This window comes from Polypterus senegalus, chromosome 1 (assembly GCF_016835505.1).
Source record: "Polypterus senegalus isolate Bchr_013 chromosome 1, ASM1683550v1, whole genome shotgun sequence".
NCBI classification, from domain to species: Eukaryota; Metazoa; Chordata; class Cladistia; order Polypteriformes; family Polypteridae; genus Polypterus; species Polypterus senegalus.
The window spans coordinates 27680884-27752972 of record NC_053154.1 but is presented as its reverse complement, the minus strand read 5'-3'; the positions used below and the strand labels follow the sequence as shown (position 1 = coordinate 27752972).

General features: G+C 39.1%; 1 protein-coding gene across 1 annotated transcript; it reads right to left on the bottom strand.

Moving 5' to 3' along the window:
- Positions 1 to 21636: 21636 nt before the first annotated feature.
- LOC120523653 (FH1/FH2 domain-containing protein 1-like) lies at positions 21637 to 71098 on the bottom strand. Its single transcript, XM_039745167.1, has 9 exons — positions 70138 to 71098; positions 57399 to 57551; positions 47448 to 47630; positions 43910 to 44029; positions 38111 to 38272; positions 35928 to 36118; positions 33235 to 33391; positions 31395 to 31545; positions 21637 to 23959 (listed from the first exon to the last, which is right to left on the bottom strand). The coding sequence occupies exons 1-9, from the start codon at positions 70648 to 70650 to the stop codon at positions 23925 to 23927; spliced, it is 1665 nt and encodes a 554-aa protein (XP_039601101.1). The 5' UTR covers positions 70651 to 71098; the 3' UTR covers positions 21637 to 23924.
- Between the last annotated feature and the right edge of the window lie 991 nt (positions 71099 to 72089).

Below are 72089 nucleotides of genomic sequence, written 5' to 3'. Positions count from 1 at the left end.
CCTGTGAAATATGAAAAAGCTTCTGATATACACTCACCTAAAGGATTATTAGGAACAGCATACTAATACGGTGTTTGAGCCCCTTTCGCCTTCAGAACTGCCTTAATTCTACGTGGCATTGATTCAACAAGGTGCTGAAAGCATTCTTTAGAAATGTTGGCCCATATTGATACGATAGCATCTTGCAGTTGATGGAGATTTGTGGGATGCACATCCAGGGCATGAAGCTCCCGTTCCACCACATCCCAAAGATGCTCTATTGGGTTGAGATCTGGTGACTGTGGGGGCCATTTTAGTACAGTGAACTCAATGTCATGTTCAAAAAACCAATTTGAAATGATTCAAGCTTTGTGACATGGTGCATTATCCTGCTGGAAGTTGCCATCAGAGGATGGGTACATGGTGGTCATGAAGGGATGGACATTGTCAGAAACAATGCTCAGGTAGCCCGTGGCATTTAAACGATGCCCAATTGGCACTAAGACACCTAAAGTGTGCCAAGAAAACATCCCCCACACCATTACACCACCACCACCAGCCTGCACAGTGGTAACAAGGCATGATGGATCCATGTTCTCATTCTGTTTACGCCAAATTCTGACTCTACCATTTGAATGTCTCAACAGAAATCGAGATTAATCAGACCAGGCAACATTTTTCCACTCTTCAACTGTCCAATTTTGGTAAGCTCGTGCAAATTGTAGCCTCTTTTTCCTATTTGTAGTGGAGATGAGTGGTACCCGGTGGGGTCTTCTACTGTTGTAGCCCATCCGCCTCAAGTTTGTGCGTGTTGTGGCTTCACAAATGCTTTGCTGCATACCTCGGTTGTAACGAGTGGTTATTTCAGTCAAAGTTGCTCTTCTATCAGCTTGAATCAGTCGGCCCATTCTCCTCTGACCTCTAGCATCAACAAGGCATTTTCGCCCACAGGACTGCCGCATACTGGATGTTTTTCCCTTTTCACACCATTCTTTGTAAACCCTAGAAATGGTTGTGCGTGAAAATCCCAGTAACTGAACAGATTGTGAAATACTCAGACCGGCCCGTCTGGCACCAACAACCATGCCACACTCAGAATTGCTTAAATCACCTTTCTTTCCCATTCTGACATTCAGTTTGGAGTTCAGGATATTGTCTTGACCAGGACCACACCCCTAAATGCATTGAAGCAACTGCCATGTGATTGGTTGAGTAGATAATTGCATTCATGAGAAATTGAACAGGTGTTCTTAATAATCCTTTAGGTGAGTGTACATTTTGAGCATAGAAACAATCAGAAGTTTTTTTTTTTCGTTTTCTTTCTATAGTTAAACAATTTTTCTAAAATATGCATTTAATTTGAGGATTCTGCTTAATTGTAATTCATGCTTTTCCACGCTAACATATTTTTTGCATTTTCTTTATCCCTTCTGGATGGCATGACTGTTCAGCTCAGTGCCACAGTGGCAGTGCAGCTTTCTTGCAGTAAGGAGACCAGAATTCTCATTGCAGGTCCTCCCTACGTGGAGTCTCCATGTTCTCCCTGTGTCTGCATGGGTTTCCCCAGGTGCTTCTCCCCCACAATCCAAAGACATGCAGGTTATGTGTATTTGCCAATACTAGACTGGTCCTGGTGTTTGTGTGTGCGTTCACCATGTAAACTGAACTGAACAGATGCTGTTCCTGCCTCTAGTCCTTGCTTGCTGGGATAGGCTCCTGCTACCTGCAACCTTGTCCTGGTTTAGAAAGTGGATGGTTAAATGGATGGATGACATGATTGCTTGTGAGATTTATACAGCAATGGGGTCTGAATGTTATCACAAGTAGGGTCTGTCAAATTCAGATAAACAATAAATGAAGTAATCCACTTCATTTCAATACAAAACAACTACTGAAAATATAGTGAGTACAAACAACGTAACGTTACTGAGTTAACATATTCAAATACAAACTTTAAAGATGACAGGTTCATTCTGAACTAGCAACATGTGACTGTAAAATCATGAAATTCAGAGGTCAGACAATGTAAAGATGACCATCTGATTAGAGAGCATGCTGGCCTTGTAGAAGAGCAGGGCCAAGTCCTATGGAGGACTATTTCGGACAAAATTAAATAAATAAATGCGTAAATAAATAAAAGAACTGTGAAATGTGAGCATACATAAATAAATGTGTCATGAAATGAGAGCCTAAATAAATAAATATGTCATGAAATGAGAGCATAAATAAATAAATGTGTCACGAAATATGTTTTTTGTTGCTTATTTATTTATTTCATTTTGTCCGTAACATTCCTGCAAACCGTCATGAAATACCACTTGAAATAAAACTGTCACTTTCACTCGTCAAAGTAGAGAGGGTGGGCTCTAACACGCCCTCTAGTTACTGGTTGGTGAATCGATAGCACAAGAATTAATTGGAAAAATGCTTACTACTGCCGATGAAATGGTTTCTGCCAAAGATATTACGTATTTCAGAGAGAGAATTGAAGAAACGTCTCTACAGCTCTGATCAGTAGCAAAGTTGTTTGAAAAAGTATCTGCGAATATGCACCTGACTTTATACTCGTAAAACAAGGATAAAATACTCAGTTCAAAATATTAGTTGGAGCTGCTTTGGGCATTCCATTTCAAAGTACCTAAACTAATACAGCCATTGCAGCTTACCGTATATCAAACTGGCTCATTCGCCTTGTGATCATCTTCTCTGATACATCATATAGATCTGCAATCTGTCGTACTTTTAAACCACATAACAGAAGGTGTTCTGTTGACTCAGCTGGAATGTCAAAAGGATGGACGTCCAGAGCAGGGAACTGCATCACCTGAACTGGAGTGTAGTCGAGTCCCTTCCACCAGTTCTTCGATAATTTCAAAAATAGTTTCATCTATATGGGAGTCTAAAAGAGCTGCCAACATTGTAATTTCTTCCGATAAATCTTCAGTTTTCTCTCTGAAATAGGTAATATCTTCGTCAGAATCCATATTATCGGCAGTAGTAAACATTTTTCTAGTTAATTCTTGTGCTTCGATTCACCAATCAGTAACTAGAGGGCGTGTTAGAGCCCACCCTCACAACTTTGACGAGTGAAAGTGACAGTTTTATTTCAAGCCGTATTTCATGACGGTTTGCAGGAATGTTACGGACAAAATGAAATAAATAAATAAGCAACAAAAAACATATTTCGTGACACATTTATTTATTTATGCTCTCATTTCATAACATATTTATTTATTTAGGCTCTCATTTCATGACACATTTATTTATGCTCACATTTCACAGTACTTTTATTTATTTATGCATTTATTTATTTATTTAATTTTTCCGAAATATTCCTCCATACAAGTCAGGCTGATTCTGTACCCTTTTTAATGGAAGAGAGAAATCAATTTTTAAAACAAATCACATTTTTTACATTGCCTTAAAAAAATGCTTAAATGTTACATTGTACAAGTTAAAATGTGATTGTAAACTTGAATAAGCAGGTTTTGTAAATGAGAGGATAAACAAATAAAATAATTTAAATTTTACATATTCTTTAATTTGTCAGGAAATGGAAAGAACAGAAAATTAACAATATATCTCACTGATTTTTTCAGCTGCTGTATTCTTGTACAACACCATAAAGGGGAACTTCAGTTCTTCAGGGGGCAGTGTGATAATGAAGAAGTGCCACCGCATCATGGCATCGGGCCCAATAGTACAAGAGAGGGTGAAGAAAGCTTTAGGCAGCAGCCCTGAAGGAGGGGAGATGGCAGAGAAGTTTCAAATCACTCACATTCTGACAAGAATTAAATCTAAATGCAGAAAAACAAAACTGGAGTACTTCAGGATCACAAGCTGTCAACTGAATGTATGGCTTTAACATTTGGTCAGAGTTTGTTTCTGTTATTTTGAAAATGTTTATTTCACTGATTCATTATTGCATTATGAATTAAATTTTTAATTATTATGACAATTGTTTTGTTTGTTTGGCGAGGTGGAGATATGCTCTAGAGAGGAGATGAATGAAGGTTAGTAGGAACAAGACAGAATACATGTGTGTGAATGAGAGGGAGGTCAGAGGAATGGTGAGGATGCAAGGAGTAGAGTTGGCGAAGGTGGATGAGTTTATATACTTGGGATCAACAGTACAGAGTAATGGGGATTGTGGAAGAGAGGTGAAAAAGAGAGTGCAAGCAGGGTGAAATGGGTGGAGAAGAGTGTCAGGAATGATTTGTGACAGAGGGGTATCAGCAAGAGTGAAAGGGAAGGTCTACAGGACAGTAGTGAGGCCAGCTATGTTATATGGGTAGGAGACGGTGGCACTGATCAGAAAGCAGGAGACAGAGCTGGAGGTGGCAGAGTTAAAGATGCTAAGATTGGCATTGGGTGTGACGAGGATGGACAGGATTAGAAATGAGGTTATTAGAGAGTCAGCTCAAGTTGGACGGTTGGGAGAGAAAGTCAGAGAATTGAGATTGCGTTGGTTTGAACATGTGCAGAGGAGAGATGCTGGGTATATTGGGAAACCGATACTAAGGATAGAGCTGCCAGGCAGGAGGAAAAGAGGAAGGCCTAAGAGGAGGTTTATGGAGGTGGTGAGAGAGGACATGCAAGTGATGGATGTAACAGAACAAGATGGAGAGGGCAGAAAGATATGGAAGAAGATCCACTGTGGCTGCCACTAATGGGAGCAGCTGAAAGGAGAAGAAGAAGATATCTTTTTAATGTAGAATTAGATTATGAAAATGAAAAAGGCAAAGGACTCCAGCACAGTCTCAAAGTAAAATGAACTGTTGATTGTCAAATTAGTTGCAAAAAAACAAACAAACATGTATGCACTACATTATTCTGGGGTAGAATATGTTCACTTTGATCTGATATGATAATGTATGAGTTTAGTATGATACATAACATAAAATAAGATTCTTAAATTCACTTAAGCCATTTCTGATTTGTGTGGATTTGAGTATATTCCAGTCGCTTTGGGTACAAGGTAGGAACCAACCCATGTTTCTGGCATGCAGGACAAAAACTTGTGGTAGACAATCTAAATGCACACAAACACCATGCTGGATTTGAACTCATGACACTGGATCCATAAGGTAGCAGTGTTAAACCAGGGGGTGCTGCAGAGTCCAGACATCAGACACAACTCAATCACTCACAATTTCTAAATAAATCAAAATGTTATTTATTTTATAACAACACTTTGCTACAGTTGCAAATCAGTCCACTGTCATACAAATAATCAATAAAGAACATCCATCTCCATCTCCCTTTGTCTTTTCTGTAAGTGTCATCCACCTTCCTCCTGACTTCGGCTCTCTTTTACCTTGGAATATGAAGTACTTCTGTTGCCTTAGTATTGCCTGCCAGACATATCTCCGGGTCATACGGAAACTACCTGAAATAGGGAGGTTTGCTCTTCACAGTGGCCCTCTGTGGTATCCAAGGATCCTGCACTACAACTCCCAGGCAATCCAGCAGGTGTCGAAACTGGGTTCCAACCAAGAGAGCACTGCTACCTCTTATACTGGGGGATAGATTGTTCATCAATTACTTGATCGTCCCTACTTGCACATCTATTCCTGTTTTCCATCCATTGTAGCCTCCTGGCCGGGTAGAAGATCATACCCAACTCCAGTTGGAATGCCACTCCATCCGGTACAACACTTAAACTAGAAAACAAATCTCATTGAAGTGCAGGTATCTTGCAGACTGTACCAAGGTTTTCCTCATGCATTATCCTGTGTTTTGCTGTATTTATTTTACCCTCACAAGTCTTACAGGGCCTACTGCAGAGAAGCATCCCCAAAGCATGATGTTGCCACCACAGTGCTTCATGGTGGGGATGATGTGTTTTTAACATATGCAGTAGGATTTGGTGTTTAGTTTGATGGTCAAAAAGCTAACTTTTAGTCTCATCAGACCATTGAACATTATTTCACCTGCCTTTAGAGTGTCTGATACACCCGTATGTAAACCGTGGCCAACATTTTGATAACAGAGGCTTTTTTTTCCATTATACTGTAAAGCTGCACCTAGTGACAGACCTGGCAACATCTACTGTCTGCACAATTTCTTTAATCTCAGTCACTGTAGCTTCAATAGGTCTCTTAGTGGCCATCCTCACTAGTCTTCTTCACTTTTTGTGGAAGGCCTGCTTTATGCATATTCACAGCCGTGCCATACTCATACCATTTCGTAATGATTGACATAGCTGGTTTCATGCATGTCCTTCAGGGCTTGTCCAAGGTATGTAATACTCCTCCAGGACAAGAGGGGACACTGGTGCTAATTATATATTCTCCATTTTCCTCCAAAATGCCCAAAAGATGCCCAGATTGTGCAAGTGACTAGCACTCCCTTCCAACTGCCAGCCCATGAATTCCAAGCCAACCAGAAAGGGGCGTCTTTTGTTGCCAGCCTGCGAGACAGAGCTCCTTAGCCTGACCAAGAGCCAAGAAAGAAAGGGGATATTTTAGGGCCCCAGAAAGGCTACCGTTTGTTTTTTTGTTACTGATTGTACCATCAAGAGCTCTTTCTCTTTGTTTGCACTTAAAAAGACTTGGAAATAAATGGGGATTCCAGATTGGCACCCCATCATTTAACTTGGGCTGTTTGTCAGTTCCTAACACCGACCATACTGTACTCCAAGGGATATTCAGTGACATGGATTTTTATTGTCTCCATCCCCTGTCACTAAAGACTCCAGACAATCACAAAGGTTTGGGGCAGCCACCCATATAATATGATCCTGGCTGCAAAAGCTTTGTAAAGAGTGAGTTGTTTACAAGACTGAGTCCAAAACAGAACTGAATATGTGGCGGTAAGATGGCGGTTTTTAAGGACTAGCAGAGGAAATGATGTCATCTGTGCCGGAACCGGAAGTGACATCTTCGGGACCGGAAGTTACATAATCATATACAAAGTACACCATGACTGGAAGTGACGTCATCAGAGGTCCCGGAACTGGAAGTGATGTCATCACTTAAAATGACAAAGATATTTATATTATTATAATTATATATTAATTATGTTTTCTCGCAACGGCATGTGATATTAATTTTTGTGAAATCATTTGGATTTGTTTAATCGAAATGTATATATGTTTACAAAGCATTTCATTTAAGTGATGCACAATTGCTAACTTTTTATCATTTTGCTACAAAAATGTGTAAATTAGGAAAGTCAGTTTTGAATGCTGAGAACAATTATTCACTTGATTTTTTTCTAGAAACTTCCAACACTCAAAACATCTGGGTGTGGGTATTAGAAGTTACTAGGGTGGGAGAGAAATATCCATCCATCCATCCATTTTCTAACCCGCTGAATCCGAATACAGGGTCACGGGGGACTGCTGGAGCCAATCCCAGCCAACACAGGGCACAAGGCAGGAACCAATCCTGAGCAGGGCGCCAACCCACCGCAGGACACACACACACACACCCACACACCAAACACACACTAGGGCCAATTTAGAATCGCCAATCCACCTAACCTGCATGTCTTTGGATTGTGGGAGGAAACCGGAGCGCCCGGAGGAAACCCACGCAGACACGGGGAGAACATTCAAACTCCACGCAGGGAGGACCTGGGAAGCGAACCCGGGTCTCCTAACTGCGAGGCAGCAGCACTACCACTGCGCCACCGTGCCGCCCCCGAGAGAAATATCAGGGAGGCAAAATGTAGTGGGGGCGAAATGTGCTGAGGCGAAATATGAACGGTGAAATTTCCGTAAACCAGTAGTTAAGACTGTGGACGTAGGACTTCAAATCCTTCTACTGACATTTATGCCACCATGAGTAAGTCACTTCACTTTTCTCTTCTAAAATTGGAAAAACAACAGAAATGTAACCAATTGTTAAAACTTGGTGTCGGTCAAATAATAGGTTATAATAATAATAATAATAATAATAGTAATAGTAATGTTAAGCCACTGGAGATGCTAACTTTAAAACCTTCTAAATATCTGTAATTGCCCATGAGTAATGCATTCCTGCATGCAATCAATTTCTGCTTTTCCTAGTGACTTACCTTCATTTTTCCTCATGGTAAAAACATAATTTTACAGGAAACTTTATGCTTTTAAATTGAAAAGAGTAAACTGTGAATAATGTAAAATGTGAGTATTTATTATTATCATTATTATTTCATTTGTTTACATTGCTCCTTTACAGTATTTCTTTTTGTGTTTTTGTTAGTTGTATGTGGTCCCCCTTTAAAGTCTGTAGGTGTGTATGTTCATGTAAAGAATTTCAAAGAGCAGACGCAACAATTTAACCAGTTTCAGAGGACAGGGGTGGGGGACCCCTTTCACAGTCCATAGATGTGAATGTATATTACAATGGAGTAACTTGTGGGGGACCGTTAAATTTAAACCGGAGGGTATTGTGTAAATAACGGCAGAACTGATTTAAACACAAGAAACAGAGAAGTTATGGTGTGAGGAACCATTTTTGAATTTGGTGATGTTAAGTGTGGTGTCCCACAGGAGGCAATGCTGGGGCAGCTTCTATTTTTAATATATGTAAATGACTTGGATAGGAATATAAATAACAAGCTGGTTAAATGTGCAGATGATACTAAGATAGGTGGATTGGCAGATAATCTGGAATCCATTGAGTCATTACAGAGGGACTTGAACAGCATGTAGGCTTTGGCAGATTTGTGGCAATTAAATATAATGTAAGTACAGTAAATGTAAAATACTACACATAGGAAGTAAAAATGTTAGGGTTGAATACACAATGGGAGGTCTGAAAATCAAGAGTACACCTTATGAGAAGGATTTAGGAGTTGTAATGTACATAACACTATCAACTGCCAGACAGTGTTCAGGAGCTATTAAGAAGGCTAACAGAATGTCAGGTTATATAGCACCTTGATGTATGGAGTACAAGTCACAGGAGGTTCTGCTCAAGCTTTACAACACACTGGTGAGGCCTCATCTGGAGTACTGGGTGCAGTTTGGGTCTCCAGGCTACAAAAAGTACATAGCAGCGTTAGAAAAGGTCGAGAGAAGAGCGACTAGGCTGATTCCAGGGCTACAGGGGATGAATTATGAGGAAAGATTAAAAGAGCTGAGCCTTTACAGTTTAAGCAAAAGAAGATTAAGAGGTGACATGACTGAAGTGTTTAAAATTATGAAGGAATTAGTACAGTGGATCGAGACTGTTATTTTAAAATGAGTTCATCAAGAACACGGGGACACAGGTGGAAACTTGATAAGGGAAATTTCACACAAACATTAGGGAGATTAACCGTAGACACATGAAATAAGCTACCAAGTAGTGTAGTAGACAGTAGGAATTTTGGGACTTTCAAAACCTGACCTGATGTTATTTCAGAAGAATTAAGTGGATAGGACCGGTGAACTTTGTTAGGCTGAATGGCCCATTCTCATCTAGATTGTTTTAATATTCTAATGTTCTAAAGTTTTAATGCTTTTTCATATTAGGACACTGGTACCCATTAGCTCTCTCATACAGCACAAGAGCAGGCTGGCTATTTTTTAAAGAATTCTCAAATGTTTCATTTTAAAATGCAATTTCATATGACAATTTTACTATATAAAATGATAGTGAATTAATAACTTCAACTTGAAAAATACCAAGCTTATCCTTTAAGGTAATTGATGACTTTACATTGGCTCCAGATGAATGAATGTGCCCTCAGTATACTAACGACCCAGCTACTGTTAGTTCCTGTCTAATTAGTCTTCAGCTCCCTGGGAACCTGAAACTGGATTAACGGGGGGAATCAAAAATGACCGAAGTGAACCATTGAAGGGTAAATGACTATGAGAGACTTGCTCATTACATTGTAACGTTTTTTTATTTTCTACTTGGCTGTAAAGTTTATCCCTGAAAAGTACCTGAAGTAATGAAAATGAATTTTCTCTCTTCTAGTTTTATGTACTGTAACATTTAATTTGACAAAAGTATAACTTAAAGCTTATTGTCAGATTTCTTTGCATTTATTCATTAGAGATTTTAAGTCTACCCACACACGATTTCCTATTTTCTCATTAATAGACTCCATCATTGTTCACAAATCAGCTTTGAATAAAAAATCTGCTACTTGATTTAAGTTTGGCCTTCAGCTGAAGCTTTCATGTCATCCTTATGTAAGGATTACACAAAGAGAGCTCCCGTTTTGCTTTATTAATTATTGGCTTTTTCACGTGTTTTTATTTTTTGCAGGTTGCTATGTGCTTTATGCTTGCTAAGCATGTTACACCTGTGACATATTATAAAAGATGGCTACATGCATTAGATGTAGCAATATAAAGGAAGGACTTCTGCAAATAAAAGAACATGAAAGTTTCCCAGACAAGAGAGGACCACTCAGTCCATTAAGCTTGTTTGTTTAATTAATAATTAAGATGGCCCAGTATGTGCAGGTTTATGCTTTTACTGCATGACCCAGCACGTTGTCTCAGATTAACAACACACTTTGGGCGAATAAACACTTCCCAGTTTTGTTTTAAATGCACTTCCACATATCTCCCAGTAGGTGTCCTCAAGTACACAGTTTACTTTTTAGCTAGAAAAATTCTGGTAAGTGAAGTTTAGTGAAGCCTTTGAGAACTTCGAAGACCAGGATGGATTAAGTGTAACTTTCTTTGTAAGCATAATTATTATTAGGAAAATGCAGGTGTTAATTCCAAATTATTTATTTATTTAATTTATTTATGTATCTATCTGTCTAACAATGTGAATATCCTGTAATGGACGAGTCAGAGTCATGATCACAATCCAACTGAGAATTTGCAGCTGGACTTGACAAAGGCTGTTCACTCACGATCCCCATGCAGGGCACAGCTTCAGCAGTTTAGCAAAGAAGAATGAAAGAAAATGGCAGAGTCCAGGGGTACAAAGCTGATGGATAGAAAAAAGAGATAGACAAAGAGACCTGTGCATACAGACTCAGCTCTCTCATCTATCTATCTATCTATCTATCTATCTATCTATCTATCTATCTATCTATCTATCTATCTATCTATCTACAGTGGTGTGAAAAACTATTTGCCCCCTTCCTGATTTCTTATTCTTTTGCATGTTTGTCAAACAAAATGTTTCTGATCATCAAACACATTTAACCATTAGTCAAATATAACACAAGTAAATACAAAATGCAGTTTTTAAATGATAGTTTTTATTATTTAGGGAGAAAAAAAATCCAAACCTACATGGCCCTGTGTGAAAAAGTAATTGCCCCTTGTTAAAAATAACCTAACTGTGGTGTATCAGACCTGAGTTCAATTTCCGTAGCCACCCCCAGGCCTGATTACTGCCACACCTGTTTCAATCAAAAAAATCACTTAAATAGGAGCTGCCTGACACAGAGAAGTAGACCAAAAGCACCTCAAAAGCTAGACATCATGCCAAGATCCAAAGAAATTCAGGAACAAATGAGAACAGAAGTAATTGAGATCTATCAGTCTGGTAAAGGTTATAAAGCCATTTCTAAAGCTTTGGGACTCCAGTGAACCACAGTGAGAGCCATTATCCACAAATGGCAAAAACATGGAACAGTGGTGAACCTTCCCAGGAGTGGCCGGCCAACCAAAATTACCTCAAGAGCGCAGAGACCACTCATCCGAGAGGTCACAAAAGACCCCAGGACAACGTCTAAAGAACTGCAGGCCTCACTTGCCTCAATTAAGGTCAGTGTTCACGACTCCACCAAAAGAAAGAGACTGGGCAAAAACGGCCTGCATGGCAGATTTCCAAGACTCAAACCACTGTTAAGCAAAAAGAACATTAGGGCTCGTCTCAATTTTGCTAAGAAACATCTCAATGATTGCCAAGACTTTTAGGAAAAGACCTTGTGGACTGATGAGACAAAAGTTGAACTTTTTGGAAGGCAAATGTCCCGTTACATCTGGCGTAAAAGGAACACAGCATTTCAGAAAAAGAACATCATACCAACAGTAAAATATGGTGGTGGTAGTGTGATGGTCTGGGGTTGTTTTGCTGCTTTAGGACCTGGAAGGCTTGCTGTGATAGATGGAACCATGAATTCTACTGTCTACCAAAAAATCCTGAAGGAGAATGTCCGGCCATCTGTTCGTCAACTCAAGCTGAAGCGATCTTGGGTGCTGCAACAGGACAATGACCCAAAACACACCAGCAAATCCACCTCTGAATGGCTGAAGAAAAACACAATGAAGACTTTGGAGTGGCCTAGTCAAAGTCCTGACCTGAATCCAAATGAGATGCTATGGCATGACCTTAAAAAGGCGGTTCATGCTAGAAAACCCTCAAATAAAGCTGAATTACAACAATTCTGCAAAGATGAGTGGGACAAAATTCCTCCAGAGCGCTGTAAAAGACTCATTGCAAGTTATCGCAAACGCTTGATTGCAGTTATTGCTGCTAAGGGTAGCCCAACCAGTTATTAGGTTCAGGGGGCAATTACTTTTTCACACAGGGCCATGTAGGTTTGGATTTTTTTTCTCCCTAAATAATAAAAACCATCATTTAAAAACTGCATTTTGTGTTTACTTGTGTTATATTTGACTAATGGTTAATTGTGTTTGATGATCAGAAACATGCAAAAGAATAAGAAATCAGGAAGGGGGCAAATAGTTTTTCACACCACTCTATCTATCTATCTATCTATCTATCTATCTATCTATCTATCTATCTATCTATCTATCTATCTATCTATTACTTCAAATTTAGCATTCTAATAAGAAAATCAGTCTCTTGTTTTACCATATTTTGACCATGACTGTGCCTCACTAGCCTTTTATAATGATGGTAAAATCTCTCTGGATTTTCAAAAGAAATTCTGATGGTCAAGACAAACTTTTCTAGAGATTTGTCTTTTTAACTTACTATATATACTGTAGGGCGGCATGGTGGCACAGTGGGTTCGCTGCCCGGGTCCTCCCTGCATGGAGTTTGCGTGATCTCCCCGTGTCTGTGTGGGTTTCCTCTGGGTACTCTGGTTCCCTCCCACAGTCCAAAGACATGCAGGTTAGGTGCATTGGTGATTCTAAATTGTCCCTGGTGTGTTTGTGTGTGTGTGCCCTGCGATGAGCTGGCACCCTGCCCAGGGTTTGTTTCCTGCCTTGCACCCTGTGTTGGCTGGGATTGGCTCCAGCAGACCCCCGTGACCCTGTAGTTAGGATATAGTGGGTTCGATAATGGATGGATGGATATATACTGTAATGCACACCCACAGTGTCAGGGCAAAAGCGATTGCTGACATCTTCTACTGTCTTCCCTGCACACCAGGGGACAAGTCCCAAGGGTGGACAATAATTTTCAACTGAAGTACAGCCCTGGGCATCTTGCGTCTTCGACCACTGGAGCTGTTTAAAAAGTAAAATCACCAGAAATCTGTACCCATGTAGACATGCTTGCCTAGTCAAAGGAACTCCATGACAGAGAAAACTGTTTTTCCAGATATAAAGCACACAGAATGTAAGACATCTATTTCCTTGAACCTTTGTTTTTGTTTCCATTTCAGTTCTTCGAATTAAATGTGGCACCTGGCTGGTCCCTAATCCTTTATCATTCTCTGTTTTCCTTTATTCGCAGACTTACAGTATTTTAACGCCTTCCCGGTCCCAGAGAATGGCAATTGTTGATATTGGAATTAAGAATTTTACTTTAAACATGACAATATAAGTACCACTACTACTAATATTAATATTACTATATAAATACTGTAACTAGCCGCCCCGCTTGGCCCTGCCTGCATAGTAGTGAAACAGGACAAATTTTAAAAGTCAATAAACAAACAGGTATCACAAGCTAAGTGGAGGCGAGGTCTGCTCCAAAACGTAGAGGTAGAGCAATTCGAACAGGGGCTGACGCGTGAGTGAGGAGGTCCCTGCCCGGCTCCCTACACCTAAAGTCACGCTTCCCCTTCCCCTCGGCCTGTGGCCTCTGTCTCAGATTAGCATGAATAAATCGCTCCAGCAAGCAAACTATGATTCTTAGCGCGATGAGAGAAGTCATAAAATCAACTGGGATGTTCAAGTAAATTATAGAAAAAAAAAATGATCTAAATCCGTTTAGTAGTTCTCTTGTGAAAAGCAGACAGAAAGAAAGACAGAAAGAAAGACAGACAGTTATAAAGACGTTGGCTTTTATATATCTAGAGATATCTCTTGTTCAAAATTTGACTTACATTTTTCACTGTAGCTACACATTTCAGGTGTCCCTGAACTTGATTTAAAGTGAGGTGTGTCTGTGTGTCAGAATGTGCTACCCTGATTCCATGAGGCGCTGAGGTAAGTGTAGACTGTGTATGCCACATATAAGGAAAGCATTGTGACAGAGTAAAATTTTAATTTCAGTTTTCAGTGGATTGACACATTTTAGGCATCCCTGAACACCATTTGACTACTTTTGGAGTAACGTTTATATTACTGTGCATCTCTGTGTTTGGATGTTAATCTGGGGGTAAAGGAAGTCAAAAACGAGTCATTTGGTCTGAATGAAATGCAGCACAATTGTCAGATTTAAAAAAACTAGTAGGCATTATTAATTCTAAGGAAAGCCATGTAGGCAGTTATGTATGAAGAAAAAGTATTGTGACAGAACAAAAAATTCAGAATCACTGCTTTATGTGGGGAAGATCATGTGCTGGACACATTATATTAAAAAAATAGATAGATAGATAGATAGATAGATAGATAGATAGATAGATAGATAGATAGATAGATAGATAGATAGATAGATAGATAGAAATAGGCGAGTTTAGGCATGTAAAAATCCATGTCAAGTAGTAAAAGTAGTAAAAAGTGTCCAAGGAGCGATTCCACATAAAAGAAAATGGTAGAAGTGATCAGTGAAATAGAGAATAATAGAGAAAAAAGGTAAAAAGATAAAGTCATACACGGAGCTGCTGGAATGGCTGCCACTCTTGGCGGCGCCGGATGTATATACAAAATGTGGTCCACTTTAATGAACTAGAGTCTTTTTTATCGTTCCTCCCAATAATGCAGTAGTTTGCTAAGACTCCTTATAACCCTGTTTTGGACCAAAAGAGTTTGACTTGAATAAATTAATTCCACTTCTTCTGCTATATTTTCAACTAGCCGTTCCCTATGGCTCCACCTGCGCCGTAGTGAAACAGGACAAACTCTAAAAATCAATAAACAAAAATGTATCGCTAGCTAAGCTTATAGAATAAGACCGACTCCCCACTCCTGATGTCACACTTCCCTCTCCCTTTGGCCCGCAGCCTCGGTCTCGGATTAGCGCGAATATACAATACAATTTATTTTTGTATAGCCCAAAATCGCACAAGAAGTGCCACAGTGGGCTTTAACAGGCCCTGCCTCTTGACAGCCCCCCAGCCTTGACTCTCTAAGAAGACAAGGAAAAACTCCCAAAAAAACCCAGTAGGGAAAAAAATGGAAGAAAACTTGAGAATGGCAGTTCAAAGAGAGACCTCTTTCCAGGTAGGTTGGGTGTGCAATGGGTGTCAAAAAGAAGGGGGTCAATACAAAACAATACAATACACAGAACAGAACAAATCCTCAATACAGTATACAAATACAAATTTTAGAAGTACGTAGCAGAATTTAACAGTAGATGATATCACATTATATTATTTGGATTTGTTTAGAGTCCTGGAGACCTTAGCCATCAAGCTGCCTCCCCCATTTGGTCATTCCACAGCTAAAACAACGCTGGGCCAGCCAAGGACCCCTCTTTCCCATGATTCCTGTGATCCTCTATCAGGGATGACTTTACCATAGGTAGGCAAAACAACTTGGCAGGTGGGCTGTGGCACCAAGTGCCACATTTGAGTACCGAGAAGAGAAACAGAATAGGTGAGGGTTAGTATCCAATTATAACTATCCTGTTACTTGTGTTTTAGTGCTAATGACTAACAACAGAGATTCAGTATGCACAGTTAATCAGCAGCAATAGTCAGGATATGCTAAACTGAAGTAGTGAGTCTTCAGCCGGGATTTAAAGGCTGGGACCGAAGGGGCATCTCTTATAGTAGCAGGCAGACCATTCCACAGTTTAGGGGCCCTGTAACTAAAAGCTTCACCTTCCACTGTTATGTTATTAATCCTTGGAATCCTAAGCAGACCGGCATCTTGAGATCTTAATGTGCGCTCTGGTTTGTAAGTCATGATAACTTCAGGCAAGTAAGCCCTCTATGTACCTCTATATATGAGGTGTGGCAGAAAAGTAATGAGACTGATTTTTTATTTACCAAAGTTTTTATTTTTTTCAAACATCAATGTTATCCCCTTCAAAGTAGTTCCTTTGGGCAGCTACACACCGATGGAGACGTTGTTCCCACTGTTGGTAGCAGCGCTGGAAGTCTTCAACCGGTATGGTCTTCAGCATGTCCGTTACACTCTTTTGGATGTTTTCTAAAGTCCCGAAATGACGTCATTTGAGGACATTTTTCAGTTTAGGAAAAAGGAAAAAGTCACACGGACTGAGGTGAGGTGAATAAGGGGGCTGGGGAACCACAGGAATGCGTTTTTTCGATTGTCCTTCTGCTCAATTATGAGGTTTTTCGGCACCATTTTGGCACAGACCTTTCGCATGTGCAAATGTTCAGTCAAAATTTGATGAACGGTAAATCTGTTCAAATTTAATTGTTCACTCAGCATTCTTAATGTTAAACGACGGTCTGATCTCACAAGAGTGTTCACACGTTCGATGTTTTCATTGGTTTTCGAAGTTGAAGGCCTCCCTGAAAAACTTGTGCTCGGGATAAAGAATGTTCCCCATAGGCCTGTTTTAACTTTGTAAACGTCACACTTGCCGATTCTCCAAGCTTAAGACAAAATTTAATGGCACAACGTTGCTCCAAATTCCGCTGTTCCATTTTGCGTGACGCACAACCAAAAACACAACTACGCTAATAGCAGTCACAAAAATCACGTAGTTAACGGAAGGAGTTGAAACTCGCACTGAGCTATGGGAGGGTACTGATACATGTGCTCTATCAAGGACAACTGCGCAGCGTTGCCAGATCACTTGCTGTGTTGCCAGTCTCATTACTTTTCTGCCACACCTCGTATATCGCAAGCAAACTATGATTCTTAGTGCAATGAGAGAAGTCATAAAATCAACCGGAATGTTCAAGCAAATTCTAACAAAAAAAAAAACAGATTTAAATCTGTTAAGTTGTTCTCTCGTTCACTAGCTAAGCGGGTGTACGATAGGCCCTGAGGCTGGCACGTGAGTGAGGATGACCCTGTTCCCCTCCCCTTGTCCTGCAGCCTCTCTCTCGAATTTGTGCAAATAAATCGGTACCGCAAGCGAACTATGATACTATGATAGCGAGATGAGAGAAGTCGCAAAATCAACCGGAATGTTCAAGCCAATTACAGAAAAAAACAATCTAAATCTGTTAAATAGTTCTCTCGTGTAAAGAGGACAGACAGACAGACGTTGGATTTAATATATTTAGAGATGGATCCTGAATCTAGACCCAAAAATGTATGTGTTTAACTTGGTAACTGGTCTTGTAATGTGAATTTGTTTCTTTAAAATACTGTGCAGCTTTTTATTTGCATAGCGTTTTTATAAAACTCATTTTAAGTAATAAGAAGCAATTAACTAAAGAACTAAATTAACTGAAGAAACCATTAATAAATGAAATAATAAAATAAAGTACTATGCTGCTCATGTCCTGTCTTCCATGTGCAGGTAGGCGGTATTTCATTTATGTCAATCATTATGTGACAAATCTAAGAGGCTTAGCTGAAACAGAGCTTCGAATAGAAAGTGCAATTATTATGACGGCGCCCATTCAGGCCACCCAGGGGAGCATTTGGCTCTGCTGTCTTTTATTTTCAAATGTTTTCTGGGAGGAGTGCAGTTCATTCTGTTTCCAGTGTCACTTAGTAATCTTATGTTTTTTGTTTTATTTGAAAATATAAAAGTACATTAGTAATGTACTGAAAGTTTGTAATAGGCAAGGCTGAAAGGCCTCATGAATGAGAGAAAGTGGGCATTCAAATCTGGTGACAAAGAGGCTCTGAAGGACGTACAGCGTGTGCTAAAGAAACAGCTGAATGAAGGAAAGAAAGCTTACAAAGATAAAATAGAAAACAAACTCACTCAGAATAACATGAAGGACGTCTGGAATGGACTGGGTGTAGTTACTGGACTGAAGCAATCCAGGACTCAGGTACTTAGAAAAGGATGTGGACAAAGCTAATGCACAGAAGCAGTTTTTAATAGATGTCCCCTCCCACTTCCACCTTTTTCCAATGACCAGTCTCCTTACACCATCTCTACAACAACAACATCTCCTACCACATCAACTGGAATGGCCAGTGACAAGTCCACCTCTGACCTTTAGTGAGGACTGTCCATAACTGAAGACCAAGTAAGGGGACAACCGAGAAAACCACACACAGGAAAAGCTGTGAGACCAGGTGGAGTCAGTCCTCGAGTTCTTAAGGCCTGTGTAGACCAACTTTGTGGTGGCCTCTGTCACCTGTTCAATCTGCCCCTAAGGCTTCAGTAAGTGCTACTCCTGTGGAAAACATCCTGCATTGTTGCTGTTTCAAAAAAGACAGGCACTTCTTCACCTAATGACTACAAACCAGTGGCACATCTCATATCATAAAGACCTTTGAGAGACTGGTCCTGGACTATATGAGTCCTCTTGTGGTAGACCACCTGGACCACTGCAGTTTGCCTATCAGTTTGCCTGTCTATCTGCTCCACAAGGCTTATTCTCATTTGGACAAAGCTGGAAGCGCTGTGAGGATGATATTCTTTGATTTCTCCAGCACCTTCAAAATCATCCGGCCATTCCTGTTAAGTGGTAAACTCAGAGATATGCAAGTGGATGAGCCTATGGTGCCCTGGGTAATGGACTATCTGTCAGGAGACTCAAGGACTGTGTCTCTGATATGGACGTGAGAAACACTTGAGCACCACAGGGAATAGTCCTGTCTCCTCTTCTCTTCATTCTGTACACCTCTAACTATAAATATAACACTAGGTCATGTCACTTGCACACATTCTCAGAGGATTCAGCACTTATGGAGTATATTGGTAAAAGGGATGAGACAGAGCAGAGGAGACAGGAAGTTTGGTTCTCGGTGCAAAGAGAATTGTCTCCATCTTAACATCAGACAAACCAATTTACTAATTATTGACTTTCACTGCACCAAAGAGCCTCTGTGTCCTGTCACTATTCAAGGAGTGAATGTAGACATTAGGGATCCACATTAATGATTGGTTGGACTGGTCTTGGAACACAGAGTAACTATAAAAGAAAGGGCAGAGCAGGCTCTTTTGTCTCAGGAGACTTTGTTCCTAGTATGTTGGAGGTGACATCCTCCACATCTTCCATAACTCTGTGATGGCCAGTGTGATTTTCTGTGCTGTGCTGGGCTGGTAACATTACTTCAAGAGAGGCACTCAATATCAACAAGCTAAGTAAAAGGGTAATCTCAAATATAGGACACAATCTGGACTTCCCTGCAAGTCGTAGTGAGGGGCATAATATAAACAAATCTGAGTGCCATTATAAAAAATGCTGCACATCCCCTCTCTGACACACTAACACTGTCAGCCAATGAATTATTCAGGAAAAACATGTCAAAAAATGATGTGAGTGCTTCTTCATACCAACGGCAATATGTCTGCATAATGCCTCAATGGGACTGTGACAGCCAAGTAAGAACTTTACTTTTTTTGAAATTTTCTTGTTTTATAGTCATTCCTGTGTGTGTTCAGACCAAAGTGTGTGTGTGTGTTTCTATTGATTGATTTATCTGTTTATTTATCTACCTGTTGTGAAGGATGACACATAGGGACCGGTGTCCCAACCAGAATTGATGTGGAATCCTTCCCTGGACTGGACACCAATATTATGGAAGGAGAGGGGGAGGCAGTATATTCAGCTAATTGTCTTTTCCTGGGCTACGGTACCTATTTAGATGCCAGCAGGGAATGCTGGGAATTGTAGTCCGGGTATGCAGGGGTACTGTGGTTGCAGCTAGGTGGTTACACTCCAGATTCTTGGGGACTTTTGTATGGCCCAGAAGTACTTCCAATGGCTGAAATCCTGGCTCTGGATGTGGGACTCCAATAAAAGAGGCTGTGCTGCCTTGTCTCGGAAAGTCAGAGCCTGAAGACGAGATAAGCAACATTTGCCTTGGAGGAGTAGCAGTGGAGAAGGAAGAAGAATTGCTTTAGTGCTTAAGTTTACTGTTTGGAGGTATTTTGTTTAAATTAAAACCATTGGTTTATGCTCGGGACTTGTCTAAGCATTCGTAAGTGGGGTTTGGGGCTTTTGTGGCCACACTGTTCATGCATTTAAAAAACTTCTGTTAAAAGCCACACTTCTCCTGGGACAAATAAAGTTCTATCTATCTATCTATCTATCTATCCAAATGTGACAACAGAGATGTAGAAACTATAGATTTTAAAACTTTATCAAATTCAAGAAATAACATCAGATGCTATTCTTTCTTTCTTTCTTTCTTTCTTTCTTTCTTTTAATAAGATTAACTCAACAAGGGTGCTCAGGATTTTTTCAAATGGCATATTTCTTTCAAACCTTATTCCCATGCATGTCATAGGCAATATGTGATAAGTATTAAAATTTCATCTCTGCTAACAATTAGGCAAACTCTAAATAGTAGCCCAGCAGGCAGTGCTGTGGACAAGCAGCTCACTAATCTCTGTTCAAATTCCAAGTGTGGTGCACTGATAGACATTGGCTTATTTAAGTACAATGAATCTGTGGGTTATCTTGCATGCAAAAATACAACAGAAGCAACAAAAGCAGAGGCTAATAATAACAGACTGTTTAGCTCTTTTAGATATTAAGACCACTTGAGAGTCTTCTCCATCTAAACTTGATGGATTCTGTGAAGTCAGAAATGTTCTCTCTGGGAAGTCTCTGTCTAACTTTCTAATGTTGTTCAGGTAGGTTGGTAATCAAGTTTAATTTGGTATATGTTGAGCGAGGCTGGTTTCATGTTTTTAGGATAGGCTCTCACACTTTATACAGTTCAGAAAATGCTTGGATTGACTAATGGATGTTATAGATATACAGACAGAGAGACGTGACAATGAACTCCCACATACTTAGGTGTGCAGTGTCAGTGTGTCTGCCAATGTACGTGGGAATGCCTGACACATTTCAGATTTTCGGAGTTTCTGTGCCCTTTCTGCATTTCCCATAATTAACAGCCAAACAGAATCTTTTTACTTAAGATGACAACATTTTTAGCAATAACATCTACCTTTAAAAAATTCACACTCACAACATTTTTATGTTCATAATGCTAATGCTGTAGATATCATGATGTTTTATACTGGAAAAATAATGTTAAAAATTACCATAAAAAGAACATTACCTATGTGGAGTTGTCATGTTTTCCTAAAACCTTTGTACATTTTTATACCAGTAAGTAGACTTTTCTGGACAAAATTTAGGTGTGGCCTGGTATGTAGCAGATTAAATATATCCATCCATCCATTATCCAACCTGCTATATCCCACCCACAGGGTCACAGGGGTCTATCAGTGTGCTGGCAGCCACAAGTGAAATCGACAATGGTGGTGGAATAGGGGTATCCTCTTGATGATCGCCACACTCACAGCCGTATGTGAAATCAACGACCCTCCCTCTTGGAGATTGGAGTCCAAAGCCTTAATCACTACAACTCTCACTCTAATCAAGAAATCAGTCCTTCTTTATTTTATATAGCACCATGAAGTGCATACATCATCACAAGGTCCATTACATGGTTAACAAGATTTCAACAAATATTACATTTAACACTTAAAAAATACAATATTAGGAATTAGCCTACACATAGAAGATACAGAAAATGCACCATTAGTGGCAGATTTCACAAATTCTAGCCACAGGAGATGTCAAATTTGACAACTGCCGTTGCTGACTTCATTGTCTAAGGATATCAGATTACATGGCTAGAATATCGCAGGACATGACAAATTCCATAACTTTAATGACTTTCCGTCACATAAATTTAAATCAAGCTCATCCCTTTTTCTGACAGCCAATAACATGCCGTCTGATGAAGCTGGTGCTATACAAATGCTTTCCAGGCACGGTGAGTTCAGCTTCAATCTCTGCAATGTCTTCTTTTTTCTGTTCTGCCATGTTTCATAAAACACAAGGCATCTGACAGACAAGCCTGTTTTTGTTTAGTAGTTCAAAATATTCATGTTATTTACTTCTCATAGCTGCATTATATGCATTGTAATTCCAAGTGAGCTTTCATTGGTCGTCATCTCTTGAATACACACAGAACCTATCCCTTCAACTTCAGGCAAAATCAAATCTGTTTGATTTAAATCAGAGCAAGTCATTAGGCAAGTGAACCTTCACAGGAAGGTCCCACCAACTGCCTCAGATCTGATAAGATTACATAAATGAAGGCTTCGATTGAAAATCTTTTTAAAAATAATCTAATGTGACACAGCAATAAGTCTTATATTTGTGTATCTGAACACTAAGTGGCTAGTAAAGGGCACTCAGGAGCCAAAATGTTACTCAGAACGAACACCAAGGATGCTAAGGTAAATGAAAGACCTGATTTATAAACAGATGTAGATAAACCCAGATGGACTTGATTATATAAAATAGAAGGAAAAATAAGAAATTCTAGAACCTCTGTGGACCTACCCAGACATAAGAATGGCTCTCTTTATATCATGTGGGTTGGCTGGTCCTCTTGCACATGGAGAACTACAATTAAATACTCCTTCTTTACCTCCCTACCTTTGTCTAATCTGCCACTGGAGCTCTTGCCTCTCATTCTGTTCCAGACTTTCAGCTTCTATCTTGGAAAATAATCTGGGTCAATTCACTTGTGTGGACTAAGATGAAGGGGTCAAATAGTCATTGAGGGGTAATATAGTTATTGTGCATTAAGTGTTTTGGTATGCTTTCCACATTAAAATATAGCATCCATCTTACAAGTATTATAAAAAGGTTAATAAGTGTCAGAAACTAGTTATCAGTAAGCATATCAGTATATTAGATAAAGGTCAAGTGAACAACAAAAAACAAGAAGACTCTGAGTGATGATTCAAAATGTTGGCTGACTATCATATACCAGTAGGACTTGACAGATGTCACACAAAAAAGAACTCAAAAAGTATTGAAAAGTATTGTAAGGACCAAGAATGTAGTAGAAATTAGACTTTTATTTTGGTGCATATGGCCTGGATGATACTCTCTGCTGGAAACTCCTTGTGTCTTTTAGCCAATCAGAGTAAATATTCAGGTGGTACAAGCCAATGAACCAATCAGAGCAAATGTCAGCATTAATTCAGTACTGTTATGTAAATTCATTCTGTAAATATAGCTCTCTGTCTTTACTTTGTGGCCATTCCATCACAGGCTGCTATGACAGAGTCTATAACTCTTCATGATGAGAAATAAGAACTGCAATGGACAAGCTTCCTCCTGCCTGGTTCTGTGGGCTGATTATTAATAGATTTATATTTAAGGTTACCGTTTCTACCACAACCATCTTGGGCCGATCCTTCTAGACTGCAGTCTAACATACTCAGTGACTAGAAGTTGTGTAATGTGGCATGGACATCTTTGTTTAATAGTGAATCTCTGAATATTCGGGATGGGGGACATATTGAATACTTAATGATCAATCATTTTCTGTTTATAATCAATTTTAAAGGATCTGTACGGTTTTATTTCTCTTTGACATGTTGATCAGTGGCATTACATTCCCACTAAATACATTTGAGTTCTGTAAAATAATAACACATGAGGAAGTCCAAAGGGATGAATAACTTACATTTACACTACAAGTGAACAATATTGAAGACCACAAATAAAACAGTAGGATGGTTGTAACTCTTTAAAAGTGTTGATGATTCAGATCCACAAAACTCTTTAGGTATTTACAAACTTGCCCAGTGCCTCCAATATTTATAAAAGGGTGTTCATCAGTGCCAGCTGTATTACAGATGCCTTTTCTTCTTTTTTTACATTGGCCGCTGGGTTTTCTGGGGAGTGGGACCTGTTAACAAAATAAATTGTTGATTAGATTTGTATCAACCTTTCATGAAAACAATTGTGTGAGACCTCTCATTTTTAATATTTAACTATGAACCAAAATGACATTTTTGAAATTAAATCTCACCAAAAACCAATCATTTAATCTTTTTTTCATACAGCAGGGAAGATCAAGTGTGGTCAGTCATGGTGGCTGTATGTTTTTGTTCTGACCCAGTTTCTTAATTGTTTCCAGTAGAGGACACTAGCTTCAGTGAAAATCAGGTTCATGTACCTCAGAAAGTTGTAACCTTGCATATGTTTCCTTTCAATAAAATGTAAATAAAACTCCTGTAACCACAAAGGGGCGTCAATAAACCTCAATCTCATTGGACCACACACATTTACAGGTTCAAATAAAGTTCTTTTATTATTTACACAGTATGTGCTTTTATAACATCACCAAAGATGATATAATGCCCATTCCCTCTTGTTCCACTCCTCCAGGAACGTGATATGGTGCTTTTCCATATATTGGATCAAGGAATTCTTCTGATGCCATGACATTGCTGGCAGAACTACTTCCGGGACAAGTGGAAGCTCTGCAATGTAGACATGCCTTCTGCTGTCAGGGCCCTCAGGTAGCTCACAGGAACCCAGACATGGTTGCCCTTCCGAACTACAGGTACCATGGAACCCTGCAGGTGTCCAAATTGGGACCAAGCAAGAGGAGCACTTCTACCTGCTGTATTGTGGGATGAACTGTGATTTTCCCAGTCCTTCCATTATACTTTTGCCGCAACTGAGATAGGAACTGAGAGCCCTCCTGGCTGGGCTGCATCTCCATCTATGTGGTCTGTCCAATATGGCCTCCTGGCCAGGAAGGGCATCACCGTCTGTCCTAGTTGTGATGCCAGTCTATCCATTAAGGCATTTACAAGCCAAATAAGTGCAGTTACTCTAACTTGTTTCCTTTAATGTTCAAAAGGTTAATTTTCTGCAAAAGCAGCTAAACAAAGTCCATTTGGAAATAGGTGCTGATAGCAAAGTCATCAAGTCGCTCATTTCTTTATCTGATTTTACTAAAGCACTGTTGTAGTTGAGCAGATGTTTTCTTTAGCCAATTTTACTGATGCTGTGGACTTCACCTTCTTAGGATCTCATCTGTCTATCTTATTGCTTTCTACAGTTCTTGGTCTCCAATTAGTCAATCAAGTAGATGCACATGTTCAAAAAGATTTAATTTTAACTTGAACTAATAATTTATATCTACATTATTGCTGTTGGTGAACAGGTCCAGCTTTGTTTGACCCATATGTAATTTTGTATGACATTTTAGAACCTTAAGGCTTTAAACCTTCCATCCCTCCTTCGAGCCTTATTTTAGTTTGTTAAACATGCATGTTATTTTCAAGATGTTTTCTAATGTGTTGTCCTCTAACTGTACTGCCATAGATAAAAATTACAGTTTTTTTAAGTGGGAAGAGATCAGAAGTTGTAATGTAGTCAACATAAACAGGCAAGGGTTGTAAACAGACAAAACACACTATCGTCAAAGCCCAGCATAAATACTAAATAAAAGTCAAATTATGAAGCTAAAGTTCTTGTACCAGGAAATACTAACCAAAAATAATCATGCTCAAAGTTTTGAAGGAGTTTATCCGTAATCTTGGATACCAGGAAATGAATTGCAACAACCTTTAAACTCTCGCACTAGTAAGTCACAGACTGTATCCCCTAGCAATGGATCACTGCATCATGGCCACAAATCCACAAAATGGCAGAATCCATGAAAAAGAAAATGGCATCAGAAAAGATGCTAAAATAATTTAACTAGTGTCATGTCTCTGTATTCGCAGGATCTGTAATTGCAGATTTGAGTATTCACAGAAGATGTCACTTCCTCTGCCCTCGAACAAGCATATGTGAAAGAGCTCAGGTTGGAAATACTTAGCCATGGTGTTACGTGATGCAGAACACTTTGCAGACTTCTGCTAGAAATTTAACAAAATCGTAATTCAAGCAATGAAATTCAAGTAGAATGTTGAAGATATTTTAACATTATACTCAGCTTTGTTGAACGATTTAAAAAAGAAACATCAACTTCCTATTACAGTGTTGCTACAATATAAAAATATCCCAACCCTGCATTCGCAGATCTCAGCTTCAACTGATCCTTCTTCATCTACAGGGACAGAAACTCTTAGAGTATGTCAATAGAATGTCATTTTTTTCTCCATTTATTTAAATTGAATATGTGTAACAGTTAAGCTTAAGCGAGTAAATGTAAAAGTCAAGTTAAATTTAATTTTTAATTATTTTTTGTTTTGTTAAATGTATATGAATATGTAAACTTATAAACCATTCAAAATTATTTTAAAGGTATCTATTAATTACGAAGTTCTTGTTAATTTCTTTTTTTTTTTTAGATGTAGTTGTTGAAATGAAAAACATTTAAAATTGCATGTTTCAGTGAGAATAAGAATATTTACAGATTTCAGTTTTCGCAAGTGGTATTGACATGTAACCGCTCCGATTATGAAGACCTTACTGTACGTTAAATGTATTTTTAATCAAAAAAACTAACCAGTGAGAAATGAAACCAGAAAAACATTGTATAGAAGGTAGAAAAAACTAAATCAATCCACATTATGACAGTAACTTTGGAGTAGATCTAATTGGTACATATTTTTTTTTACAAACCGGATTCCAAAAAAGTTGGGACACTTAACAAATTGTGAATAAAAACTGAATGCAATGATGTGGAGATGGCAAATGTCAATATTTTATTTGTAATAGAACGTAGATGACAGATCAAACGTTTAATCCGAGTAAATGTATCATTTTAAAGGAAAAATATGTTGATTCAAAATTTCACGGTGTCAACAAATCCCAAAAAAGTTGGGACAAGTAGCAATAAGAGGCTGGAAAAAGTAAATTTGAGCATAATGAAGAGCTGGAAGACCAAGAAACACTAATTAGGTCAATTGGCAACATGAGTGGGATAAAAAGAGCTTCTCAGAGTGGCAGTGTCTCTCAGAAGCCAAGATGGGTAGAGGATCACCAATTCCCACAATGTTGCGCAGAAAGATAGTGGAGCAATATCAGAAAGGTGTTACCCAGCGAAAAATTGCAAAGACTTTGCATCTATCATCATCAACTGTGCATAACATCATCCGAAGATTCAGAGAATCTGGAACAATCTCTGTGCGTAAGGGTCAAGGCCGTAAAACCATACTGGATGCCCGTGATCTCCGGGCCCTTAAACGACACTGCACCACAAACAGGAATGCTACTGTAAAGGAAATCACAGAATGGGCTCAGGAATACTTCCAGAAACCATTGTCAGTGAACACAATCCACTGTGCCATCCGCCGTTGCCAGCTGAAACTCTACAGTGCAAAGAAGAAGCCATTTCTAAGCAAGATCCACAAGCTCAGGCGTTTCACTGGGCCAGGGATCATTTAAAATGGAGTGTGGCAAAATGGAAGACTGTTCTGTGGTCAGACGAGTCATGATTCAAAGTTCTTTTGGAAATCTGGGACGCCATGTCATCCGGACCAAAGAGGACAAGGACAACCCAAGTTGTTATCAACGCTCAGTTCAGAAGCCTGCATCTCTGATGGTATGGGGTTGCATGAGTGTGTGTGGCATGGGCAGCTTGCATGTCTGGAAAGGCACCATCAATGCAGAAAAATATATTCAGGTTCTAGAACAACATATGCTCCCATCCAGACGTCATCTCTTTCAGGGAAGACCCTGCATTTTTCAACAAGATAATGCCAGACCACATTCTGCATCAATCACAACATCATGGCTGTGTAGGAGAAGGATCCGGGTACTGAAATGGCCAGTCTGCAGTCCAGATCTTTCACCTATAGAGAACATTTGGCGCATCATAAAGAGGAAGGTGCGACAAAGAAGGCCCAAGACGATTGAACAGTTAGAGGCCTGTATTAGACAAGAATGGGAGAGCATTCCTATTTCTAAACTTGAGAAACTGGTCTCCTCGGTCCCCAGACGTCTGTTGAGTGTTGTAAGAAGAAGGGGAGATGCCACACAGTGGTGAAAATGGCCTTGTCCCAACTTTTTGGGATTTGTTGACACCATGAAATTCTGAATCAACATATTTTTCCCTTAAAATGATACATTTTCTCAGTTTAAACTTTTGTTCCATGATTTATGTTCTATTCTGAATAAAATATTAGAAGTTGGCACCTCCACATCATTGCATTCAGTTTTTATTCACGATTTGTATAGTGTCCCAACTTTTTTGGAATCCGGTTTGTATAAACAAAGTATTTTTATTATTTGTTTTTGTATAAAAACACAGACTGCCATGTCACATAGCTTACTAACTACAATATAACAGGAGCCAAGTTTTGCTACTTAAACAATTATTACTTAAGCAACATTTTTATGTTTTATTTTTGTTAAGATTTCCCATCCCTTAGTCAGTTATTTTGGACAAAATAACTGCATTCCCTATCTTAATCACTTATTATTGTCTTAAACAGCTGTCAATTAACCTCCTTGGCATCATCCCTCAGTGTGAATTCTGCGTAAGTCTGGTTATTCCAGAGTGAGATTTGGGGTGATGTGCAATGATCTACTTTAGAGTTTTAAGTCCAAAAAACTGTTAGGGCAGCATTCGTCTGCCATCTAGTGGATGACTTAACATCATTCTTATGCATTTTACAACTAATGTAACTGATTGATATTCATGAGTGGGGCGGAGACTTGAACCCAAACACAATGATGTGCAAACGAGAAGCTACAATGTCAGTCTTAGAACAAACTGAACCATTACTTGAATTGAGTGGCAGTGATGACAATGTAAATTGGTCATCAGACGTTGACAAGGATATACCTGGTGAATGTGGTTGCCTGAACGTTCATCGTCTTGCAAGTAAGTGTGTGGCAAAAAGGAAAAATGAATTTGATTAAGTAGAAAGACAAGGAAAACATCAGCCCCCTAAACACTGTTCACAAAGCAACAACTGTCAATGTTTGTGTCAGGGAAAATGTGGAAGTCACTAAGCCTTGCGCTTTATTACCCTACAAATAACACAAGGGCTACTATGAGCATGCAGAACATGCACTTACATTCTATCTTCTTATGCTCAAGCAACAGAAAAAACATAAGAAAAGTGTGCAAAGAAAAACACGTCTACTGTCCCGATTGCAACATCGAACTGTGAATTAGTGACTGATTCAAAATATATCACGCAAAGGGAGCATAGTAAATTTGCAGCAGTGCACAAGTTGACAGCAGACATACCTTTCATTGTGCATTTATGTTGATATTTTGGTAGTGACATATATCTGTTACACATAATAACATTTTTGTATTGTTTTTGATTCGTTTTCCTGAAAGTAGACCTAACTCCCTAACTCTAAGGAGGCTACCAATAAGATGCACATGACAGAAAAACCACAGTTTATGTTGAGCTACAAATTTACATAAATTTGAATTCACAGAAAAACTGAGAGAAATGTTTTTAGTTGCTGTCTGGAAGTGTTTACCTGTGCCAGTTCCATATGTGCTTTTCATTTAGTGTTTAAATAAAGTCCTCTATATATCAGTGGCAGAGGTGGGTAGTAACGAGTTACATTTACACTGTTACATTTACTTGAGTAACTTTTTTAAAAAATTGTACTTCTAAGAGTAGTTTTACTGCACCATACTTTTTACTTTTACTTGAGTGCATTTGTGAAGAAGAAACGCTACTCTTACTCCGTTACGCTGGGCAACACTCGACTCGCTACTTTTTTCCATTTATACATTAAACTTTATTTCTGCAAGAGAGTGGATCTACTGCATGACTGTTTCACCAATCAGACATAGCCGTGCAGTCACATGACCACACACAAACTTCCTGCGTCTTGCAGCCTGTGAGAGACTTTTTAGTCATGTGGGGCTCCTGTTCACTGCTAAACGGTCACAGCTTCACTGCAAGAACCAGATTGTCATTCTCAAGCCTGCCTTTCATGTCTTTTCTCCTTTTCTTTGATTCCCCCTTCTTTTTGTGCTGACCCGTATATATACACTCCCGTCTTCGTGGACCTTAATCACACGCCGTAGGAAGCCAGTAACTCAATTGAGAATGATTGGACCCGCACGTGCAGGTGCGACTCGCTCCAACTACCAACTACCTCATTAACTCCTCGCAGTCGTGCAATTGCGCCCACAGAGAGTGACACGGCTTTATGGATTTGAAACTTTTTTTTTTTGAAACCATGGACCCGCTACACCACAAAGTGCATATGCAGTATTATACTGTCAGTGTACAGGATATCTCGTCACTGTAAGTAGTTTGCACTGTTCAAACATATGTTACCTACTGTAGGTATCGGCTTCAAAAGCTTTGCTGTGAAAAACTGAGAACTTTGTGTTATTTGTGCAGAATTTGCACATTATTTTATATTTTTGTCTGTCTTATTACAACATTTCTAAAAAATAAATCATTTATTATGTTCAAACAGTTACTCGGTACTTGAGTAGTCTTTTCACCAAGTACTTTTTTACTCTTACTTGAGTAAGTTTTTGGTGGACTACTTTTTACTTCTACTTGAGTAATATTATTTTGAAGGAACGCTACTCTTACTTGAGTACAATTTTTGGCTACTCTACCCACCTCTGATCAGCGGACTCATTTCATTTCACATGTACACGTTTCATTGTAGTTTTTCTTGTAGTGTGATGCACATTTTGCCATTTCAAATGGCAATCTTGATCGCAATCCTAAATTTGTATGGGGATAGAAACAGTACTCAGTACATTCCTCCACAATACTGGGAGCACGAAAATCACTAATCTCACCTACAGGAATCAGAAACAGGAAAGGGTAGTTGCTAGCTAATACTAAGGGATGGGTTCCTGTGGGATTTTGTGCATCTTGATTTGGAAAATATTCAGCATGTTATTTTTTAAGAAAAAACACACTGCACATATCCATGATGAGCCATAAACTATAATTGTTTTTACTGTGTACCAATAAAGCTCTCCAAGGTTCGACCTTGAGCATCCTTGTTATATAAATCTTCATAGATCACAACATCACAGGGTTCTTTAGAAAGCAATTGTGAACATTTCAAAGCATAACAAAACATTCTCAAACCTGCTCAATACAATTCAGAGTTAATGAAGCCAGGGCATAACTCAGCAACAAGGCAGGAACCAACACTGGATGGAATGACAATCTATTGTAGGGCATGTCCGTGGGCAGATTAACCCAACATGCACACCTTTGGGATGTGGGATGAATATTGGAGGCCAATTGTGAACAAAAAAAATAAAAAAAACATGAATAAACCCCTCTCAGCATTCTAACCTCTGCACTATTTCAAAGCAAGAAGATAAAAAAAAACAGTGCAGAAATACAACTGATAGGTGTACTGGTCTAATCGAGTAGGATGAGATGACAATAGAATTTGGAAATCAAAGAAGAAAAGCTCACCTTTACCATCTTTCTTGTAACGAGGCCTTGGCAGAGAATTGTCCAGACGTCGAGTCATCTCTGGGGTGCTGAGAATCTCCTTCATGCATTCATGCTGCTTGACGTCATCAGAAGATTCATTTCTTTGACATGCTGGACTTGCACATGAGCCCTGTCAGAAGAGAACATTAAGGAATGCAAGGGTTAATTTTTTGATTTGTTCATTTTCCAGACCTTCTTATTCACACCTAGGTCCATGATGGGATGGGGACTCATCCAGATCTGTTTCAAAGTACAGAAAACCTTCTTAATTAATAATTACAACAGTAAATCAATGAAATGCTAACAACATACATTAATACTATCAAATTCACTTAATTCCAGAAGCATCAGGCACAAGACAGTTTCCCATATGCATCACTTCTTTACAAGTCTGTGTAACCAGCTTCATGTTACTTAAACCAGTAGTCAGACATCAGCAGCGGAATTAAGCAGCAGCAGCATGTTGCATTTGAACCTGCCTCCTGAAACTGCACACAACTGTAGGAAAGAGAGGTGAATGCATCCAACTTGAAGATTATCAGCTTAAAAACAGGACAGAATCGTCATCTGCTAATTCAGGGTATTAGTGACATGAGTGTAAAGTCTGTACTAACTATTCTCCTTTTTGCCGGTTATGTAACCTAACACTGCAGGTGATCATACTTTTCTCTGATGTTTATTAATGTAATAAAACAATCAATATGACTATATAAGAAATAACAAACCCAAATAGTATCCATCATCCACCCACCTCTGCCTTGCCCCATGTCCCATGCCATACCAACAAGAACCATAGCAATGCGAACCTGACGATTCTCCAGAATATGTTTCACCAAGCAGCAGCCTTTTGTAGACACTCCCCTTCTCTCTTTTTATTCACATTTTTGCTTAACTTTTTTATTTAACACCCTTTACACCTCATCAGAGAAGCAGCTCATCCGAGGATGGAAGGGGTGAAGATCCATATCGAAGAGAAAATGAATGTAAAAAAAGGTTTTAGATATGGCCTGCCTCCATATAATGAGGAATGATTAATTGCTTTTAAATAAGTTGGATGAAGTTTCAAATCTCAATGGTAAAAAAGCGAGCATGTTACAATTACAATTATAATGTTTAACCAAGACAATGAAATTCTAATGGAATTTGTCCGAATTACCGCCTTGGGAAATAATTTATATCATCCTGATTAATGGTTAATTAATTTATTAACTCAGCAATAGAAAAGATTCACTCTGTTACTAACACTCTAATGATGAATCATTCTGACCCTAGAATCAAGATGACTTCAACCAGGAGAACTTTGGAAGGAACAAACTTCTATCCGCATGTTCCATTTGTTGATAACATAAACTTGGACCTGCTCTAGCCACATGGTAATGCCTTTAAATGTAAGCTTATGATATAACTGGGCGGGTCTGACCGTCTCACTGCCCCCTACAAGCTGGTTATCAGTTATACAAGCCAGAAGCTCTTCTGTGTGATTCAGGAGCTGTGGTTTGCTATAATATCTATCTATCTATCTATCTATCTATCTATCTATCTATCTATCTATCTATCTATCTATCTATCTATCTATCTAATCTGAGCCTGTATGAGTCGATGTAGGTTTGTATATCAATGTTCACTACAATGGACTGACATCTTGACTAGGTGATCCAGTGGCCTACAACACTTTGACATATGCAGCAGTTTCTCCTACTCAAGATCCCATATGTAATACACTGTAGGCACACAACATATTTTTTATATAGGTCAATTCTTCATTTTGGATAAAATACAAGAGCAAAGCTCAAATCTGCTTGCACCTCTCTGCTCATACCTGTTTTTCATTCTGTTTCTCCCTGAGCTGGACAATGTGTGCCCGAGCAGTCCTGTACTCTAAAGCAAAATCACTGACAATTTTGCAGAATCTCTCAGCGTGAAGTTCTCTCACAGCTGATTTTGGATAGCCCAGGAACAGTAGGAATGAATGGAACCTGGAGAGCAAAGGAAATGACAGAGTTATGGTAGAGTAATAGAAATGAAACCACCAAAACCCATTCCAGACTGTCAAATGTGATCCAAAACATACATCACAGGAGTCTGGAGCAGCCACAGAAAGGTCTGCTGCTTGAGGTCTGCAGCCAGATTCAGTTGAAACTTACACATACGTAGGTTCTATGGAAATATTCTGGTGATTTGTCTCAGTAGGAAACCATTCAGAAATCAGGATAAAATAATTTTGCTGGTTTAAAGGTGCTTACATCATTAGTCCTGTAGTGTGGGGTTAGGTGCCTTAGGAACAATATGCAAACCTCACCAATATAAATTCGGTTAACAGCTAATGGATATAGTCAATATGCAGTTAGCACTGCAACTTCACAACTCTTGGAGTTTGTATTCAAATCCTGAGCCCAATCACCACATTGCTGTTTTTTTTCTTCAGGCACTTCAGTTTTCCTCCCATTTGAGTTACTAATGGTGTCTTCACATTGCCAGGACCCATAACACTTACACAGGTAATTCAGCTGACGCTAAGCATGTTTGGATCTGACCATCACTTGAATGGGAGACCAACTAGGAAAAGCTTGGGCTGCTTCTGTAAGAGGTGTTGGTGACGTCAGCAGGGGGTGCTAACCCTGTGGTCTGAATGTGGATCCCAATGTCCCAGTGCAGTGATGGGGACAATGTACTGTAAAAATGGAGGCAAATCTCAGATGAGACGTAAAACTAAGGTTGACGGTCACACATACTTTACTAAGTAACTGCTCCTTTCTTTGCATTTCTCTACCCCTCCTCCTCCTGTTTTTTCCATCATGCCATTGCATCTGATTTCTTCACTAAAAAGGATTTATAAGAACATTTGCTGAAAAAGATAGTAAGACAAGAATCTGAGTACTTATTACAACCATGTTGGATTTTATCTGGTTTTCCGATTTTGCATGGTTAGTCTCCCCATCTTCTGATGGCTACTTCCAGCAGGATAACGCACCACGCCACAAAGCTCAGATCATCTCAAACTGGTTTCCTTGAACATGACAATGAGTTCACTGTACTCAAATGGCCTCCACAGTCACCAGATCTCAATCCAACACAGCACCTTTGGGATGTGATAGAATTGGAAATTTGCATCATGGATGTGCATCTGATAAATCTGCAGCAACTTTGTGATGCTATCATGTCAATATGAACCAAAATACCCAAGCAATGTTTCCAACACTTTGTTGAATCTTTGCTATAATTACGCCAGTTCTGAAGGCAAAATGGGATCCAACCAAGATGTGCCTAATAAAGTGGCTGGTGAGTGTATGCGTTTCTCTCAAAAGACCACTGTCATATCTTGCCTGGAGAACAGTCCGTGTTTTCTGCAGCTAAATCCATGGCTAACTGATAGAAGGTGAATGCTGCTTTTTACTGTGCTTTATATTAACTTCACCTGTTTGTTGTCTGTTACAAATCTTGTAATCGATATTTAACCCACTTCCTATTGTCCAAATGACTTGACATTTTGCACATTTACTCACTTCTGATTACAATACATGAATCAATAATCAGTTTCACTAATTGATCAATTAATCTATGTTAATTAAGAAATGAAATTTTTACATGAAGAATATTTCAAGATTTTACCAATAGATGGTGCTACTAACGACTAGTACTAAAACAAACCCAAGACTAAAAAGTTGAAAATAATATATTTATAAAAAATACTTTTTAAAAACCACGCTTATATTAAGTTAAAAAGTGTTTTTTAAAAAGCATTTTGTATATGTATATTTTTATTTAGCTTATAAAACAAGACAATAAAACCAAATGAAAAACCAGAGTGAAAAAAAAAACAACTGAGGTCCTGACTCTCTGTGGTCATTAAAGATCTCAGGGCATCTTTTGAATACAATAGCATGTACCCCAATGTCCTGGCAAAGCTTCCCACCACATCCTTGTCCATTCTGGCCCACAAATTATCCCCTGTCCCTAACTGGTAAGCTATTTCTCCCACCCCTTCATCACCTAATAGCTAATGTGTGTTGAGCATACTCATGCAAGTATGGCTGCAGTTGCATAATCCAAGTGCAAGCTACACATTGGTGGTGGCTGAAGTGGCTCCCAACTTTCCTTGTACAGCTTTTTTAGAAACTAGAAAGGTGCTTATAGAAATGAAATTAATGAATTAATTAAAGGCAGGTGGATCACTGTGCCCCAATCCCCAGAAGATGGTGGTATTGTGCAAAACTTACTGGACAGTATCACACCTAACATATTGTTAAAATGCTTATAGGAAACTTAAACTTTGTTATCATAATTATATTTTTCCAATTTTCTGTAATATCTGCAACTAATATATTTTTTGTGTGAGTTTGGCACTGCTAGTCTGATTTCAGGTTGTTTGGTCAGGCACTTTGACACCTCAGTACTTAACTTGGCAGACCTCTGCTCAGGAGTTTGCATGTGCAGCTTGAATTTTTCACTCCCATATTGGGGCTTGAAGGCAGGAGGAATGGTTAGATGAGGAGCAGTTTGATTATGACTTACCTGTTGGTGACTCGACGATAGACAGCTCTCAGAATGTTCACTCGGTGTGCTGAGTCTTTTATGAAACTCTTCAGTCTGCACTTTAATGCTGACCCCGTTTCTCTTTTGCTGATAACTTTTAGCTGTCCAGCAGAAGCCTTGGAGCGAGTCTCTAACTGCTCTAAGTTTGTCAACACCTGGGAAAAATCCACCTGAAACAGAAATTACATTTAGAGTTGTAGTGGCTCTCCAATATTTCCAGTAACTTTGAACTACTCTTTTATGAAGAAATATATCTTATTAAATAATCCAATGTGTGACAATAAAAATTAGGGGTCTAATTTTTACAAGTACCAGCATAAGGATGGCCACAGAGTTAGTACCACTAAAAAGAATGACAAATAGACAGTGTCACACTGGGCTAAATGTGTATTGCATTTATTTATTTATTTCAAAATGGTGAGAGGCTTTCAAGGGGCATCCCAAAACTGTAATCAGGTGGATTAAGTCAATAAGCACTAAATTCACCAAGAGTCATGACTTCTTTATTTGTTTCTGTTTTGTCTTGGTAGAGTAATATATCACTCTATTTTTCCCTTTTGTATTATTAATATGTAGCCTTTGTCAGAATGCCTCAAATCTCACAGACTTACCGCTGTTTATAAGGTATTGTAGTATATACAGTAACTTCTCCCCACCTTCCCTTCTACATCTACAACCTCAGGTAATTAGGTGTAGTAAAAGACAAGCAGGAGTTAAGTTACACTTTAAATAATGTATTATTGATAATATTCATAAATAGTAACAATATACAAAGTACATTTGAATATCGGCAACCATACAACCTGATAAATGTTGATGTGTAGTTTCAGGCGGCACACAGACTTGTTAGTTACTTAAAATGTCTCTAGTTAAGGCATCATTTGTGGTCAGCTTTCTTCAGAACAGGCCGCATTGCCTGCTGAGCTGTGCTCTCTCTATGGTGTGTGAGATGGTCTTTAATCAGTTTGGCAAGAGAGAGAGAGTGATGTAAAGCAAGCACATTTATACAGTAGGTTTTCTGTCCAACCCCTACAGCCAATAGGGTGTTGTGGTACTTAAAAGATTTTGATACAAGCCAGTTCCAAACAGCCATATTTCATATTAATGGGGGAATAGAATACCTTCACACCTGCCCCCAAAACCATATGTTAAGGTAATGCTTGGCAGTTAGGCAGACTGGCTTTTCTATGGGGCTTGAGAGACTTCAGAGAAACATTTACCAAACTTGTTTCAGGCACTTACCCCAACTCTGTCGTAAAATTCACAAAATATTTATCAACTTACGTATATGAAAATATATATATACATATATGTCCAGGGTTGGCTTCTGCCTGGCACCCGATTTTATCTTTCATCTGCAACTAAAAACTTGAATTACTGTATATACTCACGTATAAGTCGGGTCAAAAAAAAAATCGATCATTAAATCAGACTCCAAATGATATGCCCATTCAAAAATGCAACACTTTTTTTTTTTACGTCTTCTTGCCCCCTCCAATCTCATATCAGTTTCTCAGACACATCAAATTTTGTTGCAGCAGCACAGTTACCAATTTCTTTCGCTATTTCAATGATGTTTCATTTAAAAGCAACTTCATATTTTCTTCTGATCGAACGCTCCATCGTAAATAAGGGATGCTCTTACGATAAAGGTGTATGAGGGTGTGCGATACAAAAAACACAAAACAGTGCAAACGTCGCCTTGGAGTAGTTCGGTTATTACCGTTTGGTCATGTAGGCACAATACATAGAAAAAAAGGCCGTGTGCTCCGTGGTTACTCTCTCAGGTGAGTGTTAGCATATCATAATCTCTTGGACCTATAGCGTGAGTTTTCCACATTTGACTTATACGACCGACATTATACAATTCCAGAAATTATACGATAAAATCAAGTCCTGACTTATCTGTGGGAGTATATACGGTAAATGGGCTCAGTAAATTGATACATGATACAGTATAGTGAAGAGATTAATCCCTAATAAATATGCAGTCATCCCCTTAGGTTGTTTATCATGTGGTGGGTGCAGTAACGTGCTGCATCAGTGCATGCTTCTCTCCTCCTTCACCTAAGCAAGAATATAGAAGTAATTACTAGTAAAATATAATTTGACAAAATCCTATCTAAAGGGATACACATAAGCCATGAAAGAGCACACTGTACCTTTGCACATTTGGTAACTGCTGTGATCTCTGAATGAAAGTCTGTACTCTGAGGGAACAAATCCAGCAAAATGGAGCAGGTGTGGTGGAGAAGAGTCTTTCTGTGAACCGTGTCTCGAACCTCAGGAAGCTTAGCTAGGTAGCCAAGTTCAAAACCTTTAGCCTGAAAAATATAATCATAATAGAATGCAAGATACATTAGCATAACATAGCATATGAAGTTAGTGTTGGGCTGCATCAGTGTGCCCAAATCCCGCTGGTCTACTTTATCATTTCCAAAGGTCATCAAACAAAATTTCCAAATTTGTCAGACTGAGGCTTCCACGGGAGTCTTTTTTTGCTAACCCCCACAAGATTTACTTTCATCAATCACCTAACCCATGCAAACTTCTTATCCTCAGCTCACCAAACAGAGGGGAACCACATTCTTCACCGGGGACGTCACTTGCAAATATGTCACTAACCACACCCTTGTATCTGATCCCACTGGTAAATTCAATAATAAACAACGGACCTCTTGCCAGTCTAAAAACCATATTCACTGCATTTCTTAAAGGAAGTGTACAGCCATCTACCCCGGTTGAAATTGGAAGACGACCAACCAGGGAGCATTTAAAATCAGACCTTACAAAGCCTATTGCAAAACTCTTCTCATCCCTTGACCTTAAACACACTGATCTCTCTGTTTGTGTTCTTTCTCATGGCTTTAAAGACTCTTTTCAAAGAAAAATAAAAGAAGCTTCTGTAAAGTCATTCTCAGCCTGAGATCACATATTTCTCCAGATCTTAAAGACCAACTAACTTTTGAATCATCTTCTCCTTTCGTCTGACCTACTCAGTTGTTTCCTCTCCTCCTACATTTGTTACCTGCTCTTTCCTTTTCAGTTGCACACCTGATGAAGGCTAGCCAGTTCCATAACATAACATAACATAACATAACATAACATAACATAACATAACATAACATAACATAACATATTTAACACATAAAATAGTACATACATAACACATAACACATATTAGATACCACAGCACATCATATAATGCATACCATAACACATAATACAGTGTGTAACACAGACTGTAAATAAAATAACAGAACACAGCCACTAAAAACACACAACATATAACATTTTCTCCAACCACCTTAACTCAGTTTAGGGTTGCTAGGTACATTAGATTTTCCCAGCAGTGTCTGGGGCAGAGCAGAAACTGTAGGTAGCCATAAAGTTTAGTAAAATCCAGTGTGTCACTTTCATCTTGGCATTTACATAAGCTTTGCACTCATATAAATAGATAACGCATACAAGCTTATTCATAAGTGCAGCTACTGCGGAAACAAAGCACGGTGTAAACCGTAAGTTTAAATTAAGTTTATGGACACGCTCCTGCTGCCGTTTGTCATGCCTTCGTCGAATACTTTATTTGCGAGATACAAGTTTAATGAGAAGATACGAGGTATAAACGAGACTTTGGATTACTTTGTAACAGAGTTAAAATTGCTGTAGCGAGAAACTTTTAAGTGCTGGGTCTTAGCTAACATTAAATGAAGCTGTGGACATCGTAACATCACACAAGAGAGTAGCTCATGTGTACTGACTGAACGCAGTATGAGTGATCACTTCCATGCATCAGACCTGTTCAAAAAACGCATTAGACAATTGACAAGGTAGGAAAAGAATATGCTCCGAGCTGAGCTCCACGGCTAACGTGGTCTTGCGGTAGCAAATTCGTCACGCTGGCACCAAATACTCACAGAAAAATCCACAAGTTAATACACATGCTGTCTCTAGAGTTTCTCCACACTCAATGTATTCCTGGCATCACCGTTATACCCTCTGATCTCCCATTTCAATTGAAATGCCTCAAATTTCCAGTAAGGCTCTGCTTCGCGATGACAATTAATAAGTCTCAGGGACAGACCCTACAAAAGGTTGCCATTGATTTGAGGCAACATTGCTTTCCTCCTGGACAAAACTATACGTTACATTCTCAAAAGTAATCTCAGAGCACAGTTTGGTCAGATTACAACCGGACTACTGAACTGACAACGTGGTATACAAAGAGATCCTTAACAGATAGTTATTGGTATATTTTCCCTCAGTTTAAAAAGGTTTTCTTTTCTTCTTAATAAAAATTTAAAAGCAGTACTTCACTCTTATATCTTTGAGATGGCATCGTAATTGGAATGACACTTCAACCATGTGATTCCCAGAATTAAACTTAGTCCATTTGTGAAGCTAACACTCCTGGGTGAATACTGGAACCAGAGGCTCTGGACAGAATGCCTATCCATCAGAGGTCAAACATCCACACTCACAGTCAAATGGGGTCAGTTTAGCACTAAACTAACTTGGACATTTTTAGGAATGCAGGAAGGAAAATGTGTAATAAAAAATGAATCATGCTGTAATAAGCCTTGAAGTAGGAAAGTAGGCAGCTTTTGGACAGTATGACTGTGTGTCTGTCACTATGTGTGGGTGCAAAAATGCTTAGTCACATTTTGTGAGATGTCACATACCTTGGATAAATTTAGCTCTAGGTAAATTGTGCCTGCCATCCAGCAATTTGACTTTAAGCCGCAGATGCCACTTTAGCCAGGTAGTGCTTTAGCATTCATAGTTAAAATATAGAAGAAACAGATTACTATGAAGAGCAGCACGGTGGCGCAGTGGGTAGCGCTGCTGCCTTGCAGTTAGGAGACCTGGGTTCGAAAGTTCTCCCCGTGTCTGCGTGGGTTTCCTCCGGGTACTCCGGTTTCCTCCCACAGTCCAAAGACATGCACGTTTGGTTCATTGGTGATTCTAAATTGTCCCTAGTGAGTGCTTGGTGTGTACGTGCCCTGCAGTGGGCTGGCGCCCTGCCCGGGGTTTGTTTCCTGCCTTGCACCCTGTGTTGGCTGGGATTGGCTCCAGCAGACCCCCGTGACCCTGTAGTTAGGATATAGCAGGTTGGATAATGGATGGATGGATTACTATGAACTCAACTTTTTTAACTCATTAGAACAAAAACACCAGAAGGGACTGATTAGTGTTAAGTGCAAACATCTGCACTGAATGAATGAATAAAACTTCATTGACTGGCCTAACAGCTGTTGGAATTTATCTTACTGCTGCGGCCATAATAATAATAATAATAATTTATATATATATAACACGTTCCATACAGGGAGGTCCAGGGATGCGAACCCATGATCTCCTTATTGTGAGGCAGCAGTGCTACCACTGAAGGTAACAATAGTAATACAGTGTACACTCAGGGGTGGGAGTTGATTTGTTTCAAACCTTTTTTTTTTGTAAAGCTTGAATTATTTATATGGAATGCTATTTGGTTTTAATAAAATCAATAAAATAAAAAAGTAATACAGTGTACACTAATAATAGTACACTGCAACAGTAACACACGGCCCTCTAACTGTTACTGCTCCGGCATGCAGCTGCTCCTCTAGTGTTCTCTGTTCCTCATCTCATTCTTACTACTCCTCAGCTTCAGTTTCCCCTCTGGCTTTGTGTTGCTGCAAGACTCCATTTCAAAACTCTTGTCTTGACCTACAGTTCTCTGGACGGTTCAGCTCCTCAATATCTCCAGACTTTTGACTCTCCATATGTCCTTTCGAGAAGTCTCCATTCCGATTCTGCCTGTCTGCTGACTGTAGTGCTTTTGCATTTTTGCTCCAAAGCTGCGGAATGATCTCCCTTTTTTGTGTTAACTACACCCAATTTACTCACTTTTAGGCTTCTTTTGAAAATGCACCTTAACATTACCTGATTTGGAACTGCTTAATGTCTCTTCTGCAGAATAGCTGCTGTTTTACAAACCAAGATTTCAGGATACTGTGGTTTATCTCAGTCTAGCTACAGGGGTAAATCACACAGTAGCAGTACAACTCCCTCTTATTCATTTTTTTATCTTGTTTTCTTTTGCTTTTAATGCTTGCAGCTTCACATTTTTCTACTGAATAATAATAATCACCATCATCATTATCATCATTACAACATGCAGTATTTAACAACAAATAAGAACATAAGGAATTTAACAAACGAGAGGAGGCCATTCAGTCCATCAAGCCTGTTAGTTTTACTAATTGCTAAGCTGTTCCAAAATCTCATCCAAATTCTTCTTAAAGGTCATCAAGGTTCCTACTTCTACTACATGACTCTGTAGTTTGGTCCAGATTCCCACAACTCTCTGCATAAAGATTACTTCCTGGTTTCAGTCCTAAATGCTCTCCCCATTAATTTTCACTGGTGTCCTCATGTACAAGATTTGCCATTTAATTGAATGAATTCTGCAGGATCTACCGTATCAATGCTTTTGAATATTTTGAACACCTGGATGCGTTCCCCACACAGTCACCTCTGCTTTAAACTGGTTGACGTCTCTGACTCTGTACAAATACAGTATGGCAGGTCCTGAATTCTTGGTATGCACTTGATTCCTCTCCTCTGCACAGCCTCTAGTGCTGCTATGTCTATTTTTCATCCGGTACTCCAGATCGCACTAGTGCATTATATAGTTTACTGTATACTCACCAGTTTTTATGATATAACATAACATTTACTATATATTTGTCTTTTTTAATTGTTTCTCCTCATTGCTTAGATCATGAGAAAGCTGTGTCAACATAAACCCCCGAATCCCTTTTAGAGGTTTTCTAATAATAACTGAATTATTTTGTCTGATCTGAAGTTTAGAAACGTGTACTAGGGCTCCATTCACGATGTTAGTTAGGTAAATTGTTTTCTTTTTCCTTGTAATTTGTTTTGTTTTCTTTTAAACAAATTAGTTTGTGTTGATTATTTTATCCTAATTTTTAAATAACATTCATTTTTATTTTCTCATATACAAAGTACAGTATAGGGAAAGTATTATAATATTCCAAAAATGTGATTTCGAGATTTTGGTGAATCTCAATGTTTTAGACGTCCGAAAGTACCATTTCTGGAATTAAATCTGTGTGTGTATGTAAACACGATAACTGTGTATGTGTGCATGTAACACGATAACACTTTCACTTAGGTCAACCACATTTTGCATACAAGTATTACTTACAAAACGTAGATTTCTATCAACTTTTGGGCTATTTCCGCTAACCAGAAGTAGTACTTTCCCTTTTATTCATGCAGCTACAGAGTCCGATTTATTCAACTTTACTTTTTAAATAATTGTTCAATATATTATTAATTTGATTTAGTTTGTCATTGATGGCTCATTAATGTACAATATATAAAAATATAATCATTGTCTTGCGGTTTACTCCTCAAACATCTCTCCCCAGACCCGAATATATGAGAAAGACTAGGGGAGACCACTTCCGATTTTTTATTTTCTTTCTTGATAATTGATTTATTATCTAACTTTTGATTCTTATTTATATTTATTTAATTTTGCATTTTTGAAAATGTTTGTTAGGGACCAATCGAATATGACTTATGTTATAATCTGATTGAAAAGATATTAAAATAGTTGACATAGAGATTTTAAGGTTGATTAACAATGTGATCTCACCACTCCATAAACATGGCTCAGTTCCTTGCATAGGTGGAGCTGGAAGGTTCTTTCGGTGTCTGTGCAGATTTTCATTGGACATTCTGGCCCTCTCATCTCCAAAGTCTAAAGATGTGATTGGCGGGTAAGCTGTGTGTATGAGAGTGTCCTGCACAGGGTTGATCACTTTCTCGTGCCTGAAATTGCTAACACAGGCTCCCTGTACACTGTAGCAGAAAATAAGTTCAGAAAATGAACAAAAGGATTCACAAAGATAAGGCAGATGATAGCGGTCTAATACAGACTTACTTACCTTACAGCCATTAAGAAAGTTTCCTATTGCGAGTACAGTAGCTAAGATAAACCGGAAAGTCTTGTTGCTTGCCAGCTGCTCCATGGCTATTTTTAGGTTGAACAAAGGCTCTGCTATCTCCTGTAATAAACGACACATAAAAAGAGCTTTAGAAATATTCTATACGGCTTAGACCCGTTTTTACATAGACATTTATTTAAAATAAAGTAATTATTATTGCTGCGTAATACCTTTAGTTATCATATTTATCTCATGTTTGACTCTCACAACAACATTACCAGTGTTACGATAACACCTGAAAAAATACACTTCCTTAAAACAAGATACTGTGCATACAGTTGGGGACCCATCTGAGTAAACTTCCATTTATTCATCATGATATTGAAAGGGCTTACGCAGTCACACTGGCAGCAGTGTCTGTGGTAGTCAGTTTTTGTTGTAATTCCTACCAAGTCGAAAGACAAATTAGCCAGTGAATGAGGGGATCCTCTTGATCAGTGGTGGGCAGATTCAGTCCTGGAGGGCCGCAGTGGCTGCAGGTTTTTGTTCCAACCCAATTGCTTATTGCTCAAGTGTCACTTCTGCTTCACTTTAGTTGTCTCGCTCGTTAACATTTTGAACCCTTCTTGCTTATTTTAGTCTTAAGCAGCTGTATTCTTAGATTGTAATTGCTCCTTATTAGCAAGAAGATGCAAATGACAAAAGAAACCAGCATTTCTCCATTTAGCTTGTTTCCATTTACACCTGTGTGTGTTTATCGTGCACATCGGTTTAATTAAACACTTGGAAGGAAAGTGAAGAAATAAAAGTGAAGCATTGAGAATGACTCATCTGTTTTAGTCTTCAAATCATTTGGACGATATCCTTAGAAAGCAAAAAAAAAATCTAGGATATGAGAATGACCTGACATGGCAAAGTTAAAGCACTAGCAAGCTATGAAATTAAATAATTGACAAGGAATGTTTTTTAATTAATCAACTGAGTTGGAACAAAAACCTGCAGCCACTGCGGCCCTCAAGGAATGCCCACCCGTGCTTTTTGACAGATGTGCTGAGGGGTGAAGACAATCTGAACTTAGATCGATAGATACTTTATTAATCCTAAGGGGAAATTCACAAATTCTTATGTGGAGTTGGTAATTTCTTAGCTACTGAGGGAAGAGATATTGAATATCCATGAGTATTTCCAGTTATGTGTAGTGGCCTGTAGGGGGCATCACTGAGCCCCAAACTGAGACACAACTCTACACAGAGAGTTCTGGATTCAAATAAGACTGGTTTTATTTTTTCTTTGCTGCACCTGCAATAAAGGTGTCTTCTCTATTAATGCCACAACCAAAGTCATTCACAATGAGGATGGCAAGCTATGTCCATCCTCTACTGCTAAATACAACTTCCTGTGTAAAGTGAAGGGTGCCCTTTCAAACCCGAACTGGGATTACGTCTATTGCCAAAACTGTTGACTAAGAAAATCACTTCTGGATCAGACGGAACCACCATGGAAGAGGGGATTTACCTCCTCCTGGTGGAACCCATAGAACTCAACAGGGCAACCCTATAAAACCATAATTCCCACACTGTCTTGTGGGTGTCCAGACAGGGGTTCAAAAACAGAATTTCTGTCATCCAGCATGTTGTGGAACAACATGAGCATGGGAGGCAATGACCCACGGTCCCTCATTTCATCTAGCCTCCCAGCCATTTAATGGATTTCTATTCCTTCCTGCTGGGATGCCAGTTCCAGTGTGCCTGCTATGCCAGTGGCCATCCATGCCAGATTCCTGGCTGAGGCAAGAACTGCAAGGACTCTCTTTATCACTATTCATAATACTGACCATGTAAGTAATGTTAAGCTCTGGTCATTTTCTCTGGTAGTCTGGTGGATTTAGTCTGTTCAGATGTTTCAGTTACTCTGAGCCAGTAGGTAACACTGGTGTGCAAACTGTAGAACAAACAAAACAAAACAAAAAACAAAAAAAAAAACAGTAGGACTCCCAGGGTCAAAATTCTGGGTTTCAAAGTACTACAGTATATGTTGTCCTTATGGTCCTCGAGATCAACTATTCAAAATTTGGTTCAGATTAGTCAAAGGGTGTAAGATTGTATATGGAACATACAGACAGATGTTCTGTTTATATATCTCCCTATTATAAAAGGAAATCTTGAAACAAACTTTTTGCCAAGAGATTTTGTGAAGTCCATCCCTCATCTCAACCATTTTCAAACACGCCTATGGTCTACTCAACTCTCATTCGTGCGAATGCTTTTGTCAGACACAGTTTCTGCACTCTCAGCTCTTTTTACATTTTCCTCATTTAACGTCATTTATGAAAAGTCCTCAGTTTCATCCTTTAAAGAAGCTCTTCTGGGAAGTATTTTTAGACATACAATCTATTCATTTCCATCGATGTAGTCCCTTTTTGGATAAGAATTTTATATGTTCTAGATGACACGTCAAAGACTAAGTGAAGAAGAAAGGGCAGTGCGTCAAAAAAAGGCCCAAAAGCGCTGGACAGAAAAGAATTCAAAAAAGTGCAAATTCAGAAAATAAGGAAAGTGATAATCAGCTCGGACCAAGTGGGATTGAAAACCTAGCAGGTCAAACCGGGGCTGGAAATAAAAAACAAAGAGTAGAAGACAAAGTAGAACGTTGTAAAGAGGTTAAAAAATGTTGGCGTGATACACATGTAGAGCAAGTTAGAGATTATGAAAGTGGTAAAAATTGAAAGTCTCAAAAAACTGATAGTAAAGATCTCATTAGCGCTAACAAACAGAAATTATTACTCGGTGAGATAATGGAACAGCAAAAAGAGATCGAATATATGGACATAGGTAATATGACAGAAGTATGTCGATATTGTTCGGCTTTAAAGTTTAAGTCGGAGACTTGTATATCATCTAATCCGTGCTGCCATCACAGAAAAGTAGTGTTTCTAAAGTTTTAAAAATAAAGGGGCGTATCCACAAGAATTAAAAGATTTGCTGTTTGGTGAAAGTGAAATCCGCATACGTGAGCAGCAGAGATGCAAAGTGGCTGGCGCATAGCGACCGCCCGGGTGTTGGCGAGCGAATCAAGCAGGGGGCAGAGCCCTCTAATATATATATATAAAAGCATTATGATAATATTGTCAGATTCTTTTTCACATTTAAATTCACTTTTTGGCCAGGATTCTTGTGGGTGTCAGGGCCATGAGATTGATTCATTAGTGAAAACTATTTCACCTTAGTTAACAGAAAAACAATTAAAACCCAAAAAGTTTTGTTTTTCTGTGTAATTCCCAAGAGCACTTAAACAATTGTCCTTCTGTTCACTAAGCCTTTCTTTGCTACTCAGATAAAACAGTTTTATTTGCACTGATATTTCCCTGCAGCTGATTTGATGTTTTCTGTTATATACAATAAACAGATAATATACATAGAGTCCTGTGACCCGACCTCGGATAAGCGGTGGATAATGGATGGATGGTTATACATAGAGTGATATGAAAGGCACTATATATTAGACAGATTGAAATGGAAAGTATGTCAAGTGGGCTCACCCTCTCCAGGCTGTCATAATCCATTTTGAAAGTCCATAAATCAAGTCTTGCCTGCAGGTCAGGCACAGACCCCATGGTCAGAAGACACTGCTCAGCAGAGCCCAGGGGCAAGCTGGGATTCTTTTTCTTTGCCTCTTTGATCAAGGACATCTCTTCTTCAGAGGGTATGAGCACCATCATTCTCTGTAAGAACAGGAAACAATTTTTTAACAATTTGTAATTCAGGTTTGTATTCAAAATGAATACCAATTTAATATAATAATACTACATTGTGAGTTGAACAATGAATGTAGATAGATAGATAGATAGATAGATAGATAGATAGATAGATAGATAGATAGATAGATAGATTATTTTAATTTTTTTATTGATTAATAAAAAGTAAATAACTATCCATACAATCAAATCAGACTTAACAAACCAAAGTTCAACCACCACCCAAAAGAAAGGAGGAGTGTCAACCAACAAAGCAAATCTTTAAAAGCAGCAAGGAAGGACGAGTATCCTTTTCCCAATATAAAAGCTTATTCTAAAATGTTATTGATTAGAACATCCTGTATTTTAAAACATTTTTGGACAGATCCTCTGAGTGAGAATTAGATATTTTTCAATTTCAGATAGTATAGGACATCAGTTACCCACTGAACTAAAAGAGGTGGGCTGGGATTCTTCCCTTTGAGCAAGATAAGACTACATACTAATATTGAGGTAAAGGCAATTACGATTTGTTTGTTCTTCTATTTTCAATCTAAACCCATCTGGGAGTCCACCAAACACAACTGTTAATGGATTAGGAGGGATTGTGACACCAAAACTGTGTGATAGGCATTCAAAGAGTTTTGTCCAAAACAATCCCAATTTGGTGCATACCCAAAACATGTGGCCCAGTGAGGCTGGAGCTCGATTGCAACATTTATAGGTTGAATCTTGCCCTGGATACATTTTGTACAATTTTAAATGAGATAAATGCTCTCAATAAAAGATTTTAAGATGAATTAATTCAGTGCTTTGTGCATATGGAACTGGAGTGCATTCTGTGCATAGCTGCCTTTCACTCCTTTTCTGAAATATTAAGTGAAAGATCCTTTTCCCATTGTACTCTGGGATCTTTGAAAGGAAGGGACTTAAAAATGTTTTTATAAATTGTAGAGATGCTTTCAGAGTCTTCAAGACTGATCAATATTTCTTCTAAAATAGAAATAAGTGGAGATGAGGAAAATTGGGCAGGTTCCGCTTAGCAAGTTTTTAGCTTGAAATAGTGGAAAAATTGTGTTGATGAGAAGTTTTAGGATGAAAAAGCAGTATTTAGGTACAAGTTTCTAAATGTTTTAATCCCAGACATTTTTTCGAAACATTAAATACTGTTTAAGAGGGTGTAAAAGAGTGGTTGTCATTTAGAGGTACAACAGATAAGAGCTTCCCTGTCTCAAAGTGCTTCCTACATTGATTCCATATTCTGAGTGAATGAAGGGCAACAGGATTATTAGTGTATTGATAATAGTGTATTTACTGGAGCACAGAGCAGGGAAAATAAAGAAGTAATGCAAGATTTAAATTTTATTGTAGACCAGGCTTGTGTATGATCATCAATTTGTGCCGATGTTCAGGGGCCTCATGTATAAATGGTGTCTGTTTCCACGTTCAAATTGAGATGTATAAAACCCCACGGTAGCTCATACCCTGGCGTGCGCAAGTTCTGCTCCCAGCTTTGCAGACTGGCGGCACCCAGCGTCAAAGCAGTGATACTGTTCCTGTTTGGTTACCCTTTCTTTTTTAGATCTACATCGCTATCGCAGCTTTATAAATACACTGAAATTAACTGCAGTTAATTAATAAATCATAATTAATAAATAAATAAATAAATAATAAATAATAATTTTAATTATTGTTTATTAGTTTAATGCATTTGATTGTAATTAACCTGTAATGGTCCATGGAATGGCCAAACTATTCTAAATACAATAGCTGCTTTAGCGTTGTTACTCTCACTGCACCTTCTTTTTCTTCTTTCAGCTGCTCCTGTTAGGGGTTGCCACAGCGGATCATCTTTTTCCATATTACTCTCACTGCACCACTCGGAGCAACTGATCAGAAAGAGAATTATCGGTATACAGCATCAAGCACATGCTGCCTCAGCCATGCTGTCTATTGAACCGCTCTCACATGGCAAACGCTTCAAAGCCTTTCCTGTACGGCCCTCGCGGTTCAGAAACAGTTTCATTCCAAGAGCTCTAAATGTACTCCATCAGTCCATCAAGTGCTCCTTGTAGAAGTGTTTGTACTTATAGGTACAATCACCTCACTGTAAACTTGCACTATAGTTATAATATTGCATAACCTGAGCCACTTTATAAAGCACGTATTTATGCATGATGATGACCATTTTTAAGATGAAATGCAGCAAAATATGTTGATTATATTATACAGATAAAACTTTAACTTCATTAAATAGTCTATATTGTTAATAATTAAACATGTGAGGACACAGTGTCGCTGCGCTAGCAAGGATCTGGTGCTTCGTTCACGGTTTGTTCCTGCCTCGCACTGTATGCTTGCTGGGACTGGCGTGACACTGGAAGGATAGAATAATTAAACATGTACTACCAAGATATTTCAATGTTCCTTAAAAGTTTTGAAGAATTTTTGAAGAATCGATCTGTTCTTAACTCTATTTTTCTTTTTGTAAAAACTTGATTGCTTTGTATGGAGTGCAATAAAATTAATAAAAAAAAAAAAAAAAAAAAAAGTTTTGAAGAATCGCCGTTCTACGCTTACAGATGACTTAACGTTTATTACAGAGCTGATTGTGTGCCGATTGGGTATTTGGAGAAAGAAAAGTAAGGACAGGATTGGGGATTAGTACGTTTAAATGAGACAGTACTGCTGCAATAAATTATTTCATCGAAGGTCGCGCACAATCACTGCGCTACCGTGTTCCCATGTTTAATAACGTGCTTTAACTCCTATCATCATTAAAATGATATCACGTATACATCTCAGTATTTTAATTATTCAGAGAGCTGTAATATCACGAATGTAATGGAAGAGAAAGCCCTGAAGCACGTAGTGATTCACACACATAGAGCACATAGAAGATCAAATACAAAACAAAGCATTTAATGTGCTACTTTAGTTACGATGGGATTTGAGAAACTAGTAAATTAAACTATTTTAAGATGAAGTTTATGATGTTCTACTTTAATGACAAAATAAACTACGTGATTAAAGTGGAAATTTCGAGATTAAAGTTGACATTTCATGTATTTTTTCCCACTGTGTGCCTATTTTTTTTCTCTGTACCCTAATAAGCTTTCATATGAAACTCAGACGGTGGGATGTGACTCGCCTTTTTATGGCGACTTTAATATCTCACAACTTCTTTTTTATTTCACGCACTGTGCGACTTTGTGAACTTGAGCTTTCGAGTTTCTCCGACACTCTATGTCACTCGTTCAACTTCCTTTTGTTGTTTATACCACTGTTTAAACCAACAGATTTTTTCTTTGCCTGCACTCAGTATTTGATGAACTCCTTCTATTTCTCCCCCATGCTTTTGCCACTGCCTTTTCACAGAATGCTGAGCTTAAGGGCTATTTCTATTGATTTACATATCCAAAGATCCTTAATTCTGTGATGAGATGGGGCGGGACAGAAGGCGTGTGCACGTGTGTTTCTTTTCACGCTGATCGGGATTTATGTAGTGGAAGAACGTGGAAGTGGGCAAACGCTCAGATTTATGCATCTGGATTTTTTTGTGCGTAAGCACATTTCCGCCTTTGTGCTTACGCCATGTTATAGTGTGAATTCTAACCTTAGATCTTCAAATGAGTGTCTGCTTAGAATTCCAAGAGCAAAACTTTAAAGACGTGGTGAGGCGGCCTTCTGCTGTTATGCACCTAAAATCTGGAATAGCCTGGCAAAAGGAATTCACTGGGCTGCTATGGTGGAGCACTTTAAAAAAACTGCTGAAAACACATTACTTTAACATGGCTTTCTGATAACTTCACCTTCATTTAATCCTGATACTCTGTATATTCAATTCATTATAATAACTATTCATGGTGGCTCTAAAATCCATACTGACCCCTACTCTCTCTTCTGTTTCTTTTTCCGGTTTTCTGTGGTGGCGATCTGCGCCATCACCACCTAATCAAAGCACCGTGATGTCCTTCATTGATGGACTAAAACCCAGAAGTCATGACCGTCATCATCAAGTCCCTCCAAGAGAACCCTAAATACAAAGAGGACTGTTTCATTAATGTTAGGTAGAATGCCCAGAGGGGGCTGGGTGGTCTCGTGGCCTGGAACCCCTGCAGATTTTATTTTTTCTCTCCAGCCATCTGGAGTTTTGTTTTTTCTGGTCCTCCCTGGTGATCGGACTTTACTCTTATTCTATGTTAATTAGTGTTATCTAATTTTAATTCTTACTTTGTCTTTTATTTATCTATTCTTCATCATGTAAAGGACTTTGAGCTGCATTATTTGTATGAAAATGTGCTATAGAAATAAATGTTGTTGTTGTTGATGTTAAATTGTATGGTAAATTGTTTTCCAGTTTTCAGAGAAAAAAATCCATCCATCCATCCATTATCCAACCCGCTATATCCTAACACAGGGTCATGGGTGTCTATTGGAGCCAGTCCCAGCCAACACAGGACGCAAGGCAGGAACCAAACCCCGGGCAGGGCGCCAGCCCACCACAGGGCACACACTAGGGACAATTTAGGATCGTCAATGCACCTGACCTGCATGTCTTCGGACTGTGGGATGAAACCGGAGTACTCGAAGGAAACCCATGCAGACACGGGGAGAACATGCAAACTCCACGCAGGGAGGACCTGTGAAGCAAACCCAGGTCTCCTTACTGCGAGGCAGACGCGCTACCATTGCGCCACCGTGCCGCCAGAGAAAAAATGAAAGTGCTTTTCATTGTTTGAGCTTAATTTAGCTTTACTTTAGCATCTTCTCATATACTAAGTGCTAGACATGTTCGTATTTTTTACTTCATTACAGCATCAGACTGAAACTCGTGTGTTACAGTCAAAAATATACCTATGAAAAAGAATGTCCCATTTAAATAGCCAGATTTATTTGCAGTTATACTTTCACTTTAATTTTGGCATTCGTTCATTTAATTCATTTAATTTTAAAGGTGGAATATATTTCTGCTATAGTATGCCTTTCCTATTACTTTATCTTTTTTCTTCTGTTAGATAATCATCTACACATGTCAACGGTTATTAGAATGTGGTATTTTATTAAGTCTGTTTCATACATCAAAGGATTTTCATATTTTATTTCAGGACATACTTTAAGAGGTAAGCATAGTGGCATGGAGAGTATCTTGCCAGCTTATGGCACTTGATCATCGGTCAGATTCCTGGCCAGGCTGACTGCTTTGTGTAGTCTCCTCATTTTCATCCAAGCATTCTACTTTGGCGTTCTTTCACATTCACAGGTTAACAGGTGACTATAAATCATTCATTTATGAGAGAGCGCCTCTTGTTATGGACTGAAATTGAAGGGAGGGCTGATTCTTTCCTTACAGCCATTTACTAATTTTTTGGCACATGACAGCAATAACAGCATGCAGTGCCACAAAGACTTTAATAGAGCGATTTCTGCTATTGTAACCTTTGGCTGCATGTACTGGCCAGGTTAAGAAAATGAACTAATGAATGAGTGAATGGATGACTGGTATGTCACCTCAGAAACAGCTGAGTATTTTGGAGACACTTATTGCCATAATATAAAACTATGAAGGTTAGCGTACGAGGGGTTACCCAAAAATATCAAGAATTTTGTTTGAAATCGTATATTTCTTAGAACATTTCCAAAATGTAATCACCCACAAAATACTCTCCCTGAGATACAGTACACTTGGCCCACCTCTATTTTCATTTTTAATTTATTTTCAAATAATATGCTTGCTAACAAGTGACATTAAACAGCTTATAAATACTCCACAAACTACACCAAAAATGATGTTTAAAATGAAACAATTGCTTGATATGTAAAATTTATTTGGTTCAGATGACTGGTCAAAAATCCAGGTGACGTTTACATAAACAAAAGTATATTTATTATTTCAATTTAATTATAGTATTTTTGTAAATATAATGTTAATATCTTCTTATATAATACGCTACCATGGCTGTCCCAGATTTTAAATCACCTTTAGCTCGCAAACCGTTTGACCAATTGACCTGAAATTTGGTACACGTATAATATGCGACATCAACTATCTGCTTTCGGGTTGATGATTGACCAACAAGATTATCCCTCTTTTTATTTTTATTTTATGGTAGGATCATCTCTCGGCACATGCGTATGGGTGTCGTTCTCATTCTTACCACTTTCGCCTTCACTTCCCCTACTTGTTCATATCTTAAATCATTCTTGAGGCAGATTGAAGACTTAGTTTTAAAGTTAAATTAAAGAAAACATACTAAGTAATTGCAACACAAACACTGACTTAATCAGTTTTAACACGAAAAGATGCCGACAGGAGAAGACGACTTGTAGGGTGGAGAAAAGAAGAGCTGCTCAGGAAGCAGCAAGCGCATCAGCCTCTGAGCAACCGAATGGTAAACTTACAGAGGAAGAGGATGAAAACTATGAAGTCAAGCGTATTCACTGCACGTTATCATGCAGTGCGCCGTTACTAGTGTATTAAAAAGTGAAAAAGGCATTTATTTATTTAAGAATTTAAATCAAATGCTTTTTATTCGTCTACAGCAGGGTTTGTTGAACTTTTTTGCAACCCAGTCTTGCATTTTGTGGTGTCATCAAGACATAAGATGATTGGCAGAGCGGGGAGCTCCCCGTTGGAGAATTGCTACCAATTGTAATCGATTTTCCACTATCAAAATCAAATGATGATCTAGAGGGAGGTTTGGTGAGGGATTCTGTTGTGGATGGTGTAAGCATGTCTTCAAATTTGGTGAAGCAAAGGGAACAGGAGATGAAGTGGGAGGATAAACGAGCAATCACAGGCAACCATCTAAACCAGAAAATCAGAAGGAGAATTTGCAAACTGCCAAAACCAAAAGGGATAAGTGATAGGGAAAAGAAATCAGCACCAACTCTCATACTTGAAAATAGTTTAATTAGTAACGAGAACAACACTAACAGCATTTTCTGACTTTATCAAATATTGCCGCGGAGTGTACTAATGGATGACCTTCAGCAATGGTGAGAAAGAGCCCTCTCTATCAATATCTCAGGAAAGGAGTGAGTGAAAAACTCACAATATTCCTTCTTCTTCAATTTGTATAAAACTTGCTATAATTTAGCTGAAAATTGTACACCAGACACAACTCTCCAAATAAAAATGATGGAAACTCTATTAGTGATTACCCTAATTGTGAATGATGTTAGTTAGCCCTTGCCTTGCTTGGGCATGTGTTAAGGCCTGGCAAAAACTGAAACCCTTTTAGGAAAATATTGTTTCTTGTCTGTCAGATAGAGGGAGATTTAAATTCATTGCAAATCCTCTTACAGTTGTCTTTGGATTTGTAAGCTTAGTTTATCTCTTGATAAACTGTCCATTATTTTCTGTGCTACCGTGTTATCATGTCAACAAATTCTGCTCAATTTGTAAGAATTCTGTTGCACTCTCCATTACCTTAATGGAAAATGATATCCTTATATATAATTTGATACTATTCATATGTATGATGTTCACGTCAATACCTCGACTCAATACAAGTTAGAACCTCACAATGGGACTCTGCCTCTGTAGTTAGAACATAACGTGGCAAACGCGGACGCAGTATTGCATTATTGGCTAAGAATGTTTGAATGCTTCAGTGACGCTGCTGGACGGCCGAGTATAGTAAGTTGGTGTTGGTTCGAGCAGATAACAGTAAGTTCGGTTGGTTTTTGGAACGTTGGTTTGGTGGGGTGTACTTTCCACGACTAACATTGTCGTCTGACTTAAACCTTTCGACAGCTCCGGAACCATAAGTAATTTAGAACGTATCGCCATTTGCTTAGTACGTTGAAATCTATCTTTGGGCAGTTCGGTTTTGGCATCCGTCCTTCTGACATCTATTGGCAAACTGAGTAATGATGGCTGGGTATTAACGACGGTCATTGTTTAAATTTTAGCCAATCTCAGATCTAAAATGACCACGCCAACATAATTATTACTCCGACTCTGATTAGAGTCGTAAAATATGATTTGTTTTGAGAATTTGTTTGCCAGAAAAAGTCAAATGAGGTGCGCAGAAGAGCTGAATTCACATCTCGCAGCTCTGTTTAAAAGGTCTATTTTAAGCACAAATCAGTGCCATGATAACAAAATCATTTCAAGGACTTAAAAAACAAATAATTCTTTGCAGAGAAAATATGGATTTCACAAACGTAGAATTTATAGCCTGATTCGATCGGGCTCCCAGTCACTAGTATTTATATATTTAAAACTGAAACAAAATCACATTTTCTTTGTGTTGTACTGGGCAGAATTTCTTTAGAATTTGGCCAGATTTCATTAATGTCATTCAACAATGATTCTGCTGAGCTCTGGCCAGTGTATCTGTGAAACGTGAAAGTGTCTTTCTAACGTCTTTCTGAGAAGGTCACATCTTGTCTCACTAAACAGGTCTGGTCTCATGCCAAGTTTTAAATGTATACATTGTGGCATGCGGCTGGGGTCCATGCCCAGCCGGGACACCCCTGCACACTATATTCAAAGGGGAGCAGCCCTGGACAGTGCAATACCTCCCCCTGGACACTAGATGGCTGCCCCCCTGGGTTGGAGCAGTGCCTCGGTTTCCCACAGTGCTCCAAGGGAATTGGAGTTGGGTGCAGCCATGTTGGGTCCCGCAAACACCGCCAGGGGTTGCTGTGTTAGGGACTTGTAGTGTTATGGGTCCACAGCTCTCTGAGCAGAGGCCAGTTTTAGTTAAATGAATAATCACCGTGTTCACGGCTTAGTGGGGGGGCGTGGTGGCTGTAGCGGATCTCAGGGCGATCACCTAAGTGCACAGGTGAGAAACTGCCCACATCCATGATTGTTCCTGAGGCTGCTAATGTGCTGCAGCTGCTATGGCCTCCCTCAATATATAGAAGCGCGAGTTGGCTAGGGAGGAGAAAAAAAACAAGAAAGGAACGGAAAGAGAAAGACGGAGGTTGATGGGGAGCATGGAGCTGAACCCGCATCGTCACAGGACTCCTGAGCCCCTATGGGCAACATGTTCATTACACCTGGAAGTGCAGCCAGAACTCGGCGATCAAGCACCTGGAGCACTTCTGGAGGATAAGGTTGCCAGGGAGGAGTGGTGGTTCCAGAGAGGAAAGAGAAGTGCTTGGTATTTGTGTGTGTGCTTGGGACTGTGTATTGTCTGTGTGCCCCACAGGTGAAGAAAAAATAAATATTGGTTTTATTTTCCATGTGCCTCAGTGTGACTCTGTGTCGGGTCGGACAAGGTATAGTGCCTTTATTCACAATATATACAGTATATATGCATGTATGTGTGTGAGTGTAGCAAGAGAGAGGATTAATTGTATTTTAAATCTTTTACTTATTTTACTGAAACTTATGTTTGATTGTCATATTATAAAACATATTCTGTAATGCTTAGATTTGGAACAAGGAAAACTTGATAAAGTTAAGAATTGTTTTCTTAACATTTCTTTGATGTGAAGGGGGATACCTGAGATTCTGGGCACCAATCTTTTATAGCGGATATCTGATGACTTCACACAACGGGCACATGTTAGAAATGTCCCTTGATTGCCTAAACAATAGAGAGGCATCCAGAAAGAGCAAAGGCAGACACGGTGACCAAAACATAATAATAAAAAATACAAAAATACAATAATAAAATACTTCTCAGTGCAATTGAAAGAGCAAATGCAAAAACTAAGAATTATAACACCTTCTGCTACACTTGCTTCTTGAGTCTGACTTGGCATTCAAAGCAGTTTACACATCTAAACACTTACCTGGATATCTTCTCTATCTAGAACACACTCGTCCATTTTAAGGACAGCTTCTCGGATTATGTGAGGTGCTGGTAATGAACTCAGAGCGATGTTGACGATATTGCTTCTTCTGAGGTCCAGAACATTCAGGAACATCTGTGCACCACCTTTGCTCTGTTAAAAGAAAAAGAAAAATAACGATTTACTTGCATTTCAGAAAGAAAATAAGAAAAATATATTTTATAAACCACCTACAAATGAAATGATGGCAAAATTATTAAATAAATACACAAATAAATAAAAATGGAACAATACATAAATAAATACAATGTGAAATGTGAATATAAATAATTAAATGTGTTACAAAATATATTTTTAAGGATTATTTCTTTATGTATTTATTTAATTATTCCTTCATTGATTTATTTAAGTGACACCACACTCAACAGGACTGAAATGAAAACTGTCAATCATCAGAATTGAGAGGGTGGGCTCTAACGAATACTCTGTTTTGATTGGTGAATCATCTCCAGAGTGGACTTTGCTTGACTTTGTGATCCTGCGGCTCATGTGCAGGCTCAAAGCTGTGGCTGTGCGCGTTGGGTACAAGTGCAAGAAGATGACTTTAGCAGTGACTTTAATTCAAGAAACTCAGAATATATCATTAGGAGTCTACAGCTGAATTTTCTGCTATAAATGAGGCACTTAATGGCAAAAGGTTTATGTCTGCTCTATTGCTGACTTACCACTCAAAACAACACCTGCTTCCTACATTGGTTATGCAGGAAGTATTTTAAGATAGAGAAGCTTTTATCTGTGGCACCTCTGCACGAGAACCACCTTTTACCACCCTCTCAAACATATGCAGTTTTTAATGTCTGGAAAACATTTGGGATTAAATCAGTTAGAGATCTGCACATAGACAAAGTCTTTCCATCCTATGAACAATTAAAGTAGCAATGCACAGAATGCATGTGTCTCATTTAAAATTGTCCAAAATGTTTCCAGGGCAAGATCCAACCTGTGAACGCTGCGATCAAGTTCCAGCCTCACTGGGCCACATATTTTGGGCCTGCACCAAATTAACATCATTCTGGACCAAAATCTTTAAATGTATTTCAGACAGCCTTGGTGTCACAATCACTTATAACCCACTAACAGCTGTGTTTGGTGGGCTCACAGATGGAGAAGGACAAACAAACTGTGATTGTCTTTACTTGATTATTGACATTTGGACTTATTTTGCTCAATTGGAAGAATCCTAACTCTCCTCTTTTAAGTCAGTGTGTAACTAATGTTATATACAATTTGAAACTGGAAAAATTCTAATTTGCACTTAAAGGATCTGTGCAGAACGTTTTCAAAACCTGTCAGGATCTGATCAATAACATTTTAGAATAAGCATTTAAATTGAGGAAGCAGGTTCTCTCCCCTCTTTTACTCCATTTATCTTTATTCATTGATTAATTTATTTACTTATTTTTACCAGCTTAAAGTTTCACTCTGCTGGCCTAACTCTCTTTCTTCTCAGGGGGTTGATTTGTTTCGCACCTTTTTTTTTGTAAAACTGCTAAAACCCACACTCTCAACTTTAAAGAGCGAAAGTAACTGTTTTCATTTCAGTGCTTATTTGCTGTTGTGTGGTGTTACTGAAATAAATCAATTAAGAAATAGTTAAATAAATACTGTGATGGACCTTCGCCTGTCCAGGAGGCCATCGGAATAGAAGGTCAGCTCAGGAGTGTTGATATTCCCCTTCTATACCAGGACATAGACACAGAAAGACGCCGCAGAAGCACCCACACCAGGGTTGGTGTCCCAGCTACCACGGAGGGACACTCTGGTTGGAATTGGGTAACCGGAACGTGAGGGCAGTGGGTGACTGCCTGATATGTGTAAAGAATCCCCCCCTGTACACTGGGTGGCATCATTCTATCTGGTGATCCGCAGTATGGACACCTGCAGGGCAGCATGGGACTTGGGTTCCCAGGGGCCTACCCTGCCCGGTTTCTGTCAGGGAGCTCTCAGATACTGACAGCACAAGGACTCTTGTGGTCCTGCCTGGCTCCCCAGAGACAATAGATTTAGCTCCAGAAGTATTCGTGGGTCCAGAGTTAAAAGAGAACCCTCCACTTGGCCTAAGGATTTGGATTCGGGATGAGGCGGACAAGGCTTGTTGAGAAGAGTGGAAGGAAGAGGGAAATACACAGGGAAGAGAAATTGTGGACAATTCTACTGTATATTGTGAAGAGAAGCTTATTAAGAGGTATTTCCTTGTTAATAAACTACTATTTACACCTTGGTGTTCTGCCGTTGTGACAGGGGTTTTGGTTCTGCGACCCATTATAGTTAAATTTCATATTGTTATTGTTTATTAATTGTCCCATTTCACAGTACTTTTATTCATGTGTATTTATTTAAGTTTGTATGAAATATTTCTCCATTGTCTAGTCTTGTTTTAAAACTTTTTTTGTTACATTTTATGTTTTTTTTCTGGACGGTTTCTTGCGAATTTGGTGTTTTGAAGCATACAGAACCTGATTTTGGCAATCATTTTTTCACTAAATCAATTATTTGCAGGTGTTGAAATATTTTGAACGTACCCATTTTGTTTTCCCATAGACACTCCCATTTTGTGGCTTCATTGCCATGTTGTGGTGACCCTTTGTTAGGTGGTGCAGTTTAACAGGTCACAATTTGTGAAGTCATCATTAAATCAGCATAAAGGTCGACACAATACATTCTGATTGACTTTTGTCGATGAATATGGGTAGGCTTTGAAACATTCTCATTAAAAAACTGCCTCATTATTCTATTGTTACAGTATCTATCTATCTATCTATCTATCTATCTATCTATCTATCTATCTATCTATCTATCTATCTATCTATCTATCTATCTATCTGTGTGGTTGACTGGTGAACAAGGGTTCTCTTGGCAGGAAACTATAACACAGGAGAAGTAGTGAAGTATTGTTAGATGAGTGAGAAAGCTCCAGGTGGCACTTGAGATACACGGGGCAGAAAGGTACAAAACTATCTGAGAAAAGATTTCACTTTTACTTTCCCACCTCCTCCAGTCCTTTAACTGTTCAATAATTATTAATGTAACAGGTGTGGCCTGAAGGGGGCACTCCAGCACCCCAAACACCTGACACACACAGACGCAGCACAAATAAAAGCTTTTATTTTGTGTAGAATGCTTTCTCAGCAAGCGTTTCCCACTACAGAGACAAGTACAAATAAAGCACCAACACAACTCTTGCTCCTTCTTTGTTTCTCCCTTCTGTATCTTTCTCTGCCTCCATCTCCGGCAAACTTCATCTTCTCCCTCCCGACTCTGGCTCCTGGACTGAAGGCAGCAGGTTTCTTTTATCCTGCTCCCTGGAGCACTTCCAGTGGCCTGTTCGCATGGTCTGGAAGCACTTCCGGGTGAGGTGGAAGTCCAATGAAGCAGGACTCTGCAATCCCTGCAGCATCCCCTGGTGGGTCCCATGAGACCCAACAGGGATGAGTTATAGAGTTCCATTTTCCATGATGCCCTGTATGAAACCATGGTGCTGTAGCAACCCAGGGGAGCTGCCATTTAGTGATCTGGAGGAAATGCCCTGTGCATGGTCTTTCTCACGTAAGGGCCCTGGCTGCCCACCACACAGGATAGACAATTTTTAGTCTTTTGAACATTTTCTGATTTTTAAATAAAAATATTTCACTATATCACAGCCACACCACTTATTTTACAGTTGTTGGTCATGTTTGCTTGTCTGTGTAGTTATAGTACATTTCTATGAGTGTTTTGTAGGTTGCTGACAGTATTCTGTGGTACATCTGATATCATCACTGTGCCCCTATTTAGGATAGAGGCATGGTGACCTTGATGTCCAAGTTTGTGAATACTTTGCAAAACTGAAACGTTACGTGTTGTGACTTCAGAAGGAACAATTGAAGTCGCATTTCATGTCACTTCAATGGCTCCCCTGTCCAGAAAGTTGGCAGCTTCAGTCTCCTGTGTGTCCAGATCACCAGCTGCCTTATGTGGTCTGTTAACGCCACCAACATTCTCAAAAATACTTTGTAAAGGCTCATTTTCCTTAGGAGGCTGAAGAATTTCAGAATAGGAACCAAAACATAAATGAAGTTTTACCACTGCACTATTGAAAGCATCATGACCAGGGGCCTCATTCATAAACGGTGTGTACCCACAAAAATGTTGCATAAGCCTGTTTCCACATTCAAATCGTGATGTATAAAGCCTAAACTTGGCATAAAGCCACGCACATTTCCACGGTAGCTCATTCCCTGGCGTACGCAAGTTCTCCACTCTGTTTTGCAGACTGGTGGCGCCTAGCGTCAAAGCAGTGCTACTGTTCCAGTGTGGTTTCCCTTTCTGTTTTAGATCAACATCCCTGAAGCAGCTTTTTAAATACACTGAAATTAACCTCATATTGTTTATTAGTTTAATTCATTTGATTGTAATTAACCTGTAACAATATAATGGTCCACAGAATGGCCAAACTATTCTAAATACAATAGCTGCTTTAGCTTTGTTACTCTCACTGCACTTTCTTCTTCTTTCAGCTGCTCCCGTTAGGAGTTGCCACAGCGGATCATCTTTTTCCATATTATTCTCACTGCACCACTCAGAGTATTTATATCACTGTATCTGAGTGTGGAATCACAGCTCTACAGCAGCTGATCGGAAAAAGAATTATTGGTATACAGCATCTAGCACACGCTGCCTCAGCCATGCTGTCTATTGAACTGCTCTCATACGGCAAACACTTTAAAGCCTTTCCTGTACGGACCTCGTGATTCACAAACAGTTTCATCCCAAGAACTATAAATACACTCAATCAGTCCATCAGGTGCTTTTTGTAAAACTGTTTGTACTTATAATTACAATCACCCCACTGTAAACTTGCACTACAGTTATAATATTACACAACCTGAGCCACTTTATAAAGTTTGTATTCACATATGATGATGATATCATTTTTAAGATGAAATGCAGCAAAATATGTTTATTATATTAAACAGTGTCACGCACAAGCGCATGGGGAGCAGCTGAAGGACCCGACGCGCATTGCGACAAGTCGTGCCAGGGGACAAAGGCGGGGAACTAACCTCTCTCTCTTTTCATAGAAAGAACGAAGCACCGCCGCCATGATTCCTCCTGCAGAAACAAAACATCATCACTTCCGTGTTCCTTTCTTCCCTCCGGTCCCCTGTTGATGACGTCCAAACCTTATCCATCACCATGCCTTCCCAGCATTCCATGATCCTAATTTCCGGTCAGGCTCCTTTTTATGTCCGTGCAACCCTCCCTGTATTGTCTAACATATGTCTCTGTTTTGTTTTGAGATTTGGAAGACCTTGGTTTTTCTTTTACAGAATACAGGGCCCAAAAACCCCAAATCTTTGTGACTGTCTCGAGAGTCTTATTATAACAGATAAAACTTTCACTTAATTTAAATAATCCATATGGTTAATAATTAAACATGTGAGGACATGGTGCTGCAGCACTAGCGAGGAGCTGATGCTCCATTCTTGGATTGTTTCTGCCTCACACTGTATTCTTGCTGGTGCTGACACGATACTGGAAGGATAGATGGATAGAATAATTAAACATGTACTACGAAGATATTTCAATGTTTCTTGAAAATTTTGAAGAATCGGCATTCTTAGCTTACAGATGGCTTAACATCTATTACAGAGCTGATTGTGTGGCGATTGGGTATTTGGAGAAAGAAAAGTAAGCACAGGAATTGGAAGATAATACGTTTGAAAGAGACAGTACTGCTGCAATAAATTATTTCATCAAAGGTCACGCACGGTGCAGAAGCATCTTGTGTGAGACATGAACAATCACTGCGCCACAGTGTTCCCATGTTTAATAACATGCTTTAACTCCTATCATCATGAAAAGGATATCACGTATACATCTCAGTATTTTAATAATTCAGAGAACTGTAGTATCACAAATGTAATGGATTCTGTGTCCTGTCAGAGGAAGAGAGCCGGTTTAAGAAACACATAGTGATTCACACACATAGAGCACATAGAAGATCAAATACAAAACAAAACATTTAACGTGCTACTTTAGTTACGATGGGATTGGGAAACTAGTAAATTAAACAATTTTAAGATGAAGTTTATGATGTTCTACTTTAATAACAAAATAAACTAAGTGATTAAAGTGAAAATTTCAAGATTAAAGTTGAGATTTTGTGCTTTTTTTACACTGTCTATTTTTTTTTCTCTGTACCCTAATAAGCTTTCATATGACACTCAGACGGTGGTCTACAACTCGCCTTTTCACGGCAACTTTGATATCTGACAACTTCTTTTTTATTTCGGTGCTGTATGACTTTGTGAACTTGAACTTTCGAGTTTCTCCAACAATTTATGTCACTCGATCAACTTCCTTTTGTTGTTTATACCACTGTTTAAACCAATAAATAGTATTTTTCTTTGTCTCCATTTGGTATTCGCTGAAATTCTTCTATTTACCCCCGTGCTTTTGCCATTGCCTTTTCACAGAATGCTGGGCTTAAGGGCTATTGATATTGATTTGCATATTCAAAGAGGCATAATTCTGGGAGGAGTTTTGGAGTGGCGACAGGCGCTTTCACGTGCATTAATTTTCATGCTGACTGGGATTTATGTTGCGGAAGAACGTGGAAGTTGGCGAATGCACAGATTTATGCGTCTGGATTTTTTTGTGCGTACGAACATTTCCGCTTTTGTCCATACACCATGTTATAGTGTGAATTCTTTGCACGGCGTTATGCATGAGGCCCCAGATGCATCATGGTGTGGTCTGCTAAACTGACTTGCCAGGATCGCAAACTCCTCCAAAGGACTGTCTGTCTGTACATCTTTTAAAATGATTAGGGCTGACTTTCCAAAGTTACTCGCCCACTAGAGGAGAACTGAATCTATCATCTCTAGCTCACCCTGTGTTTTCACATTTGCCTTCTGGGAAACTGGTGGATCCTCACCACTTGTTTCAACCACTTCACAAATAGTTTCTTGCTGGCTTCACCAACACCTCTTCCAGCAGTATCCCAAGTTTGGTTAGTGTTTTCGTTCAGACCCTTATTTGGTTATAGTCAATGTCTGTCTCTTTCTCAGTATTTCACCCTTAGTCCTGAAGCGTATCTTCCTTGCTGCCCTTCACCTGGGACAGAACACAGGAATACAGCACATGAAAGGAGGGGGAGATGAACAAAGCCTAGGACAGAGCCCAGAAGCACCATATTGAAGTGATCTCCACTCCTTCTATTGTTAATAGTGCATAGCTAAGTTAAGTCATTTATTAATTAAAGAGCATTTTCATACTTTTTATTGTTTTGATTTTTTTTTGTTACTAAACAATCATTTTATTTTCATGAGTACCAACAGTATGTAAGGTTTAGACACTGGCACTCCATGTTGTTTAAAGGAACAATGGTTACTGCTGGACCTGTGGGAAGTCATGTTGGATGTGGGTGTATGATGCTACTGAAGTGCCGCTATTTAAGATTTACACATATCCAAATCTTAGGGTTCTTCTAAAAAAGCCCACTGTGACTTCAGATATATAGTGAAGAGTATAAGATGAAGTTCAAACTTTGTGTTTTGCTTTCTGACTATGATTTTTGCCTACAGTTCTCATATTCTAATTACGTCCCTTATATGAACCTGTTTACTGACTCTGCGTTTGGAAAGCCCTTGAAGAAAGCTCAAAATTCCCCAATCCAATCTTCTCTAACATTTTAGCTTCTGTGGCTTGCCTTTAATATCAGGACATAAACTCTATGAAGTGACTGCTGTTATTTGTTGTTATTGAGCAACATAAAAATAAAGAGAGAGAGTACATACAGCCTTCATTTTAAATGCGCTGCAAGGGGTGGGGCTTAGGGAGGAGACTAATAAGAATTACTTCACATTTGAGTGCATCGCGGGACTCTGGCTGGCAAGCAAAAAGATCAGCTCATTCTCAGGCTTGATAAGAGACATGTCACGTGTCTAGGTTTATTATGAGACACTAGAAAGGAAAACTAAGGCAATTTCTTAGACATATCAAGTCAGAAACAGAGAAGGGTCAAACCTGAGGGACTGAAAATTGATCAGGCTATCAAGAAGCAATGCGTTATACTAAAGATAGATTGCTAGCAATTTTAGCAGGAGAAAGACCAGAACAAGAGACTTTACAACCAAAGCTGGAAAATCAAAAGGAACTTTCATCTAAGCCAAAACATTTAGTGAGAATTATAGTTTCTCTATTATAAAAAAAAAATCTTCACAGGTTAACAGATGTCACTCTAGAAGTCCTGTGTGACCAAGTGCCCAGGCTTTGTCATACTGTGATTTGTCATTTAGGTAGGCTGGCAATTGTTTCTTCAGCCTTACACATTTCCATCCATTAACCGGCAATAATGCCAAAATGTCCCCCTGCAATTTCCATATTACCAAGAAGAAAAAGTGATGTCATTCACTGGCCTAAAATGACCCTATGTGGCTTCTATTATCCCTAAAATAACTGGACTCTCAACTTCCAAACTTACTTTGAAAACCTTTAATAGCCTTTGCCAGTTATGTTTCAAATGCGGCTTTCATAATCTCTACAAAAACAAGCTACAACCCTGTCCTGATTTCATCTTTGACTCTAACAATACATCTACAAAATCCATCCAGCAGACGAGACAAGATTTTCTCAGAGAGACACTTTCACGTCCTGCGAGACAAGTCTTTGTGCCGAGAGATTTAACCATGCCCAATTAAACAAAGAGTAGATGATAAAGTAAAATGTCATAAAGAATTAAAAAATGTTGTCGTGATACACATGCAGAGCAGATTAGAGATAATGAAAGTACGAAAATGTGAAAGTCTCAAAAAATGGATAGTAAAGTTTGCATTAGCGCAAACAAACGGAAATTATTACTCTGTAAAATAACGGAACAGCGAAAACAGATTGAATATATTGTTCGGATTTAAACTTTAAGATGGTGACTTGTCTAATTTGTGTTGCTTTCAATCAAGAGGCAAATTAAAAGATTTGTTGTTTGGTGAAAGTGAAATCCTGCGAGAGAAATCATTTCTCATTTGTGTGAATGCTATTGCCAGACACGTTTCTTGTAGAGAGAAAGAAACGATACTCACTCACGGGCAGTTATACGTTGCGTTGTCACGATGTAATTCCAGACACGGAATCAAAACTCAATGCGATACTGATGAAAAGGTAAAAGCGAAAAGAGATCAAATATATGGACGTAGGTGATATGACAGAAGTGCACCATGCGAGATGTAGATCATGCGGCACGGCAGCAGCAGCAGCTGATCGAGCAAAGAGGAGGTAAAAAAAACTGTATGTGTTTCCCATTGTATCACCGTTTAAGAGGGGGATTCAAAGGAGCGATTGCATCTCCTTGGGGTGCGTTCAGTCCCCCTCTTCACAATGTGAGTGGCAGAGATGTGAAGTGGCTGGCGCGTAGTGCAGGCTGGGGGAGAATCCCCCTAGTAAAAAAAAATGAAAAAAACAAGAGCAAATAGATCATAAACCTAAAACCAGAATTGTGTAAGCAAAAAAGTCATGCGCTCTACAAACACAGATAAGTAAAGGATCTCCAATGGCCTAACAACAGGACTCACAAAACAGCCATGTCCTATACTCAAACAAAATGGCATCAGAAACAGTGCAAAATAATTTTAACAGCTTTGAATACTTATTGGATTACAAAACTAAGGTCATATTTGAATTTCTTATACTTGAAACCCCCATATAGATACAAAATATCCCTGAAAACTATCACAGAAAAGCCTTACAAAACTAATAATGAATATTTTCATAACACAAAAGTCAAGACATTAATCAGAAGATGAGGACAAAACATATCAGAAATCAGAAAACAAACCTAACGCTAGGGTCTACTTGAAAAATAAGGCAAGTGTCCTTAGGAGACATACAGTAAGTTGTAGCGTATCCATTGAGGGCTAAGGCACAATAAAGCTGTTGCCCTTTTATATTGTCATATCTGTGACATTGTGTAAACAAAACGGTGCTAAAAATAAGCTTTGTCAAATGTCAAAATGACAAATAAACTCCATAAGTTGAATCATATGGCCCAAAACTCTAAAATACACATAATTCACTTGCATAAGAAGTGTTTTAATACTCGAGTTCTCACTGCTGGGGCTCTGCTCCTTGCTCTGTCTATTCTGCTGCCTTTCTTCTAACACCCCTCTTTATTTGTTGATTGTTTTGCTGTCTTTTCCCCTGAGAATATCTTCAAACGGGATGGGCTCCCAGTAGTTGCCAAATGCTTAGGTGGGCTGCTAATTACTGCCATGTGAGGACTGCTATTTAAAGCTCAGTGTCTCCCTCAGTGTTTTGCTGAGGCACTGAATTTTTCTAATCATTGCACTCAAGATCAGCAACATATTGTGTGTTGATTATAAGTTTATAGGGTCAAAATTGTTATGTGCAGAGTACAGTAAAATGTGCGGGCCAGTCAATGACATCAAAGCATTTCTCATTCATGAACTGCCTACACACTCTGGCCTCATGAGGCCAGGCATTGTCCTGTACCAGGAGGAACTCAGGGCCCACTGCACCAGCATAAGGTCTGGCAAAGGCTCTGAGGGCTCTCCTGGTACTTAAGAGCAGTCAGGGTACTGTTGCCTAGCATGTGGAGGTCTGTGTGACCCTCCAAGGTGGGCCTTGTCAGATTATCACTGACCCACCACCAAACTGGTGAAGCTGGATGACGCTGTAGGCTGCATAACGTTCACCACAGCATCTTCAGACTCTTTCACATCTGTCACATCTGCTCAGTGTGTACCTGCTCTCATCAGTGAAGAGAATGGAGCACCAATGGGCTATCAGCACAGGTCCCATTAGATGATGTCGGGCCCTCATGGCAACCTTCAGAAATAGGCACACCAGAGAGAGGAGAGAGGAATTGTCTGCAAAAGCATCCCTTTCTGGGGGTTGTCTTGCTGTTGCCTCTCCAGGGCATGTGTTGTCTCTTTCATTTGCACCAAAGTAGGTGAAGTTGATTCACAGTCGCCTTATTCTTCCTAACTGGACAGATTGATATCCCTGAAGCTTAGTTGACTTGGTGTTAGAACTGGCATGATTAAGTGTTCCTTTATGTTTTTTGACTGTTCAGTGTACAGTGTATATATCAAATACATATAAAAGGAAACAGGGACTGTGTAAGGCGCCACAAAATGACAGAGGATGAGATGAACGCTTTACGTTAATGTGCTCAACAGTGAGAGTGCCAGTTGAAGACCGACACAAAGATACAGAGAATAAGAAGAATGCTCAGGGTATGCATAGGACAAAAAATATCAAATATTTTAAATGTATTCTGTTACATGTAGGTAATGTAGCTGGTGAATGAATACATGTCAGGACATTTTTGCTTTGCACCCTCCACCATCATAACCTATTATCTATGTGGGAGGAGCAAAACCATTAGATTCCTCAAAAATTTCCATCTCCGGTTTTCGACGGATCTCAACATTTTAGGGTTCCCGATACCAAAAACACTGATATCTCAATGATGGATATGTGTCTGTCTGTTTGTGTATCACAGTTTTTTGAGGACAGTCTAGAGCTAAAACAGCCTGACAGAAAAAAAATACCAAACTCGAAACTTCGAGTTTATGAGATGACGATGTGCTGATTAGTTTTTGAGCCAAATTATTATTGTAAAGCACTTTGGCCACAGCTTTCCTATGTTGTTTTAAATGTGCTATATAAATAAATTGACATTGACAAATTGTGCAAGAGAATGAGGCACTCTAGAGGAACCCTCAAATACTGGAATTCTTCAATTAATTATGAATTCTTCTTGTCAATTGCTATTGTAATGACCTGTTTTATGATCAGAAATATCAGCATCAAAGCAGGAAATAAGTACTGAAATGGTATTGAATAGTTCGGGTAACTTGATTCCTAGGGTGCAAAGCCTACTGACGCTCACGTCCAATTTTGTACTGTTAGTTACTAATTAAATAAATCTTCACAGAAAGACAAATCTTTTCATCCAGTCAAATAATCTATCATTCGAACAATCAATCATCCATTCACATCTCTTAGTTTTGTAAACTTGCTTATTCCAACACAGGGTTAGGCAGCAGGGGTATAATCAATCAGTCAATCAATCAATCAATCAACCCACCTTTCCATTGTATAGATCTGGCTACTCCAATACAAGGTCATAGATAGATAGATAGATAGATAGATAGATAGATAGATAGATAGATAGATTATCTATCTATCTATCTATCTATCTATCTATCTATCTATCTATCTATCTATCTATCTATCTATCTATCTGTTATATAGTGCCTTACACTCTATCTATCTATCTATCTATCTATCTATCTATCTATCTATCTATCTATCTATCTATCTATCTATCTATCTATCTATCTATTTTTAAAACCTGCTAATTCAGGTACAGGGTTGTGTGATGGGTGCCCATCTGTCACACGACAATCAATCAATTAATCAATCATTTAGTTTATACAGCTCCAATTTAGAGCATACACCATTACAATGCTTGCAGTGGACTGGCATCATATCAGCCTTGTTCTCAATGTTGCTGTGAAAGTCTCTACCGTTATAGCACTAAATTAATGAAGCAGGTTTGGAAAAGTATGAATGACCAGATGGACGATCACAAGACATTGCACAGAGTAAACCAGATTGGGTGTCAACGGGACAGTAAAATGTCCGCCTCAGCTGCCTATTAATTTCTACTCACCTTGAAGGCACCAAGTCCTCCTGGTTTGGACTTAAAGAAATATTCCAGTTTGTGTGTGTCTACATTGACTGGCTCCAGCCTGGCCCAGATTGTCTGCTGCCCAAAGTGACTGACTGTGGGCAGCAGTGGCAGAGAAAGGAGTTCATTCCAGTGAAGACGGATCGTTGACTGCTTTGTGGAAAGTCCTGTGCAGTCATCAAGACCTGGAAGTGGACAGGCTCCTGACTCAGGTAGAGGTGGAGGAGGAGGAGGAGGAGGAGGAGATGATGGTGGAGTTGATGCATCAACCTCTTCCAGCTTTTCACACCCAGCAGAGGCCACCAGGCTTCCTTCACCAGACTCAATCTCCACACCTTCATCTTCCCAAAGGTCTGAGAAGTCGAGGGCATTTAGTTGAAGCTGGGGGACGTTTTTCAAAAGCAGATCCCAGGCCTGGTCCAGGTCAGCCTTGTGGTCCAAGGTGCTGAAATCAAGCCTTCTTGAACGCAATTGTCTCCAAACACCTTGCTTCATTGCTTATCTCTGCACTTCAGAACAAAGTCCAAAACAATCTCCCCGTTATTCACTTTATTTCAAACAAGAAGGAAGTGCACTCAGTGGAGCACAAAAAGATTTTTTGTTTACTTAGTCTTAGTACAACAATTTATCAGGTAATAAAACACTCTTCTGGCTAACAGAGGTGAAATAAAAATGAATAAAGATCAAAGCTTATCTTTTCATGACTTCTCCAAACTGGTATCCCATTGAAACCAAACTCCCTTCCAACTTCATCCTCTGACTCAATAAGTCTGACTGGGTAAAGACAATCAATGCAAATTGTTTACCACAACTCTGAGGTAGCAGGACCTCACATTGCCCATTTAGTCCTGCTCTGCTCTCTTGAATGCTTTTGAGGAATGGCCTTCCTCTTCATTTTAGCTCACTCCGTCTTGTCCTGCTTTGCTCTTTCCCAGCTACTAACTGAAAGTGTCTGACTGGGCTAGGACACAGATGGCCTATCTCTCTCTCTCAATCTCTTTCTGCTCGCTCAGGCGCATTAAGTATGCTGTCCCAGGAGAGGTGCTGTAAACTTGATGCAAAGATTAAGTTGTCTAATCTCATTGCATGTACTGTACTGAAGTCATTTCTATGAATGTGGTAACTGCATGGCTCCTACCCTTTGGATGTCTACTGTATCTGTGGGTGAAGCTCTTATAAAAATGCACCTCTAGGCTTTTGTTTTCAGACTGACTTCACCCTGAACTTACAGCTGTGTGTTGTGCATTGGTTAGCATCGCCGCCTCTAGGCTTCAAAGTTTTAAGCTTCAATCCAGGCCCAGTTACCATATCTGTTCTGTCTGTGACCCGACATTTGCGTGATAGACATATGAGCGCTGACAAAATAGCGCCCATTAAAACGTGGCGTCAAAATCACACCAACAAAATCGCACAGACAAAATCGCGACGACAAAATCGTGAAAGTTTCATTAAATATGAATTACTAGTTTAAAGCATATATAATAATGTTTGTTTTATGTCCATATTATGAGACACGGCACGCAGATAGTCCTTAAGATCAAGCCATCAGCAACACGTTCTCGCATGTTCCACATGGTGATAGGAAACAACGGGTTGGCTTGTCGAATGTGTCTTAATCGACCAACGTAATTGTCCTCCCAATAATCATAAACATTCTGGAGATTGTTGGGTCTACTCTCGCTCAGTTCATCGAAAGCGGACCCAACATCATCTGGAGGAACGAAACTCAGTGCAATTAGCATCTTTGAATACAGTTATAACCTAGCACATAATGTGTACATAATGCGCACGTACGCATCCCACTCTCTTAGCCTCTCTCGCGATTTTGTTGGCGCGCATTTGTCGAAAACCAGTTAGCGAGTTTGTCAGCGCGAGTTTTTCCGTCGCGCTTTTGTCGGTGCTCATATGTCTATCGCGCTTTTGTCGGTGAACCA

Coding starts and splice junctions, on each gene's coding strand:
- LOC120523653 (XM_039745167.1), bottom strand. CDS start 70,650: ATGAAGCAAGGTGTTTGGAGACAATTGCGTTCAAGAAGGCTTGATTTC. Junction 33,392..35,927: donor TATCGTCGAGTCACCAACAG/GTAAGTCATAAT, acceptor TTTGCTCTCCAG/GTTCCATTCATTCCTACTGT. Junction 23,960..31,394: donor TTACAAGAAAGATGGTAAAG/GTGAGCTTTTCT, acceptor TTTTGTTAACAG/GTCCCACTCCCCAGAAAACC.